We start from the raw sequence: 72,089 nt of genomic DNA on the forward strand, positions 1-72,089 counted from the left end.
TAAGATTCATGTTTCGTCCTTATTTTGTCTGATTTTTAGTTATGGTAACGAAGATAAAAAGTAATTATAGACCCCAAAAAATTTTGCTTTGAAGGCCTTCCGAAAACAACTTATAACAATTTACAAAAACGGTTCCAAGATTTTGTTTAAAAGATGGGAGGTTTAAAAAAACTTCAAAAATCGCTTCAAAATTGTTTATATTAATATTTGTTACGTTTTTTCGAGCAGGATGGAAATTAACTTGGGGATTTGGGGAAGGCTTAGCATTCCCTGTCCCCTCCCATCAGATACGTCCTTGTCCATTTAGTCTTTGGAATTAAAAAAACAAACAAAACAAACCTAAAATAAAAGAAACGCCGATGAATTAATGGCGTGCCACCAATCAGTTTTTGGCGACATAACGCATAACGTACCAGTGGCGTGCCGTCACCGAGCATTTTATTTAAATTGAATTTTTACTCATAAATTCATGGACAAAATAATGTTCAGTTAAGCTCTTCCTTATAGCTTCACCTATATTCCTAGCTTTATTCTATGACTTTCCAATGCTAAACTTAATTTTAAGCACAACTCCTTGAGTCAAGAAAGTGTTGCAACTATCTTCAATCAAGGTTGCTTTGGTAGTAAACTTTCACAAATTAGAACATGGAGAGCTTATAGTAGACTATAGGGCAAGAATTGAAAAAGATCTACCAAAAAAACTTTTCATAAATAGAACTTCCAAATGTAATAATTGCATCCTACAACCACCCAACCCACCTTTGGGAACATAGATTGCTCTAGGCCATGCATAAAAGTACCAATTTTGTCTATTCTTTTAATGGCTTTGTTAACCCGATCTTAGGATGTATTACCTTTTTGATTTCTGCTTTAGTCCTACATTGTATTTTCTGAATATTATGTATTTCTATTCCCATCTGTTCTTTTTTTTTAGACATTTACTTACGCCAGCGGATCCAGAGGGTCCAGGGGAGGGACTCTGGGCCCTCCATATTTTTTTCTGGTTCCCTCTTACCCTGGTTTTTCTTTAATGCTAGTCTGTTTTAGAATAAGTTGGTCAATTTGATCAATTATTGGTACCTTTGTAACATCCCCCCCCCTCCAAAAAAACTGTTCTAGATCCGAGCCTATTACCAAATATCTTCTTGTGGTTTCAGTGGTAATTAGGGTGTCATAAGTGATATCAGTCTGTCCTCAGGCTTGGTCCAGCCAGCACATCCTCCCTTTTTGGTAGTAAAGTTGCATTAAGATTTCGGAGTTCATTGGTATACCCATGTTTTGGTAATTCTTCACTTGGAGTTGCTTTATTACCTTTGGAGAACAGCTTAGGGCCGCCAAGTTTCATTCATATGTATGACAGGACCTAGATATCTTCATTTGCAGCATTTTATCCTATTTCTGATTACTAGTTGTGATGTCAGCTCTCTTTCAGTCTTGTTTCTAGCTTACTATGTTCAATGGTGATTAGAGATGTTGTGCTAACAAGTGTCCTCTAATTGAAGTATTTTGTTTCTAACTGTTGGGTCATTTGTCTGACTTTTTGTCCAGTTTTGTAGTTGTGAACAATAGTTTTCATTTGTTTCTTCAAGTAATTTACTATTTTTGAAGCCTTTTCAAGCCGTATAAAATTTTTTGATGAATGTATAACAGTAGCAATATTGTGATTATCAGTTTCCAATGGTCACTTAAGACTATATTCATTTAAAAGTTGCTGGTTAGTGATGATAGTAGAATGCTCTGTTTTAAATATAATGTGGTTAAATTCTAATCACCCGTTTCTCATGGTAAATCTACTTAAAGACTAAAATCTGCTTTCTGATAGTTAATTGGCTTGAGGCACCAGTAGCACCGATTCAGAACAACCTAAAGGGGGGGGCAAAACAATCAGTAGTCCATACTAAAATAGAAAATAGGTATTTAATAAAACCAAGAAGCTTTTTTTTAATCTACGGGCACCGCTATATTTTCCCCCTACTATGATTACCAGTTTCCAATGGTCACTTAAGATCATGTTGATTTGAAATTTGCTGGATAGGGAGGATAGTAGACTGATCTGTTTTAAATATAATTTGGTTAAATTCTTGGTTAAATAAAATAGAAAATATCTATTTGATAGAACCAAGATTTTTTTTTTAATCTACGAGCACCCCTATATTTTTCACACCCCCCCCCTATCGGCACCCCGTATATCTTTCAAATCTCTCCCCTAATTGACACCCCTGTATTGTTCAAGATTTGTTTGCATAGATGCAACAGAGAAAGATGATTTTAAAAAAAATCTATATTTAGGCCACATTTGTTGTTTCTGACAAATTAGAATATGCCAGTTAATCACTAAAACTTGTTTTTCTGTTGTGTTTGAATTGTTTGCGTCGGGTCTTAGTGTCCATTTTCCTCATCTTACTTTTCTTATCAACCTTATATTAGTGATTAATGGTTTTAGCCGATTTGTTCTTTTCTTTTTCTTTTTTAGAAGAAAAAAGTAAAAAAAAAGTTGACAAACATACCAGGCTCAGACCTCTTTCTGTGTTTGAAGTTTTTTTTTTCATCGGGTAATAGCGCCTTTTTTTTCTTTTATTTATTTTGCTCTTCATATTGGCCTTAAATTATTGATTTGTATTTTTGTCGTTATCTTCTTCTCCTTCTCTTTATTCAGAAGAAAAAAATAAAAAAGTAGACAAGCCTTAGAGGTTTGAACCCTTTTTTGTGTTCGAAACTTTTTTATCACGTCTTAGTGACCATCCTTTTTTATAGCTTTTTTTAATAGCCTTAAACTAGTGACTTATGTTTTATGCCGTCTTTTGTTTTCCATTGCTTTTTTTTTGAAGAAATAAAGTTAAAAGAAAAGTGGACACACGTTCTGGGTTTGGACCCTTTTCTATTATCAAAGCTTTTTTATCGGGTCATAGAAGCCATTTTTTTTAAATCTTGCTTTCCTTAATAGCCTTAAATTAGTGATTTATTTTTTTTTGCCCTTCTCTTCTTTACTTTTTTCGGAAGAAAAAAGTAAAAAAAAGTGGACACACGTACCTGGTTCGAACCCTTCTCTGTGTTCGAAGTTTTTTATTGGAACATAGCGGCCATTTTTTTTCATCTTGCTTTTCTTATTAGCCTTCAATCGGTGATTTATATTTTTTCCGTTCTCTTCTTTTCTTTCCTTTTTTCGGAAAAAAAAAGAAAATAAAACTAACACATATACTGGGCTCCAACCCTGTTCTGTGTTTGATGCATTTTATCGGGTCTTGGCGTCCATATCTTTTTATTGCTTGTCTTATTAGCCTTAAATTAGTGATTATGTTTTTTCCCGTTTTCATATTTTCAATTCCTTTTTTCGAAAGAAAAAAGTGGACACACGTATCGGATCCGAACCCGTTTTTGTGTTCAAAATTTTTTTTATGCAGTCATGGCGGTGGTGATTTATGTTTTTGCCGTTCTCTTCTTTTCATTCCTTTTTTCAGGAGGTAAAAGTAAAAAAAGGGGGACACACAGAATCGGTTTGAACCATTTTCTTTATTCGAAGCTTTTTTATTAAGTTGTAGCTGCCATTTTCTATGTCTTGCTTTTCTTATTTGCCTTAGATTTGTGATTTGTGTTTATGCTGTTCTCTTCTTTTCTTTCCTTTTTAAGGAAGAAAAAAAAAAAAAAAAAACAGACACATATACTGGGTTTGAACCCTTTTCTGTATTCGAAGCTTTTCTTAGGGTTGTAGTGGCCATTTTTTTATCTTGCTTTTCTTATTAGCCTTAAATTAGTGATTTATGTTATTTGCTGTTCTCTTCCTTTCTTTCCTTTTTTCAGAAGAAAAAAGTAAAAAAGTGGACACATAAACTGGGTTCAAACCCTTTTTTGTGTTCGAAGTTTTTCTTATCGGGTCGTAGCGTCCTTTTTTTATTTTTCTTTTCTTATTAGCCTTAAATTAGTAATTTGTGGCTTTTGTCGTCCTCTTCTTTTCCTTTTCCTTTTTATGGAAGAAAAAAGTGGACATATCAGTGTTCACTTTTTAAATGAAGTATTTTTTCTTGTTACACAAGCTGGTGAGTCATAAGTTTTCTTCAAGAGGTTTCCAAAAATGGTGATTTTGGGACTTTTCTCATTTTTGACACTATTTCAAGAAGTTTGGGATGGCATACTAACCCCAGAAGTAGCCAAGCAATATAAAACAGAATTTGGTCGATAATTACTAAAATTTTTAAGGTCTTTTCCTCGCTTCGGGATAGTGGAGAAAAACTCCACTAAAAAACTGTCCGGGACAATTGATTCGGCAAGGGATGATTGGAATAGTAATTGTAAATGGAAAATAATAGCAATGCAATCATAAGAAAAGTAATGAAAACAGATCCCATCGCTATCCATAGTTGGAGACCGTTTAACGTTTTTAAGCGCAGACCGAATATCATCTAAAGACACAGGTCAAATTTCAGATTCTCGAATGTGGTATGGTAGAAACGGTCTTATTTTCTGCGGAAAAAATGTAAGTAATTTATTATTCATATAACTATACAAAGAGACATAAAGCAACATCCGGAGAACACTCTTCAGTATTAATTACATTTTTCCACGAAGCTTTATCCTTGGGACTATCCCACGCATTTAAAAGAGCTCAGAGGAATTTTTCAGCCAACTCCAAAGCCTCAAATACTCCATTCCAAAAAAAAGATATAATCTGGCTATTGGAAAATTTAATGCAGTTGTCGGCTCGAAATCCGACAGCAATGAAGACGTCCTGGGAAAATTCGGACATGGTACCAAAAACAGAAGAAGTGGGTGCCTTCTGAAATACTGCCGGGACAACGAGCTGATAGTGGCCAACACTCTTTTCAAAGCCTGACGGAACCACCAAAAACTGCATAGATTATGTACTCGTCCCGAAACGCCGGAAAACGAGCACGCTAGACAAAGTCGCTCTTACTGGAGGAGACTTTGACCGTGATCACGCACTAGTAATGGCATCTTTCCACCTCTGTCTGAAGTCGGCAATAAAATTCTAGAAAAAATTTCCGAAATTCCGTACTAAGTTTCTGAAACAAAAGTCAACTTGCAACTGTTACAGGATAAATCTCGATTTGGCTCTCAAAAATCTCTTCAATGAATCCAGAGGAAATAGATTTAGACGCCCTAGTCGACAAGAGCACCGAGACCTTCATACACATAGCCGAGAGAGTCTTCGGAAGAACTAATGGCTCTGAAAAGCCATAGATCACCGATGTGAACATTCAACTGCGCAAAGAGAAGCGTGCTGTCGCTAATAGACAAGATCCAGAAAGCAGAGAGCATCTTAAGCGACTAACAGAAAAGAAGATCACACGCGCTCTAACCACGTACATTCATGACAAATGTAACCAATGCGAGCTCGACTTCCGGAAAGGCTATACCCATTACATGTACAAAAGAATACGAGAGCTGTCGAGGCACAAAACTACACTAACAAATGTACTCCTGAATAAGGACGGGACTCGCATCAATGACACAACAGGAATGAGAGAGAGGAAACAAAATTTTCATGAAAAGTTAAACCCCCCAAATCAATTCTAACCCTGCCGTTCTTGAGAATTTAACCATCTCCCCATTGGAACCAAGCCCACCACCACTCAGAAGCGAGGTTGAAGCTGCCTTGAAGTCAGTAAAATCAAATAAATCGCCTGGACCAGATGGATTGCAAGCAGAACTCCTGAAAGTCAACTCAGAAGTCGTAACAGACCTCTACCACAAACTTGCCACAGCTGCCTACCACAGGGAATATTTCGCGAAAACGTGGTATCCCGCTACCATAATTCCTCTGCATAAGAAAGGGTCCAAAGACGAATGTGACAATTACCGTCCAATTAGCCTGACAAGCCAACCTGCCAAGTGTTGACCAAGATACTATTAGACCGAATAAAGGCATTAACCAGTCACGTCATCCCGTAGTATCAGGCGGGTTTCTGAGCGAACCGCTCGACGATAGACCAGATTTTTATCATCCGTCAAGCAATGGAAAAATACCTTGGATACGGTCAGGACCTCTATCATTGACTTCAATTGACTTGACTCAATTGTTCGTTGACTTCAAACAAGCTTTCTACTTTAATTGGAGTTATGGCCTTTGGATGACACTACTTCATTACGGCATCCCGTCAAATATGGTATCACTTATTCGTAACCTGTATGAGCGGTTCAAAAGCCAAGTACAAACAGTTAAGGGAACGACCGAAGAATTTCAAACTTCTATTGGTGTTTTGCAAGGATGCATCCTCGCACCTCACATGTTTAATCTCTTCCTCCATTGTGTAATGTCGCATGTTGAAGCAACCAATGGGGCAATGATAGAAGGGATCTTAATCGATAAGCTGGTATACGCATATGACATTGTCATGCTCGCTGGATCCGTCGCTTAACTCCAAACCAAAGCAGACAATCTGGAAGTATTTACATGAACCTTCGGAATGAAAATTAACGAGAATATAACGAAATTCATGCGCGTGTCGAGGTTCAATAACCCATCCCTACCAAAAATAAAGCTTAATGGAGCGGAAATAGAATGGATAGACAGCTTCATATATCTGGGGAACCAGATCACGAAAGACAATAATCACTCAGTGGACATGAAAAGACGCCTGGCTCTGGGCAGGACCAACTTCAAAGCTCTGACGCCAATATGGAAGCAAAATCGAATCTCCGTGAAGCTAAAACTTAAACTATTCAGCTCCATCATCATTCCTATAGCTAACTACGGTTGTGAAAGATGGACAGTCAGAAGACATGACTCCAGAAGACTCGCCGCGTTTGAGACATAGCTGCTGCGTCGAATCGCTGGCATAACATACATAGATCGAGTCTCAAATGCCGACCTTCTCAAAAGACTGCAGTATAACACTCCCATCCTCAACAGGGTGTGTCCAACAATTCAGGTGGCTTGGCCACGTCCAGCGCATGTACAACGATCAACTACCGATAATTGCCTTCGAAGGTCTCATCCATGGTTCTCGCCCTCCAAAGCGCTGGAAGGACAACTTCTCCGTCTGCAACCTCCCTGGTCTTCTCAGATTGGCAAAAAACAGAGAGCAGTATAGGCGACAAATACATTGGCTTGTGAGGAGAGGCCCTGAGACGACCACCAAGGCCGGATGGGACTTAAGTCAAATAAGTCTTCCAGATTTTCTATTGGACATATATTATTAGAAATTTTTTAACATTTATTATTTTATTTTAGCATTTTATTATTTTTTTATTTATTTTTATTTATTTTTATTTATTATTATTTTTAATTATTTATTTATTATTTTAGCATTTTTTTTTAAATTTTCTTCAGTCAAAAACACAGCAGACAGAAATTCGGATTCTTATAGAAAAAACTGAGAAGATTAAACATATTATTTGAATAAAGAAAAAGACTCCATTAACAAAACTTGTTAATTTTGAAATCCATAACACAAATTTTTTCAGAGAAAATTAAATAACTAAATTCACCCGAAGATGAGCAGAAATAGTCAAATAATTTTTCAAGCTTAAAACTGCCATAAATCATTATGACCAAATAAATAAGACCCAAAACGAAGAGGAACAACAAAAAAACTGGAGCAGAAACTCTAAACGAGTAAAAACGAAGAGGAATAGAGTAGACTTCCCCCGTGGCTTCTTTAGGGATTGGTGTATAAGTTAACTGATGATCCACATCTGATTTTTAAGAAATGTCGGTTATAATGGAGTCTATTTTTTATTTTTCGATATTATGAGATATTAAACACATGGCTTGAAATAGAAATTGTTTTCAGTAAAGAGCAAATTATGTCCAATTATATAGAAGGCACGAGGGGCTTCAGCTGCACTCTTCTTTTTTTTCTGCAAGTCTTGAGATTGAGTCAGTTATTTATAGGAATTTATGCATGTATTTTGGTATTCATTTATATATTTATGGTTGTCTTACACTTGACACATATTTACACATATTTGATACACCCTGCTACTATTCCAGTAATTCGTAATTTTGAATAATCTGCAGGCAGAGCCGTTCAAAAACTGGGGGAGGGGCAACTTGGACATTCGCCCCGTGCACCGTGACTTGAGGAGCTGGGGGATTACCCACACTGATAAAAAATTTTAATTTAATTTGGCTTTTTTATTTTATATTTGAGTCAGGAGGGGGCGCTGCAATAAATTTTTTCAGGAAACACCAACGATAGGAAAAGCTTTGTCTGCAAGGCTGCTATTAAATATTTTTTTTTTTCAGATTGTAGGAGATAAGTTTCGATTTTTTTTCTATTTTAAAAAGTTTCCTACGTAGCTTCTTAAGGCATCTTTCTATTTGATTTTTCAAGAAATCAGAACGAATTTTGATAATTCCAACAATTTACTCGTATTCAAGACTTTTTTTTCTTAATGATGTAAACAAAAAAGCACAACAAACATTAATTTAGAAGATAGTTATATAAAACGATCAGCCACAACTTATTGTTGAATAAAAATCAAATAAGACAGTCTCAGCTTGAAAGAACGTTAAACTAAAAACTACCTTCACTGCTAAATTTACAATGATTTTAGTACAAATAATACAGGTTATTGATTAATAGTAGTAGAACAACTTTTATTATCAAAACAATGAAATATCGTACTGATAGCACAGCAAAAGCATAGCTTGCGAGACTGTGCTAATGGACAACAAAAAATCACGAGAAAAAGGAATCGTAATCATCATCAAAGTCGGAAACCAACTTCAGTAACGGCAGAGTATCCCATAAACTGGGTTTATCTGACATATAGACATCCCTAGATATACCTAGGTACCGAAGCTTTGGACAATATCTCTTCACAGTTTCGAGCGTTTTGCTAGTCACTTTAGGACAACCCTGGAAAGAAGGACAGAAAATAAAGCTCATAATTTCAAAAAAAGAGACAAAAATTCAATGGCAATTAAATAAAATCAACATTAACTGAAAATGCTTCACAATACTTTTACCTAAAAAAAATTATTTCTTTAGGCGTTCATATTCATTTTAAACTTTTTTTTATTTCTTCGTTTTTCGTGGAAAATGTACAACAATTAAATTGTAAAATAAAATGTAGAACAATTAACAACAGGAATATGAAGTATTCATTATTAATTTTATAGCACATTTACTCTTATTATTTGACAATTATTATTCAAAACTCTTTTTTTCCATTTTTCAATACTTTTGAAGACCTGTCAATTGTTAAATGACTATTCCCATTAGTAATTCAATATTAGCGAAAATTTTAGCAGCCTGCCTAAGCAAAGAACGATGTTAGGACAATGTAATCTTTTCTTCTGACCAAGGCACAGCATAGAGAAGGGATTGTCATTTAATCTTCGAAAGGCGCTCATTCGATTGGAAATTGAAGCCCTCTTTTAGAGTTAAAGTGATTTGAGGGCAATCAGCCCCCCTCCCTCGCGATCACTATTCCCCCAAATGTATCAAAACTAAATTTTGAGATCGCCATTTTGTTCAACATGGTTGAAAGGACTTTGGGACACGGGAAATTAAGTCTTTTGGGATGACAACTTTCTCCACCCCCAAAACCCTGAGGGACAGGGGCTATAAGTTATACAAGTTGGCCATTGTTAACATATAAACTTTTGTGGAAGAGGTGAGGGGACTAGCTTGATTGGAAATAAGAAGTTCTAAAGCCCTTTTTGTGAGTTAAGAGTCGGAGACTAAATAGTGCCCCCCCCCCAGTCCTCTTTCCCAAAATGTATCAAATAGAAATTTTGAGATAGCCATTACATTCAAAATAGTACAAAGATCATATAATAAGGCCTTCGTGGTTGATTGAAAACCCCAGAGCATGGGTAAAAGGGTTGTAAGTCATGCCCCGGGGCATATAAGATTTTTGTGGAAGGGGTGGTCGCATAAACTCTAGAGGTGGCTCATTTGATTAGAAACTAAAGGTTCTGGTTCCCTTTTTAAGAGTCAAAAGTGAAAGAAGCCAACCAACATCCTTTTCCCCGAATTCCTCTTTTACCTAAACGCATCTGAAAGATTCTTTAAGACAGCCATCGGAAGTAAGTTCAGAGAACATATAGCAGTGCCTCCAAGGTTGACAAAATCTTCCATAGTTCAGGGGCAAGGGTTTTTAAGTTTATGCTCCGGGGGCATATACCAAGAGTGGTTCCAGGGGGGCCTGGACCCCCATGATTTTCTGGCGCCCCAATTCCAATTCCGTTCTTTTTCTTTCTTTTTTTTCAGTTTTTGTAGTAAACTTGTCAATTTGGTCATTTATTCGTAGCTTATTTACCCAATTAACAACAAAAAAACAAAGCTTTCCTATGAACGTAAAGAGCAAAGTTGAAGTTTAAAACAGACAAAAATTATTTATCTTCAGCCGGTTCAGTATATATCTACAAAATTTACATAAAAATCTTTTGATTGCCGCTAGCTTTCACCTATTTTACAAGCATAAAAACTCATGTTTTGATGAATCAGCTTTTTTTCGTGTTACCAGATAAACATTCGGTAACACCGGTAGTTATAGTTGTTTGTCAATTCACAATTTGACATTAGATTGAAAAGTAGCTTTGTAGCTAAAATTTCAAAATGGATAAAAAGAAACAATCTGGATACGAGCATAGAATGGATAAGAGACGAAGGCTAATGGCTGAATGTCGAAGGGGATCGAAGGATATTTCCGGATATTTAGTAAAACATCCGGAAATCAAAAGGTAAGTTTTGACTAATAATAAACCCCCTCCCCCCTCAAATAAATCCATAAATGCCCTTGTCTCCCTCCTTTTCGTCATTGACTACCCCGATATTACTCCCATGTTTTTTATTATTACCCCGAGAGCTTCTTTGATAGAAGCACATTTCTTGGGACCCATCTGCAAAACAGAAGTGATCGCCTGCAACGAAACATGTGAAAAATTGTAGGTCTGCGAAACACCCAGCGTTTCCGGTTGGGAGGACTTTTGGTTAACTGATACTGCATCCTCTATTTGCAGACATTTTGGTGTAATTATTTCATAGATTCGAAGTGGTGATAGAAGAACAAAACACTAAAACAAGAGGTTTCAACCACTGACATTCTCTGGTACTCCATTAGAAACCGAGAGGTTTCAAAAACATACTTTTTCCTATATTAAAAAAAAAATCCGGAGAACGAAACTAAACCAAATCTAGGTCCGAAAAAATTTGAAAACTTCTCTGATTCTTATGACAGTTTAAGGGGCATTTAAAATTTGCCCTAGCAGCTACCGTGTTAGTCATAAAAATTTAAAGTAAGGTGTGCCCAGTTGGGAACGTTGGGCGCTAATGAGTTAAGATGTAAATTATCAATACACGTGTAAAAACAGCATTTTGACCTTGTTTCGGCAAAACAACCTATATTGAGATAAGGCAGAACATCCAAGACCATCCATTTCTGAAGTGAACAATATCATAAGAAAATGCTGTATCTCTACTTAGGGCGCACTTTTGAGAATATTTTTCTTATTTTTCACTACTTAACGGGGAATTTTACAAAGAAAAAATGACCTAACTGGTTGTAACGAGTTGAATACTTAGAATTGATAATTTAGTACTTGATTGATCACTGGAGGTCAATATACTGATCAGACAGAATTAATGAAACCCTATAAATTTGTTTAGAAAAAAAGCTAACTCAGAAAAACGAATTTACTTAGACACTGTGGATTTACGGTCGACGAGAGTTGAGAAAAATATCAATTATTTTGAGTCGCCTACCTTCACTAGGATTTTTAAAGGGGTTTCTTTAACAAGAAAAAAACACAACAAAATTTCTTTCAGATGCCACAAGTCTGTCGTTTCCCTCACTTCAAGAAGCTCGTTCAAATTCAAAGACTCTGACGATAACTTCAAGATTTCCGTTACCCGTTGCATCTAGTTCTCACACAAATTCGACTACAGAGACACTGCCTACCAACTTCGCCAAGGATAACGAACTGTCACCGCCAACTTTTTCCCACTATTCGGACACAGACATTGATTTGAAACATTCTGATCAACTACGAGAAAGATCGAGAGATGATACAAGAACCAATATGCAGCAGATGGAGACGACACACCCAAGTAGCACTAAATGCTCCTTCCTTGACACTGGCATCAAGCCCGCCTCTGACTTTGGTTTTGCAGTGATACTAAAAGAAACGAACCAACTAACATCGGGAGATATTACGTTTGTTCTTAAGAAAAGATGGAAGCTGAAGTTCGGACTTCAATACAAAGACGAAAGGGGGATGAAGTTACTCGTCGACTTAACATTGAGCTTCTTGTCCGGTTTCCCTGGCTGTGGTGAGCCGTCACCAAGAAGACGAAGGACTTTGGTGTAGTGTTTGTGTCATAATAAGAAACTCCAATAGCGGTGGAAGGTAGTCGGCTGCGTCTGGGAGAAAAGATAGTGCACTTACACAACATGCCAAATCACAGTACTATATGAATTACAAGTGTAGAGCTGCAGCGCCTTTAGCTAAGTTCAAGCAAGAAGATCAAGATGTCAGGAATGCCTTGAACTCTAAAAGAATGAAATAATACACCAGAACCGTGAATTATTTACAAGCACAGTGGAGACAGTTAAACTTTGCAGGGCACAGTGGGATTAAGTATGACTCTCTTATTGGACCAATACTTGTTTGTTAGCTTTTTGAAACGCACGCCCGCCTAGAGTCTCAGGCAAGTTGACCAAGAATTTAAATTGACTTAGGACCATTAGATTGCCAAGGATGAGAGGTGAAAAGGCACGCCTACCTATGGTCTTAGGCAGGTTGAACCAAGAATTTAGAATCACGCTGGCACCCTTGGTTCAGTGCCCCCCCCCAAGATTTTTTCTAGATCCGCCCCTGGCATATATAGTTTTATGGTATGGGTGGTCGTATAAACCTCAAGTTGGGATCATTTGACTAAAAAATTGGAAGTTCTAGTGCCCTGTATAAATATTAAAAGTGATTGGAAGGCAATCAGCCCCCGTCCCCACTCATCATTTCTCAAAACATATTCAATCAAAATTTTGAGACAACTATGATGTTCAACATTGGTGAAAGATTCAGTAATTTTGCATTTTGGGGATGTCAAAACCCGCACAGCTATGAGGACAAGGGCATTTAGGGAATTTGTTGACTATATACATACGATGTATGGTATTGAGAAATGTGGGCATGTTTGATCTTTCATTTCCAAAAAGACAAAAGGCATTCAAGTGAGTTTCAGAGAATACCGAGGAAAATTTTGAGCAACATTAATACACGCTATGTGCATACAGGTTGTCAAAAGGGCATAAGTCAAGAATGTTTAAGCATACTAATCTGGAACTTACAGGAGATGTTAAGCAAGATTATCAATTGACAAAAAAGGCAACGTTTAAACGCTATTACAACTATAACTACCACTACTTCTACTGGTAAATTTCATGCTACTACTACTATTACTGCTCACTGAAACTACTGCTTCTGAAGAAAGAACTAAAAAGGCTGTGGATATCGAAAAAAACATTCCAGGGAGTATTGAAGGGAAAGCAGAATTAAATTAAAACATACTATTTGCAAACCGATTGCTGACACGGGCGTATCATCAGTATTTTTGGAACAGCTTACTGTATCAAGAGGAAATTTTGGAGCATCATGAGTGGTATATTCAACTGACCAAAAGGCAACGTGCACCTACTACTGCTGTCATTACAGTTACTCTTACTACTAATAATACACTATTACAAATTGCCGAAGATCGTCCTTTTCGGCCAACCGTCTTGGGGAAAACAGAAAGTAGGTCATCCACAGTTTGGGTAGGAGGACGTCGTAAAGAACGATTTAAGAGAAATAGGAACTTCCTGGGAGGTTGTAAGGAGGGACTCTGCGCAGATTAGGGTGGAAGAGGAGGGTGCGTAGCTCTATTGGCCTTAGGCAGACTGGTACTGTGGTGAGTAGTTAGTAGTAGTAATAGTAATGCTACAGCTGTTCCTACTAATACCACTCCTACAATGATACTGTACAATTAAGGCTATAAGAAAATGCTAGGAGAAAATTTTAGGCTAGGAAAAAATTTGACAGAATACTGAGGGCAAAGTTTAACTAAATCAAAACATGCTTTGAGGATACATATTACTGATACAAGCATATTAGCAATATTTTTGAAACAGCTTACCGCATCCATAGGACACTTCTGGGGCATCATGGGTGGGATGTTTAACAGATCGGAAGGCGACGTATATCTGATACTACGGCTATTAATACTGCTGCTACTACTATTCCTACTACCACCATTACTGCTATGACACTAGTAAAATTAAGGCTATGCATAATAACCCAAAAATTTGACAGAAAATTGAGGTGGAATTTGAACAAAAGCAAAACACACTATGTGCATGCATGATTTTAAAAAAGCGTATCTCATGGAAAGATTTGAGTCTTGGAGATTATACTATAGAGATTACTTTTACGGTAAAGTCAATTCACAAAAAGGTAACATGTGCATGCCCAGTACTAACACTGCTACTTTTGCTGATACTACTACTACTACTGCTGCTAAACTACTCAAGCTACTACTTCCATTGCAACAACTTATAAGCCTTTGAGTATTCAAGTCAAAAAAATATTAAATGGAGTCCAAAGGGCACATCAGCCATATTTTTGGAAGGGCTTACCGTATCAAAGTGAAAATTTCGGGGCATCGTGAAGGGAATATTCAACTGATCAAAAGGCAGCACAAGCATGCTACTACTGTAATTACAACTAATAATAATACACTACCACTGCTACTACTTTTCCTACAGCCACCATAACTACTGTGTTACTAGTAATACTGAGACTAAGTCTATGGAGGTGAAAATTTTAGGAAATATTGAGATCAAATTTGAACTAAATGAAAATACACTATGTGCATTGAGATTGTCAAAAGAGTATATCTTACGAATCAATTTGTGTATTAAGTTGAAACTCTCAAACGCTCAGACTACTAGCAATACTATTACCACTGCTACATTTAGTAGTTCTACTACTACTATTAATCCAACTACTACTTCTATTGCAACTGCATGTAAGGCTATGAGCATTGAGATAAAAATTTTGAGAAGAATACATATCGGCAACGTCACAGCATTGGCTAATTGTATTAAGTAGAAACTTCCAGTACATCATGAAGGGTAAGTTCAACTGACCGAAAGGCAATATGTTAATACTGCTGCTGCTAATACTAATACAATTACTACTAGTACTAATGCTACTACTGTGGCTATTATAAAAACTATTCCTAAGGATATGAAGGGGAAATTTTCAGGGGAAGATGAATTGGATCAGAACACACCGTCTGTATGCAGGTTTTCAAATGGGCATATCAGCAATGTCTGAGGAACAGTTTTGTATGTAAGTTGGAACCAAGAGGGTATTTTGAGGGGGATATCGACTTTACTAAAAAACAATATTTGAATACTAATCCTACTGCTTTTATTTACACTGCTACTATTACTACTACTGCTACTACAACTACTATCCCTATACAACACGATTGGCGTGAATAATGGATGAATACCCTCAAAGTAATACCCAAAATTCGTATAAATGCTTTAATGACATTAACTATGCATTAAACATGGATTTGCATTTTGCAATTTTGTCACTAATCGAACTTGATGCTCTGAAATTATATGACAAGAATTAAATAATAAAAGTAATATTGTCAGAAGTGAAAGAAAATAAGGACATTGATATGTAATAAGGTCTGAAACGCTAAGTTGACACATTTAACAAAATAGAATGATTAATCTCTCGAAGATCTACTTGTAGGCAAGTCAATTGTCTCATTGATTTAAGTACAAACTTGAAATAATTAAAACAATAAACGTATTAATGTATAGCTTAGATGGTTAGCTACACAATGATCTAGACAGGAAGAGAAGTTGAGCTTATTTTTGCCACCTTACAATATAAAAAAAAGAGCAAAGAAATTTTTTTTTTATGACAAATCAACTTCTAAACAAAAGATAGACAAATAGGATGATAGATAATACCAGATTAATCCAAACAGGAGTGGTAAATAATGTTAAATGACAGAAAATGAAGTAAACGGTTTAAGCTTCTCTCAAACGCGTTGCAATCTATCAAATCCACTACATATAAAGGGTCAGGAACGCAATATCACTTCAAAATAAAACTATTCATGTAATGCAGCGAGAATCTGACTACAAACTTGAGTAAACGACAAAACCCCGATCGAACCTTTAACTGCTCAGTTTTAGACAGCAAATCCAAAAATGGTGAAATATACAGTGCGTGAGGCAGAGCTAGGGCATTATATAGTTTAGCAAGTACACACTTACTATAACTATACTTCAATGCAGCCAATTTGGCATAGCTGGTGCGAAAACCTGATGTGGCATGTCAACAGTAAGAATACATTTTTTATGCTTATCTGGACCATAAACAAGGCGGAGTTATTTCAGTGAATAAAACTGTATAATTCATTAACCAGCCACAATAACAGATAAAGATGACATAGCTTTACCTCGGGCATTATAAGCAGGAAATTCAGTCTTAATAGCATTAACATTGAGTCCTAAGAGCTTATAACCAGACACCAAAGAATCAAGGTTTGGCTATAAAGTAAACAGACTTGAACTGATAAGCAGCACATCATTTGCAGAGCAAATCTAACTAAAATCAAAAACATCTCCATTAATTGTCCGAGTCACAGTAGTCGTAAGAATCCCAAACATAGTATGACTTAAAATAGAACCTTTCCTGAGTCCTCTAATAAGACTAACAGGCCCAGTTAAAATACCTTTTCAAGTTCAACCCTAACATAACAAGGACTATACCAATATGAAGGCGACGCAACAATATGGTGCGTAACTCCAAAATCACGCAGAGGCAAAAACAATTTTTGATTGGACTACGAAATCGAATGCTACTAAGGTCTTGCTTTTATTCCCGTTCACTGCCCGTGTCAGGAAAATCCCCAGTCTAGACACTCTCGCCCGAGTCAACCTAAGATCTACTACCCAACCAATGGGTTAGGTTGAATTCTAAATTCTTGGTTAAACCTGCCTAAGACCATAGGCTGGCGTCCCTCGTTTACGTCTCATTCAAGGCAATCTAATGGTCCTATGTCAATTTTAAATTCTTGGTCAACCTGCTTGGGACTCTAGGCAGGTGTGACTTGCTAAAAGATAAGAAACAGATATTGGTCCAATAAGAGCGGCACACTTACTCCCACCGTTTACCCATGCCATTTAACCAAACACTTGGAAAACCATAGGTTCTATCACTATTTTAGCTCTATGACTAGCTACCTTGGTTCTATTGCCCTAGCAATGGCGCATGGACGAATAATAGACATATCTATTAACAAATGAACTAACGTCATTTTTATATATCCTAATAAGGGGGGGGGGAGGATTAATGCCAGGTTTGCTTCTCACTCAATTGGACTATCTGTCTTGGCTTTTTCTACAATTAGCCATGATTTGATGCCCACAACTATTCCATTTTAACTCAGCTGAGGCACACTCAGCTTTCCTAGGTTTATGGTCACTGAAACACTCGGTATATTTCTTTTTGTCTTTCAAAAAAGCTGAAAAAGAAGACCAGACCTTGGCTTATCACAGTCACACCAAATGAGATATCACATTTTGAACGTCTTTTAGCTGCCCTTCAGCTTTGGACATGACTTCAACCAAACTTAAGGGTACTTCTCTTTACTTTTGCTACCGGGAGAGGCTTCCTCCCCATACTTCATATCATGAACAATTACAGCAGCATACATATCAAGACTAATGCTATCGTTTAAATCATGAAGTATAAGCTGAAACAGTAGTTTACTTTTCATCAGTATATTATCTAGACTACCTTGATAGAGAATCTTATCAACCTTTTACCACTATGTCTAATAGCAATACCGCGGGGGATTCGTCTTAGTAATAGGCAAATAACTAATTTAAATGAGATACTGAGATGATTGCTGAATGTTTGCTCAGAATCCACAGCAACTTTCGAAGCAAGAGTAAAATTAGAGACAACGTGATCTATAATCCCTTTCAATTTATATTAGCTAACATATTAGGGTTTTATTCCTAAGTAATCGGGTTGCGAGAGCAACACTTTGGTTTTGTCCCGTTTTTTTTTGTTTTTTTGGTGTTTTTTTTTCTATGTCCGATCTCAGCTTATTCCTGGAAAATGATGAGGGTCTAACCTTTCCGGTTTTTACGGAAATTGTGGACCTCAGGCCGGATTGATGAATATGACATTATTTTTTGGAAAGCTCCGCAGAACTCTTGCCTGGGGCCAAAAAGGATGGTTTTTGTTTGTCCACGAGCCAGAGTCTATGGTTTGCGAAGTGAAGTGGAGTTATATAGCCTATGTCAGAGAGGAGTATCTGAAGTTGTGTAGCCAAGCTTTTGTTTCATCAAAGCATGTTTCTGTTTCGAGTGGAAAGCTCCGTTCTAGCAGGCAAGCAGGTAGGCACCACAAATTGAAGATGGACTAAAATCTATATGTGTTAAATATATGCGGTTATTATCCAGCCAATATATCTTCTTTGAGTGACAAAAAGGAAAATTTACAAAAGCAAAAATGTGACATTTTCCCACAGGTTCTAAAGTGCTGCCATCTATTGTTTCTATCCATTTCTGATCGTGATTTCAGCTGAGTTTATCATTCAGTTTTTCGGACTTGGATTGCGGTAGAGAAATGGTATCAGATGTGCCTAATAAACTTTAAAAGTTCTCTCATTGCTAAAGAAATTGGAGCTTATCCTTTGCTCCTTTCTAAGTGGTGACTTTAGAAAGTTGGCCTACGGCAAAAAAATCTACTTTTGAACTAAGACCCATATAATTTTTTTTTCGACGGCAATCGATAGCTCTTGATGAGCTGATCAAAGAATATGACATTCATTTTTGGTACAAAAATTCCTTCATGAGATATACCAGTTGGAAAGTTTAAAGGGGTTGACAACTTCAGTAGTAAGGTACACACTGAGACGAAATCTAGGCCGATACAAATTGTGAGACATATAGAGGACTTATTAACAACAGTTGGCTATGAGGGGTTAAAAACTTTTGGTAGTTGGTGTATCTATTATTTGTTTCTGGTGTATTTGATGGTAAAACCAATTTGGTTCCAGTGGTAAGACATGTAGGGGACTTGTAAGTAATAATCGGCTGTTAGGCTACAATAAGATTCAGCAATGAGGGGTTTGCATCTTTTGCTAGTCGCAATGAGGGGTTTGCAACTTTTGCAAGTTGGTGTACCTAGTATTTATTTTAAGATCCTTATAGATTAACAACTTCAGCGTTTAATCGAAGCGAGGAAACAAAACTAAACTGTTGCTCTCGCAACACTTTACTCGGCGAAGCCGACCAAAGGTTGCCTTAACACCACACGTTGCCCATGCAACGTAGATCTAGTTTTAGTAGTATTTTTTGCCAAGTCATGTGCGATTTACTGGCAGTGTTTGTCTATTGCTACATTAATCAGGGAAGTTAAATCTTTTAGAGCTCCATGATGGTGTGCGTTTTTCGCTAATTTTCTACGGACTTTTTATACTCGTTCTGCATTTTCAAACTTGACGCCCGCTAAGGAGTAAAATTGCCTCACTTCACATACAGACCTTTTTCATTAATGATTGAGTTCCTGTGTTTTCAGTATGTTAAGACGTATACAGTTGTTTAATTTCTATGGAATTAACACAAAGAATGGGGTTAGACCCTCATAAAACTATTAAAGCCAATGTTTGAGAAAGGAACAATGAATGTTATTTGTTAATTGTAAGTTTTTACTTATATTTGAAAAACTTCTCTGGTGGGAAAAGTATTTAAAAATAGTTTCTATTTGTCTATAATTGCTATTACTTTTTTATTATCCAAATCAGGAATATTCATAAAGCTTTTTTAGATTTTTCTACAGTAAAATATATGATATCAGGTTGATATTTATATTTAAGAATTTTTTCAATTAATTTTTCATTTAATTTTTAAATTAATTTTTTTTATTTTTTTAATTTATAATTATATTACTATATATTAATTTTTTCAATTAATTTTTTCATTTAAGAATTTAAGAATATTTATACTTAATGAATGTTATTTGTTAATTGCAAGTTTTTACTTATATTTGAAAAACTTCTCTGGTGGGAAAAGTATTTAAAAATAGTTTCTATTTGTCTATAATTGCTATTACTTTTTTATTATTCAAATCAGGAATATTCATAAAGCTTTTCTAGATTTTTTACTGTAAAATATATGATATCAGGTTGATATTTATATTTAAGATTTTTTTTTTAGTAATATTAATACTGAAAAACTTTGAATGGATGGATACGGAGAGCACCCCTCAATTAAACATATAACCAATTTAAAAAAAAAAAATCCACTTCCAAAGTACTTCATTACAGGGCAAAATTTCCTGCAAAGATTTTAATCTGAATGATTTGAGAACTAAAGTGGGACAGTTGCATCTCCTATGTCTTCACTAGTCTCACATCCAACATTTAATTGGAAAGTTAGACATGGTGTGCCATCTATGAATCAAATATGTATTAGGCTTTTCAAGCTTAATGAGAGACTGATCCGTGGCTCATTAAAGACAGTGAAGACGAAAAAGACACGCGTTACATTTCAGTTTTATGGAAGACAAAATAGTGCACCTCCAACATCAAGAGAAAGAGTAATGAATGACGGTAATGAATGAAGTTGAAATTTCCAGAAAATGTCAAAAGGAGTTTTGAACAAAATATGAAAATACTTTGTGAACCCGCGTTGTCAAAAGAATGTATCTGAAACCTTCCAAATGATCTGGATAGTTTCGTTTCTGTTTATAAAGGTGTACGTTAAAGTCTTATCATTTCAAAAAATCATTTAGCAATGGCGTCTTAGGTGCTCAATCAAATGTGTATCCCCATGCAAAGAAGCAGCAACATACGTGACACTTGTCAGTTATGAGCAGGATATCTTTAATCTTAGTAGGATGATACAACGTACAACGGAAAACTATAAGTTTATTCGAGAATGAAGATAATAAACTGGGTAACTGAGTTTAACTATGAAAAATCTGATCTTCTTCCTTTAAAAAGGAGCAATTCAGGTCCACTTCGTTGGTCCACCTGGGGCGTGTCCAAGATAGGGCATTTCTTTCATAAAACCAGTACAACAACTTCTTTACCTTGGTCTTTTAATTGGACGAGGACTAAAATAGACCTGTTTGCATCTATTTCTCATCTTGAAAGTAAGCGTTGTCTGTCTTAAGCCTCAATTGTTCGAAACAAAAAAAAATTCAACTAAATAATCCTTGCTAAATAGTATAATTCTACAAAATTACCGCATTTTCTATATTAACATCATTTAAGAATATTTTTACACAAAATGGGTAAAGGTAAAATCTGTTCACTATATTTCAAGTATAAAAAATATTTACTTCATTTACCCCCTTGGACCCACAAATTTATAAATTCATAAGTTTTAAATTAGTGGATTGTGAAACATACCCACGTGTGTTTTGGAACATAATCACAAAATCAGTATCATCTGTTGCATATCCTTTTTATATAGTGATGTTTAAAGTGCTATGTATGTAACAGTTGTTCAGATTTTAATACGTGATCTTCATCAATGGCTTGACAAGCGTTACGATGTCTTTTTTTGTTATTCTCCTTTTTATGTCTTTTTCTCTATTGGGTACTCTGTCTGTGTTCTCTTTAATAAAATAAAGGTAATAAAAAGTAAATAAACAAAGGTTTTAAATAAGTAAAAGCTATATATAAAATAATGCAGCAATGTCGAAGATACAATCTACTGAAAAAAACCCTGAAAAATGGGAACAACCAACTAAAAAGTACCTTTAAGTTGAGGACATGTACTCTTTTTAATTTCGGAAGGAGTTTAGACAAACCCCAGTCAGTAACTTTGTAGCAACCACTCAAATTCAATTCTTCTATAGATCGCTTGAATGATTCTGGTTGAGCTGCAAGGTTCAGAAGACCACAGTCAGTAATCTAGAATTAGAAGAAAATTCGAAAAATTCAAACATCATAATTGAATTTACATCTAAAACCGGTCCAAATTAAATTGCAGAAAAATGAAAACTACTTGTAAGAGTAGATCAAAAAAAGTTTATTGTTCTTTACACAGTAAAATATAGGGTATTTATAACCTATATACTTTGAACAAAACTCATATACTATGTACATAACTAATACAATTTGAACATAACTCATATACCCATATATTTTGAACAAAACTGCATTCATAGTTCTATTTCAAAGTTTTGAAATTTATTTTATACCTGACAGAAAACAATAAACAATTCAAAAGATTATATTTTATCATCATTTATCATTATACAATCTGACAAATAAATTCTATACATTGAAGTATATAGTGATCAAAGTTCCTTTTTTTAGGCATTTTGCAAGCTTTTGCTATTTGTCAGAACAGCACATCCTGCTAAAGTATTTGACACTATGGGAGTGAAAAGAGAATTATTTTGTGAAGAAGGATTAAACACATTACTTAGAAAATTATAACAATAATCAATATGGCACTGTTAGTCTGGTAAATGAGTCTTTTGAATATGGTGGTTGCAAAGCTACAGATAAATAACTGAACATAGTCAAAGTATTTTTTTGAAAACAGGAAGGTACATAGCAATTTTAGAAAACTTAAACTAAACCCCAATATAGGGAAGATGAATCAAAAGTAAATATATATCATAAGTAAATTGCTTAGAATGATGATGCCATTGTGACTAAAAATTCTGTGATAAAGCTTTAAGAGAAAAACAGCCTCGCTTTAGGAAGAGGATGGGTCGGCCAAATGTCAACTTTATATTAATGACTGAGAAGTGTCTGTATTATCAAACCTCTTTAGTCCTCAGTTTTTTTATATTATGAGCAAGCATTTACTTCATCAAGCAGAAGATCTTTAAAGAAAGTTCTATCCCTGTATGGTGTACCAAAAATAAACATTAAAGTGACAAGTGTTAAACTGATAAGTGTTATGTCCAAAAATAAAATTGCAAAGGTTATTTTAGGGCACTGGGTTACTGGCTAGTTTTGAATTGAACAGGAGCTGAGCAACAATGCGTTCTATCCCCATTTATACAGATAATTTTGATGAACTTTATCCTAAAGAACAGAGCAAAAGCTATAGAGAAGCAGGGAACTAAATGGAAAAGTTGAATTCTCCTAGACTTAAATTATAGTAAGGATTTGAGTGGTCTAGATGAATGTTAAGCAAAATAATTAATTTTTGGAGGTTTTGAGAGTATATGTAATCAATATGTATGCATTATGTATCTACGCAAAGAGAGAATTACAAACCTGAGAGCAGTTTCTTAAGGAAAGTTTCTTTAAAGAACAGGACGTAAATGCTGACTCCAAAGATACGTCAGTCACTTTAATGCAATTATTGAGGTCTAACTCAGTCAGCCCTGCAAAGAGAAAAGAAATAGATTAAAAAAAAAGACAAAAAACACACCAACAAAGAGAGTCATACAAAAACAACTATAGCTATAAAAAATTCTGTAAATTATTTTTTTTAGTTGGAAAAATTGCCTAAAATAATGTAGAGTAAATTGTAATTTGAAAAAAAAAGGTTCAGGCGATGTTCCAGCACTTCAGATAAGAAAATAGAGGGACCCTGCTGCTTCAACACAATATACCACCCTCAAAATTTAGATATCTTTACAGTTAACCCAACAAGTTCTTCTTTTCTTCGACAAATCTTTTCTTCCAATCTCCTTCCTCGCTCTTTTGCTAGTTTGAATTTTGTCCTAATTTCTTAATAACAACTCCTGTAAGACAAGGGTCACTCAATTAGTGCAACGAGAAGCATCTTTAAAAGAACTAAAAATTTTAGCGTGAAGAGCGATGTTTTGAAAAAGGGGCAACCCCCCTCAAATACGTACAAATTTCTTTTCATTTTTGGTTTTGATATTTTCCCTTTTAGTAGAAAGCTTGTTTTTTTTGTCTGAAGATCTTTTACAGTCTGTAGATCTACATGTTTTTTTTGTCTGTAGATCTACAGATCTTTTATCTGTAGATTTGGTACAAAAACAAGCTAACTTAATTAAACTGATTCTTTAAAAAATGGCAAATTTTAAGCTAAGAACTAGTTTCGAGAGGTTTGTCCATGAACAAAATAGCTCAACAATTCTAAAAAATTCGTTTTTAATATGATGAAATTTTATATTAATAAACAACAAGTTACCATGTAATAGTGCGAGTAATTTTTTTCTAATTTCTCTGTTTTTCTGCCCATGCATTAGTTTGCTCCTACCAGAGGTTCATCAAATCTCCTTCTTCATATATTTTTGATGATTTTTAGCATGCATATATTTCACAAGGTTCTTTTGGTAAGCGCGCCACTTCGGGTCAAGAATTTTAAACTCAAATCCCCATAAAGGCAAGAATCTATTTCTCTTATGAATCCTGTTTTATAGTAATCACTTGAAAATAACTCATTAGATTTAACATGCTTTCACTTTTAAGTTTACGACGGCTTATTGAAAAGGCTTTTGACGGTAACCCACTAAAGTATTGGTCGTTGATCAGGGGATCGTGTCAACCACAGAGGCATAGTTATTAGGGCTTTGACCAAAAAAAAAAAACTTTAGAAATAATACGGAAATTTTTTCAGACAGTGGAAGGCAATTCAGTGGATATTTCGGCCCTATGTCCAAAGGCCGTCTTCAGCAAAACACCAGAAAAAAATAAGTATAAATATATAAAAACTACATCAAAATGGGAAAATTAAAACTTAAAATTAAAAAAAAACTTTTTAGTACAATATGGTTTTTTGATATGGAAAGGGAGTGTGGTCTTCTTCACTGTTGGCCTTTAACAAAGCTGGAAAAAAACTATATCTCCAAATTTTGATAAAATATCTTTTCAGGAGAGCGCAGATAAAAATAAGGTGGAAATAGGGTTACTGTCCTCCAAACGCATTCGACTCTTAAAATGGGAACTACAACTTCATTGATTTCCATTTAAATAAGCCCTCTTTGAAGTTTCATTGACAATTCCTTCCATACAAAGTAGCCTGGGAAAAAAATAGCATATTGACCCCTCTTTTCATAGTCTTACCCCTCTTTTCATAAGCGGCACTATTGCAATACATATGATGCTTAGATCTTCTTTTCTGGCATTGGAATCCCTAGATTTTAAGATACAGGTTTTAAGCCCAGCTTCTTTGGGGTCCTAAATTAAATCAATACTGGTAGCTTATGGTTTTCCCTTGAATAAGTCGAATGTTCTAGACATCAAGTGGTTTTGAAACTTTCTTTAATACTGATCGCAAAGAAAAACTTGTTTTTGTGGACCTCTTTCACGTCCGTTTCCGCAGAAACCATCTTTTATCAATTTGTTCCAGAGCCCCCTTGACTCGGAAACTTATGATTTAAGTTTTACAAAAATTAAAAAGGGATTTCGGCCCAGTTCTTTCACACGAAATAGATAGAAAGTTTTGCCTGATGTTCAATAGGACTAGTTTGTTCAAAGGAAGCTTGTTTCTAAGTTATACACTGATTAGAGATAAAAATTTGTTTTAACCTATTATGGGCCTTCATAAAATTATTCCTGCCTTAATAAAATATGATCTACTTGTGGGCTAAAGAACAATCCTTGAAAGTTTCAAGCAAATCAAAATTAAACTTAGCGGTCTTTTTCGATGAAATCATTTGTCTTTTAACAATGGAAAATTGTAGAATTTACGGTCCTTGCTCGTGGGGCTGTGCGAGTTACGTCATCCTTGAAGCCCCATATATTCGATCTATTAACTATTGTGAGAAAAACAAATATCGGTAAATTTTGGCCAAATGCAGCGGGTAGCACAGGGGTGAACAGGAAAGGGAACTCAGCTACCAAGGGATGCTAACAGTTTCAATTCAAATCAAACATACCCGCTGCAGATGTTTCTACAGCAAACTTTTCAATACGATATGTCCAGAACAAACTGTAATTAACACTTGGCTCTTTTTTGAGTTATTAACAATGCTTTGACTTTAACTGATAAGATAATTGTTTGTAGCTGTTATCTCTTTTGCTAATTTAGATAGATGATCATAAAAAAAAACCAATAGCTTCATTGTTCAGGGTATAAGGCAATTGACGTGACTTTACCGTAAATGTTGCTTCGGCAAGACAGACAAAACCTGTATATGATCTGCACTCACTTTCGCTAAACTACAGTAAAAAATGAATATACGTACTTTTCAAATGGCGAAGCGGAGGTCTGGAGGCGTCAATTTCCATATTTTTGAGTCCGGTTAAGGCATCGTCACTTATATCACAGTTTTCCACTCTTAGAACAACCAAATTGATCAGATTAGTAATTATTTCTCTAAACAAGTTTTCATCCAAAGGACACAACGATAAACGAAGAAATGTCAATTTTAGGAGTCGTGAGGCAACAAATCGGAGGCACATCTTGGCAATATCAAGAGTAGGTTCATCAAGGTCATCAAGAAAACCAAAGTCTATGTCTAAATGTGTCAACTGTATATCCCGTGGTTCGTTTAACAATCTTTGTAAAATTGTTGGCTCTGGAAAATTGCTGGAATGATGTAAATCAAAATCTTTTATTATAGGAGTTCTAAGTTCCTTGAAGTACATTAAAGACTCTAGACAACAAGAAACCGATAATGTACCATAGAAATGGAACGTTACTAATTTTTCCAGGTGACGACAGAGCAAGTCGAAATGTTCAGTAGAAATATAACGGATGTTAATAAATAGATTGACTATTTCGGTTTGGTGAGTAGCGATTGCGTTGATTACAGCGCCATCAGCAAATCCGGCTACTGTTAGTAGGTTCAATGATGTTAGCCGCAAATCTGGTACTTTTAACAAACAAACCAATTGATCCCTGCTTATACAGTTTTGATCAACACTAATTGAAACGATGGTGGCAAATTTCGGTCCAACTATACGTCGTACTATGTTGTATTCGGGTCTAGGTAGCATTTGACTATCTAGGTCATATTCAGGTATGTTATCAACGCCCGTCAAAGACAGAGAAAGGTGAACTAGGTTTGTCATGAAATTGGTCAATTTTATTAGTGATTTATCAGTGGAATAAGGACTATACTCATTTTCAGTATTCCTTATTTCTAGATGAGTTACGCTTACCAAGTTTATTAAATCACAATCTGAATCCGTGTCACAATCAGCACAATTACAACAATCCACAGTGAGGCTCACTAAGGAAATACATAAACAAAGGAAACTCTCAATTTGTCTTTCAGTTATTTTACACTTGTAGAACCTTAAATGATTTACGTGATCTCAAAAAAGCTTCCAACAATCCAATACTTGTTCCCATTCTGTTTCTGTAGTATCCAAACCAAAGTCCTACATACACAGAAAAAATTAGACAAGATAGGACACTGAAGATGAAAAACATCTAACAGAGAAGGTTCAATTCAAAACAGTCCGAACAAATCACTATATATATATATATATATATATATATATATATATATATATATATATATATATATATATATATATATATATATATATATATATATATATATATATATATATATATATATATATATATATATATATATATATATATATATATATATATATTATATATATATATATATATATATATATATATATATATATATATATATATAAATATATATATATATTTATATATATATATATATATATATATATATATATATATATAAATATATATATATATATATATATATATATATATATATATATATATATATATATATTTATATATATATATATATATATATATATATATATATATATATATATATATATATATATATATATATATATATATATATATATATATATATATATATATATATATATATATATATATATATATATATATATATATATATATATATATATATATATATATATATATATATATATAATAAATATAATATATATATATATATATAATATATATATATATATATATATATATATATATATAAATATAATATATATAAATAAATATAATATATATATATAAATATAATATATATATATATATATATATATATATATATATATATATATATATATATATATATATATATATATATATATATATATATATATATATATATATATATATATATACCACAGCAATTGGACAGTGCCTGATTTCGGACATCCATTAAAAAGAAAAATTACCATTATTTGGGAATAAAATCATATTAGTCATTTTTTTCTACATTTAAACCTAATAAATGTTACCCTAACAGCCTTGCATATTTAAATAGCCGTATTCAGCCACATTCTTCAAGTCATATTCATGTTATTTTTTATTTATTTATATAAGTACCGAATACCATTAAAAAAGAGGTTTGTAACACTTTGATGACTTTGATTAACTAAGCACTGGATCATAAGAGCATACACATTCAGTCACTTTCACAATCATTGGGACTGTCCTTGACAGGATTTGCTTGCAAATCTAACTCCTTTCATTCAGACTTGGATCCTAATTCAGGTGACTGTGCCTGTTCCGAAGCCTTTAAATTTCTACCTCCACCCTGCCATCGTCTCTCCCTTAGAGCTAATTCTGTATTTATCTGAAGATTCTTTCAAAACAACTGCTGAAAAACAAGGGCCGTTGAACTAGAATAAGAATTTAATATAGCCACTTTAGTCAGTAACATTTTATTCAGTAGAAATTCACTGAAATATAGGCTAGACCATAGAAAAGGGCACTGGAACTTTCAATTTTCAAATGACTGAGCACCCCTTCTCCACCCCAAAGCTTATTCGACCACCCCTTCCACATGAAGCACCTCTGGGAGAAAATAAGTGAACGAATATTAATCCATTAAACCCTTATGGGTCTTTATTATAGGCAATGCTATACGGTTGCTACTGACTTAAACAGAATAGTAGAAATTTCCATTTCTATTCTAATGAAAATCCGGAATTATCCAAGGGGAAAATAGGGGGGGGGGAGATTTTCTGCAGAGGGGGAGAGAATATTCCGTGGGGGTGTTTTCCGGGGGTAGAGTGGTAAACGCCAGCCCTCGGGGAAAAGACGGCATGAATACAATATCTCTCTTAGATGTGTAACTTAAAATAAAAATGAGGATATTGATCCTGCTTTGGCCCTTCACATTGTTGAATATCTAGATCATATAGCTCCTTTTGATGGGGTAACTTTAATATTTGAACCAAATGGCATCTCACAATTTTTTCAGAGGGCAATTGAAATTAAAAAAAAATATCCATAAATAGAGACTTTGCTTTTAAAAGAGATACTGGAGATATTCCTATAAACCCAATTTACAACAACTTAAAATAAAGGATTTAAATAAAATTTTTCTTCAGTTAAATTGAAATCATCTGACCACACTCTTAGAGAATTAAGTCAATAGAAGAGTTAAGTCAATCGCTAAGCAGAAAATGTTTTCCCAATCTAATTGGTGAATAGGCTTTCATTTATTCGCATTTGGTTTTTTGGTTTGTTGATTCAGTCTTTCTTTCGCTCAGTTAAGAGTTAAGTCAAAGTGTTAGTTCTCTTTCTTTTTTTTTTACACTGGAGACGGCTGGGCGGAAATCCCTGCCTCTTTCATTTTCGTTTCTTCTTCGTCCGCTGGCTGACATTACCTTCATTGTTCTCAGATATTTAATTTTATTATTTGCTTTTCTTGTCTGTCGTATGTCAATTCTGCTTATAGCCCTATCTGTCTTCAACAGTTCACTGAGCTAATTTAATTTTATTTCAGCTAACATTTCACCATTTTAAAATGACAATTGCCTTTTTTCTTGTCAGTTTTTTTTTCTTATTTGTCATACGTCAATCTTGCTTGTAGCCCTTTCTGTCTTTAACAGTTCTCTGAACTAATTTAATTTTATTTTAGCTAATATTTCACCAATTTAAAATTACAATTGCCTGAGCTATAATACACTTTATCTTTCTGATAACAAGAGATCGCCAAGTCAGACCGACGGCCTTTAAAATTAGGTAACGCAGCTATACACAAAACAAAATCATATTCAATAGTTTTTTTGCCAGCCTCTTCGCGCTTTTGTGCTCTAAAGATCCCAAAGTGTCGTAAAATATGTCAGAAACCGCTAAAATACCGGTGAAAAACATAAATTACGTAAATTACCAATTTTTACCAGGACCAAATTTATAAGTTACAACACTAAATCAAATACAGAAGATTTTTACGTGCTAGGAATTTACCATTTACACCCTTTATGCTCCTAAAAAACCCCTTAGCTGGCCATCTTTAGATTTTAGTAAGAGAGTGAGTCAAAATAAAAAATTTAATAGAGTGTGCTAACGAAGTGTAAGCAAGGAGCGATGCGGCTCAATAGTAACCGAAACTGTAAGAAACAGAGTTTTGGTAACAATACATACGTCAAAGAATCATATTTTGATGAATCATATTCGATATAAAAAAACGAAATTTTGGCAAATACGATGAATCATATTTGATATAAAAAAACGAAATTTTGGCATTCTTTTGCCAGAAGCAAGATCAAGGATGCATGTTTGTTTTTCTTTTTTTTCCCAAGATTAATCGCATCGAATCAGTTATCTACTCTTAGAAAATCAGGAGAGGGCTCATTTGATCCGGAATCAAAAATTCTATTGCCCTTTTTAAATAACAAAATATTGAAAGGCAGCTAGCCCACTCCCACGCAAATTTTTCACACAGTATTCAGATCAAAATTATTACATAGTCGTTTTGTTCACAAAAGTCAAACAATCTAATAACTATGTATTTGAGGATGACTTGAACCCCAAAGTCCCCGGGAAAAGGGACGAAAGTTGTTGATTATTGTCTACATATATTATTGGTTAGTATGAAGTATGTAGGTCCTTTTAGGGTGAAGGGGGGGGGGCTGAATATCACGACATTATTAAATACGATCAGAAATGAAACAAAAAACACAAAATTTCCAACTGTAAGTAAAGAACAGCATGATAATTTAAAAAGAAAAGAAATTATTGCGACTATGAATGTTGTTACCCTTCCTCAATACCTCACTCTTTACACAGATATTTTTTTGAATTTTTAAAAAAAGGTTATTATTGAATTGAATTTATTTATAACCCGTTATAATACACATTGAAAAACGGAGTATAGTGTGAGTAAAAGAAAGCAAGAAAATGACCTAAAAAACTAAACAACACTTCTCCTTACTTAAAAACAATTAAAACATACAAAAGCAAAAGCGAAACATTCATTGAATCAAAATAGAGCTCCATGGGTGCCGACCAATTCTACTATTATAATCTTCTATGCTTTGCTTATATGACAGAACCACATCCGATTTTTCTCTATTGAATGCAAGGTTAGTCTTAGTATATTCTTTACTTAAAATAGCCAAATTTCTTTCGAACGACTGTGGTGTTCGACTGGGGTTAAAAATATCATAAACGATAAGCGAAACATCAATCCCTTTTAAAATACACGAAGGACCTGCGCTGGATTGGGCGTTCAGGATACAGTTACTGAAGGCAACTGGAGAGGTAAGGGCACTCTGTCTGACGCCTCGACGGACTGGAATAGCGAAACGTGTTATGGTCCCACCAGGTAGCCTGATTACAACAACAAGATGGTTATACATATCATACAAAGCTTTTTGACAGAGAGGGGAAACACCCTCAAAAGATCAAGTGACCTTAATGAAAATCACATCATCACATTCAGCATATCAGAGAACCAAGCTTAACAGGTTTAAAGCTCCTATACATAAAACGAAATTTTGGCATTCTTTTGCCAGAAGCAAGATCATGGATGGATGTTTATTTTTTAGTTTTTTCCCAAGAGTGGTCGTATTGAATCAGTTATCTACTCTTAGAAAATCGGGAGAGGGCTCGTTTGATCAGGATTCAAAAATTCTATTGCCCTTTTTAAATAACGAAAAATATAGAAAGGCAGCTAGCACACTCCCATGCCAATTTTTCCCAAAGTATTCTGATCAAAATTATTATATAGTCGTTTTGTTCACAAAAGTCGAAAAATCTAATATCTATGTATTTGAGGATGACTTGACCCCCAAAGCCCCCGGGGGAAGGGACACAAGTTGTTGATTATTGTCTACATATATTGTTGGCTATTATGAAGTATGCAGGTCCTTTAAGAGGGGAGGGGCGGGGGTTGAACTGCCTGGCACTATTAAATACGATCAGAAATGAAACAAAAACACAAAATTTTCAACTGAAGTAAAGAAAAATATGATGATTTAAAACGAACAGAAATTACTGCGACTGTCAAGTTTGCTACCCCTTTTCAATACCTCACTCTTTACGCAGAAGTTTTTTTGAATTTTTAAAAAAGCTTATTATTCTATTTAAAAGGCACTTGTGTTTTTGAGTCATTCTTAAATGATTGGAACAAAAAGTCAAACTTTAAGAGTAAAACTGAGGTATTGTAGAGGGGGCAACCCCTAAAATTCATAATTATTTCTGTTCGTTCTAAGTTTTAATGTCACTCATTACTTTAATTTGAAAAAACTCATTTTTTCTAGTTTAAATATTAGTAAAGATCATGTTTAGCCACAATCCGGCGCAATTTTCTAAAACACACTGTTGAGAGATGATAATAAAGTTAACAATATTAAAGTTTAAGAAATACAAAATGACTATGAATCTACCTATATAATTGAATGCATCCCCAACTTTACAAAATACCTGTCGAAAAACAGGTCTTTTAATTTATATTGATTATGTTGATTATACATAAGATGCAAAACCCACTACATAAAAAAAAAGCTTGCAAAGGATGACCTCTACATTTTATTAATTTAAAAACAAAACGATTTTGAGAAAAAATGGTGGGGGAGGAGGCCTAGTTGCCCTCCAATTTTTCGGTTACTTAAAAAGGCAACTAGAACTTTTAGTTTTTAACGAACGTTTTTACTACTGAAAAATATACGTAACTTAAGAATAAACTCACGTAACGAACTTCTATTTTCGTATATTTTTATTATGTATATGAGGGGGTGTGTCCCCTCGTTAATACCTCGTTCTTTATACTAAAGCTTAAATTTTGTCCCAATTCTTCAAGAGTGACCCCTGAATTAGAAAGGCCGTAGAATAAATAATTGAAATTACAAAAAATACTTTAGCACAAAGAGCGAGGTATTTAGGAGGAAAAGAACCCCTCATATGCGTAATAATCTCTGTTCGTTTTAAATTTTAATGCTGTTCCTCAATTTCAGTTGAAAAACTTTTTCATTTTTATTTTTTCATTGTTTGTTTTATAATAATGCTAGAAATTCCTGTGCCCCCTTCATTGAATTTCTTTTCCCCCATGAGATATTCCTCCAAGCAAAGATCCTCCCACAGAGCACCCTAACCACAACCCCCCACAACCAAAAAATCCACCTGAAAACATCTGTACACTTCCCAATAACCATTACTGTATCTAAAGACTGGTCAAAGTTTGTAACTTGCAGCCCCTCCCCCGGGGACTGTGGCGGAGTAAGTCATCCCCACTAGAACTTTTATTTCCATTAGAATGAGCCCTTTTTCGACATTCTAGGACCATTTGGTCGATACGATGATCCCTGGAAAAAAAAAAGAATAAATAAAAAAACACGCACCCGTGATTGGTCTTCTGGCAAAAAATACGAAGCTCTACGTTTTTGAAGATAGGAGCTTGAAACTTCCACAATGGGGTTCTCTTATACGCTGAATACGATGGTGTGATTTTCGTTAAGATTCTATTACTTTTAGGGGTTGTTTCCCCCTACTTTCCAAAATAAGACAAATTTTCTCAGGCTCGTAAGTTTTGATGAGACAAAACATATATTTAAAATCAGCATAAAAATACGATTCTTTTAATGTGTCTTTTAGTATCAAAATTCTGTTTTTTAGAGTTTCATTCAATATGGAGCCGGGTCGCTCCTTACTACACTTCGTTACCACAAACTGTTTGAAATAAACAACAGAAAGATTTAGAATAAGTTCTTTAGCAATAAAAAAGACTACGTCAATAAAAAATGAACAGAAGTTAATTTCAAAAAAAAATTCAATAGAAGAAGTTTTTCAAAAAAAAAGTCAAGAGGTACTTTTAAAATAAAAAGCGCTGTAATAAAGTAAAATAATTTTCCAAGCGTAAACCTAACACAAATTACCATAAAAATAAAGCCAAAAATGAAAAGAAATTACAATAAATAACCGAGTCAAACTAAAAACGAACAGAAACTAAGAAAAGCAGGACTGACATCCCCCACGCCTTCTAAAAACAAGAATATAATTAGCTCTATACTGAAAACAAAATTCATTCAAAAAAATTTCTCTTTTTAACTTCTCGAATTCAAAATTATTACTATATATCTGATACTATTCAAAATATCACTAAATATCTTATCTTGTTAAACGAGCAATAATTGGGTATATATGTATTTATGTATGTTTCTCGAAAACAACTCCATATTTTTTCGGAAAAATTGACAATCTTGGATTTACTGGCCTAAAAAACGATCTATATAAGTCACGAGTTTGAGGAGATTCATTAAGAGCCTTCATTTGAAAAAAAATAACCGTAAGTAATGTCATATTTATGAGCACATTTTAAGAGCATACATAAGTCATATTTGCCTCTGTAGTGGTTGTATGTTTTTTAGTGTCTATGATTAAGGCAAAATAACACAAGATACATATGATTGACAAGAAAAACCGTAAGATTAACGTTATATTTATGAGTGGCAAAGGTAAAGAGTATGGAAGAATTGTCTATAAAGTAATGATAGACGAAAATGAAGAACAAAGAACTATACAGTCAAAATACTTGCGTCAGCAAGAATTGCAGCAAGTCAAAACAAAAGTGAAGAACAATTCGGTTCGAACATAAACAGCAGCAATAATTAATACGATTCAAAAACATATGTGAAGAACAAAGAAATATGCGGTTACAAGACATGCAACAACAAGGATTGGAAAGAATTAAAAATGAAAGTGAAGAACAAAGAAATATGCGCCTAAAAGATATGCCACAGCAAGAACAAAGAAATATGAGATTAGACGATAAGTGGCAGCCAGCATTACAAGCGATAGCGAGAAAGCAAGTATCGGAACGTTTTAAAAGTGAAGTGCAGAACTAAGAGTTGTGCTGTTAGAAGACAAGCAACAACGAAAATCAGATGGAGCGAAAAATAAGAGTGAAGAAAAAATAATACGTTGGAAGAAGAACACCATCACAATCTTGAACGCCAACAAAACGTGGCGCAAAACCTATAAAGATGCCATAAACTACGCAACTTTTGATTAAAAGTCATTGAGAACCTTCAACCTTATATGTATTTCCTAAGGAGCCCTCCATTTTCCCAAGGAAAGAGTAGCAAACATTTTCCTTTTTTTTTTCTCATTGATACACCCTGAATGTTTGTGGTCTGAAGTAAACCCCAAACTTTCCTCTTTGAGTTGGACCCCTTCTTCCCTCTTTCTGGCAGAGAAAATTTTAAATTAACTTATATGACTTGCTAAGGCTTTTAATACGAGGGTCTAAATTTGGAAGCATAAAACAGTATTCAAAGTTATTTAAAAGTGCACAAATAGGGGTTATAAATAATGAATATAAATCAAAGTTAATATGACAATTGAGAAAATTGCTTCGAGTATTTACTTTTTCCAAGTATAGAATAGACCACAGTTAACATTTTGAACCATAAATAATTTTCTTTTTATTTGCATATTTTCCATATCAATTTTAACGTAAAAGTAGAAGTTTTCCAATGAATTTGAGTTTTAGTCTGCAGTCTTCTAGAGCTAGTGGTCTCAATTAGTAGAGGGGATGTACCCCATTCCTCTTAATTTCGAAAAACACCTTTTTTAGTAGGTTTACTACAAAAATATTGTAAAACAGCATATTGTCTTGAGTTTCTGTCCTGGAACAGTTGTAGAGTTTAGGAGAGAAGGATCTTTGGCCAATCCTTAAAGAGGATTACTCCACTATTGTCCTGTGTTATATGTCAAGTAAAAATTTCAATTAAAGGACTTTACCTCAATTGTAATCATTTTGCAGCGACTAGGATATCTTGATAAAGCAGCTAGAGCCTGACTATGTTTTCGGTGGATTACAAATTCAACATTTCTATGAATCTTACTGCTGTTGATAAATGCTGCATACCAGCTTCTACATGTCTGACTGGCGGCTTCTACATCTCTGAAGTTTAAGTATTCATAGAATGTGCATATAACCTAGAACGGTATAAATAAATAATAAATAATTTATTCCAGAAAAAGCCCGTGGGCCATAGGAAAATTACATAACAACAAACAAACAACAAATTAACTACATTAAATTAATACTATTTAAAGAAAACGCTCCCGATGTGCCGCTGCAATCCTTACAAATCTTGCTATCCTTTTAATACTCAGGAAATTTGTCTCTTTCATTCTATCTAGTATCCATATCTCATTCAATTTTTCTTTACCATACATCAAAATACCAATCAAAAATCCATACCAATCAAAAATACATTTCCCCTCCAATCCTAATAAGCCTTCAAATCCTCTCTACTTAACCCAACCTTCCAAAATACCTCCTCCCCCCAACTACCCTTTATCTGTCTATACAATTTTAACGACCCTGAACGATCCAGAATTGCCCACCATATCTGTATTTCTTGGTTCTTCAACCTCTCTTGTACCTCCCTTATTACTATTTCCTCCATACCCATAATCCCCTTTCCTTCATTCCACCATTCCCCTAATCCACACTTATCTAAGATATCCTTAATCTCCGCCGGCCACCCTGTTTAACTATTCTGTCTCAACGCCTCTAAGTATGCTGCCTTTGCTACCGTAAATCTCTGCATACCCAGTATCCTAACCCAATATCTCACCATGGTTACTAGCCTCATAGATCGCAGCGATACTAGCCCTAAATATAACCTAGAACGGTATATACTAGCCAAAAGAATTTGGATGCAATGTGCGCCTGGCTTTTTTTGTTGAATCAATGTTGACAATTAGCCCTCAGAAAGGTGAGTGATCTATGCCACCTACCACTTACATTTGAAAACGTCTCATATTTTAATCACATATTAAATACACCATTTAGCATTAACACAACAAGCGGTGTTATTACTTGTAGTATATTCATTCTGCTTAAAGTACTTTTACAGTAAAGAGCTATATACCTTTTAGATGTTTTCTATTTATTTATTTTTCCCTTTGCCCAAATTATCTGGAAAAGGTGATCCTAGAACCATCACAGTGGGCTCATTTGACTGACTAAAATTTGAAGATAGCCATTTTATTGCTAACTTTGATAGGATAAAAAGATTCCATCTTGGGTCTCCCCTTGGCTTGAAATTTAAAGGGTATTTTTTTATATTTGCTTGCGATGTACCCAAAAATCCTTCAGTCAAGGGTATCCACCAACTAAAATATCAGCAGCATCAAAGTAACAGCTAGGGAGATCAAGCTGAAACTTTAGTGAGCTGTTGAAGGGTCTAGTCAACCTCAAATCTTGGCTTGGGGGAGAGGCTATGAGTAAATATAAACCCCGACACTAATCATAACTATTGAAATCCTTTTCTTCTTCTTCTTTTTCAGCAGGCGGGGACTTTTCAATCCCCCCCCCAATCATTTTCTTTATTATACTAGTCTTCTTCTTCTTTTACAGCAGGCGGGGACTTTTCAGTCGAGACTATTCAGCCCGTTTCCTTTTGACTCACTCTGTGAGATGGACAGAGCTACGGAGTTGGTTTATCTTATTTATCTTGTTTCTGCTCAGATTTCTTGCAGTAAATCTTTTGATACTAGGAGTTGAATTATGAGAGAATATATATTGAGTTCTGTGCTCTGTGTGCAAGTATGGTCAGCAAGACTCTTGGCTGTTAGTGGAATTTTGTAGCGTTTGAAGCATTCTAACATCTTACATTGCAGGGTATACTGTGCAGATGTCAGCATATTATATTCAAATAGGCAATGATCGATTGTTTCATTTTTAAAATTACATGACCTGCAAAAGGGGGAAGAGGGAACTCCGCCACTTGAATTAGGGAGCTGATATGAAAACGCCTGAAAATTTAGCCCATTTGAACCTGACCGAATTCTATGATAAATCTTGTAAAGGTGCTTACTAGGGAAAGGTGATAGGGTTGATTGGTCTCCCATTTGGCTGGTCAATATTTAAAGCATTTTTTGCTATTTCATCTGCCTTATGGTTACCTATTAAACCCGAGTGGCTTAGAATATACTGGAGATGAGTTAAAATACCTCTTGAAGCGAGAATATCGATAATCCTAAGACAAAAAAAATGTGTCAATATCCATCTTATATTGAGAAGCTGAAGAAAGCAGCTCAAGGCTTGATAAAGAGTCAGAATATATTATAATATTTATAAAATTAACAGTCATATATTCATTAACCATGAGGAACTCTAATGCCATGATTATGGCATTTAACTCCGCAGACATTACAGATGCATTATCGTGATCTCTCGCCTAAAGCAATGTTATGGGTTGGAATAAACGCTTCGCTTGTCACTTTCTCACTCATTTTGGACCCATCAACAAAAATTTGGAAATGGTTTTTACATGCAACAGTATTGAGCTCGGCAAATTTTGTCTGTATAAAAGCAATGGGGGTGAGTTCTTTGGTCTACTTTGAGGAATCAGTTTTTATTATGGGGATTGACCAACTCCATGGGGGGGGGGGGAATGTGGATGCAATAGATTTTACTGGCACTGGGAACTTCTTCTGGGTATTTGCATATTCATTTGCAATGCCTCTAAACATAGATAGATTCCTTAACCAGTTATGCAGAGTATGGCAATCATAGGTTTCAATTTTTATAAGGTAGTCAAACAGTTCGTGGTAACGAACTGTAGTAAGGAGCGACCCGGCTCAATAGTAAACGAAACTCTAAAAAACGGAACTTCGATGCTAAAAGATATATCAAAAGAATCGGATTTTTATGCTGATTTTAAATATATAAGTTTCCTCAAATTTAGTCTTTGTCATCAAAAGTTACAAGCCTGAGAAAATTTGCCTTATTTTGGAAAATAGGGGGAAACACCCCCTGAAAGTCATAAGATCTTAACGAAAATCACACCATCGCATTCAGCGTATCAGAGAATCATGAAGAAAAAATTTCAAGGTCCAATCTACAAAAATGTGGGATTTCGTATTTTTTGCCAGAAGACAAATCACGGGTGCGTGTTTTTTTTTTTTTTTTTTTTTTCATGGGTTATCGTATCGGCCAAGTGGTCCTAGAGTATTGCAAGAGGGCTCATTCTAAGGGAAATGAAAATAGTGCCCTTTTTAAGTGACCAAAAAAATTGAACGGCACCTAGACCCCCTCCCACGCTCATTTTTTCCCAAAGTTAACGGATCAAAATTTTGAGATAGCCATTTTGTTCCGCATAGTCGAAAACCATAATAAATATTTCTTTGGGGATGAATTACCCCCATCCCCACAGTCCCTGGCGGAGGGGCTGCAAGTTACAAACTTTGACCAATGTTTACATACAGTAATGGTTATTTGGAAGTGTACCGACGTTTTCAGGGGGATTTTTTTTTTGGTTTGGGTGTGAGGCTCAGGGGAGGGGGCTATATGGGAGGATCTTTCCTTGGAGGAATATTTCATGGGGGAGGAGAAATTCAATGAAAAGGGCGCAGGATTTTCTAGCGTTACTATAAAAATAACAATGAAAATATAAACATGAAAAAGTTTTTTCAATTGAAAGTAAGGAGAAGCATTAAAACTTAAAACGAACAGAGATTATTACGCATATGAGGGGTTCTAAAAATACTTTAGCATAAAGAGCGAGGTATTTAGGAGCAAATAAATACTTCACTCTTTATGCTAAATTATTTTTAGTAATTTCAACTATTTATTCTACGGCCTTTCTGATTCGGGGGTCATTCTTAAAGAATTGGGACAAAACTTAAGATTTAGTGTGAAAAGCGACGTATTAACGAGGGGACAAACCCCCTCATATATATAATCAAAATTTAAGAATATAAAAGTTTGTTACGTCAGTTAATTCTTAAGTTACGTATACTTTTTACTAATAAAAATGTTCGTTAAAAATTAAAAGTTCTAGTTGCCTTTTTAAGTAACCGAAAAATTAGAGGGCAACTAGGCCTCCTTCCCCACCCCTTATTTCTCAAAATCGTCTGATCAAAACTAAGAGAATGCCAATTAGCCAAAAAAAGAATTGATATGCAAATTTCATTTTAATAATTCATGTACGGAGAGCCAAAATCAGACATGCAATAATTCAAAAACTATCAGAAATTAAATATAAAAAAAAACAAGTTTTTTGAAATGAAAGTAAGGAGCGACATTAAAACTTAAAACGAACAGAAATTAGTCTGTATATGAAAGGGGCTTTTCCTCCTCGACACCCTGCTCCTTGCGCTAAAGTTTGATTCTTTCTCGCAACTCTACTTTTTAAAACAATAAAAAACTTTAGCATAAAGAGCGGGGTGTCGAGGAGGAAAGGCCCCTTTCATATACGGAGTAATTTCTGTTCGTTTTAAGTTTTAATGTCGCTCCTTACATTCATTTCAAAAAACTTGTTTTTTTTTTTTATTTAATTAATTAGAAGAAATCTTCTTCTTTCATTTATCGGTGATAGTCCACTATCTGTAAGCAGCAACTTAGTATTTGTCGGTTTCCTTAGACCAAACATGAGACGGATTATATCATTTTGTGTTGTTTCAATTTTTGCATATGGGTCTTTGCACAAGCACCATAAACTATGAGGCTATAATCAATATGGGGTCTTATATGTAATTTATAAAATTGGAGTAATGTTTTCTCATTACAGTCCCAAGGTGGGGTTAGTATTCCTTTTATTATTCTTAATTTTCTATAGCATTTTTTTATTGTGTTTGTGATGTGAAAGTGGAAGTTTAGTTTTTGGTCGAGTATGAGGCCTAGATAATTAATTTGATTGTCCTCTGGAAAAGTATTCTATTTAGTGGTAGCCTTGCATTAGGATTATTTCGCTTATGGTGGAATTGGATAATTTTGGACTTTGTGGGTGCAATAGGTAAATCAGAATTTTGAGAAAACTTTTCAAATTGGAAAAGTGCATTTTGCAACTTTGAATGAGCAATCTCAAAGGTATTGCCGGTTGCCCATAATACCAGATCATCAGCATACTGTAGATTGGTATGTGGGAGGTTCATGTCCCAGAGAAATAGGGAAAAGAGGAGGCAGCTCAGGACTGCACCCTGTGGAAGGCCTTTGGTTATTGAAGTTTTGGGTGAAGAGGCTGAACCTACACAAATAATGAAACTTTGGTTTTCTATAAAAGATTCTACGAAGGATACAAGTTTGGGAGGTAGTCCAAGATTTGGAAGTTTAACTAAAAGAATCTGGTGGTCAACATTGTCATATGCACCTTCAAAGTCTAGGAATGCAGCAGTTAGGACATTATTTTTTTATAGAGATTCATTTATTGCATTTGTTAACAATATGAAAGCATCTGTTGAGGAGTGGTGTTTCCTGAAGCCTGTTTGAGTATGTGGTATCAAGTTATTCTTCTCAACAGACCATAACAGCCAATGGTAAATCATTTTCTCCATTACTTATCCCAGCACAGGAGTAATCATTATAGGTCTATATGACTCGGGGTCATGTTTAGGTTTATTTTTCTTTAAAATTGGTAGGAAAGATGGACATTTCAAGATATTAGGGAATGTGGATGTGGCCCATGCATGGTTATAGCAATTTAGGAGCTCCTGTTTATACAAAGGGGTAAGATACTTTATCCATGTAGGGTGTATATTATCATAGCGACTTGTAGCATTGGCCTTGATATGTTGTATTGCATTATTCAATTCATATATTGAAAAGGGGCAGTTTATATACTCTGCTCCTGGTCGGGGCTGGTAAATTGGATTTGTCAAGATTTGAGTAGTGAAATTTTTATTTTTAGATGTTAGCTTTTTTGAGAAAAGGGTAGCAAATAATTTTGTCTTTTCAATGTCATTGTCATAGTGAGTATTCTCATGTGTTAGTTCATACAGAAGAGGGTTGGAGGAAGTTTTTTTCCCACAGATTTTGCTTATAAGTTTATGTAAGATTAGCCCACATGTTTCTCTGGAAAGACTGTTTGCAAGATTATTCCAGTAATTATAGTTAGCATTAATTATTGTTCTCTTGAGATTAGCCTCTGCTTGTAATTTACTTAAATATGTAGCAGGTGATGGTTTTTTTTAGGTATACTCTCCTAGTTGCATTTTTTATTCTCAAAATAATTTGGCAATCTTTTGTCCACCATGCTTTAGGGGTGTGTTTAGGGATTGTTTCCTAGGTGATGTTTTGGGGATAGCATGATTAGCTGTATTTGTTAGTATAGATGTCATAACTTCAGCATGTGTGTCAGCTGTTACAACTGAGGTATGTGAATTCTGGGTGAAAGTTAGAATTTCATCATTAAGCTTATTTCTAAACATGGTCCAATTTGTTTTAGTGTTGACATATTTAGGGATATGTGGGAGAATTTTAGCAGGTTCATTTAAAGAGGAGACTATTGCAAAATAGTCAGTGCATAAATTTTCAATTTTCTTTATATAAATTTTATTCAGTATATTTATTGACACAATTTGTAGGTCAATAGTAGAGAATTTGCCACTTTTGGGGTTAAAATATGTATTTAGATTAGGAGGGGTAGCAATTGCTAAATCGACATTATTTGAAATCGATCTTTCAATAAGCTTACCAGCTTTATTTGCTGGCTTATCCCCCCACAGAAGACTGTGGGCATTAAAATACCCGCAGATGATACTGTTTTTTAACAAATTAGAATTAGTTATATAAGTGAAAAAATCCATGGCATCTGTGGTCTGGCCATTAGGGTTATAAAGGCTTAACATGTATATTTTTGTATTATTTATCCAGACATTGATACCAATAACATCAACATCATTTGGAAAATCTAGGAAATTAATACCACAAAATTTAATATTATTATTTAAAATTATAGCTACGCCACCTCATTTTCTCTGTAAAGACCTATCCTTTCTTAGGATTGTATATCCTGGAGACTTTGTTTGTTGGTTATTAGTCAAATGGGTTTCCTGAAGGCAAGCAATATCAATGGAATTATTATTAATAAAAGATAAAAGTTCATTTATCTTATTTTCTGAAAGAGATCTTACATTCTACTGAAGAATTGAAATATGCTGCTTTGTTGTTTTAATTTTTATATTGCTGTGTATCAATGTTTAGCTTTGCTAGGAGTAGAGCAAGTTCTTTTTTTGCTTGGATATGCATGTGGTTGGGTAGGAACAATTTTGCCAATTCGCTTATGATTTTTGCTTTTTGTGGTTGTTGTAAGTTCATTGACTGTATTGCATTATAATTTAATATAAAAAGGCATGTTAGGAGTTAATTCATTTGGATTTTCATCTGGCTTTTTGTTGATAATTTGATTAATTCTCGATAATACTTCTGATTCATTTCTACTTGGGAGAGGTGGCCATTCTGATCTTCTATCATTACTTGCAGAGGCTAGATGGTTTGTCCAGGGTGAATCTCTCTTATAGGAGTGTGAGCTGGGTTGTTTTGAGGAAGGAGTCTTATTAGGGGTGCTTGATGTTTTTGATAGAATGGTTGGTCTGTGGATGAGAGGGTTGGGTGGTTTCATAGAGTTTTTGGTCAGGTGTGATTGAGCTGCATTTGCTTCCAATGCTGCAAACAATGGGTAAGGTATGTTTTTTTCTGTTGCTATTTGAATTGTTAAGTGCTCGTTTTTTATATACACGGCATAAAGTTTTATCAAACAAATACAAAGTAGAGACAATAGGGAAAATCTTTTCAAGACAGTGAAAATTAGTTCTGTGGATCTTTCGGCCCTATGTCCAAGGGCCGTCTTCAGCACAATACAAGAATAAGAGAGAAACTATATATATATATATATATATATATATATATATATATATATATATATATATATATATACAAATGAACTTACATCAAATTTTGAGAATTAAAACTAAATAATTAAAAACACTTTTTAAAACTTTTTTTAAAAATAGCCCTAGCATCCTTACTTCAACGAAGTTCAACCAGGACTGGCGAAAAGAATGAAATGAAAATATAAGCTCATTCAAACTAAAGAGAACAAAATGATTAGATGCAATTTCTTAAAGCTAATCTTGCTTGTTTAGCAACCTGTCTCAAAGGCCTTTTCGTAGTTGGTTCAGTACTATTATAAATCGGTTTAGTAAAATATTTTGTTAAATCATTCTTAATGAAATTTGAGTATAAAGAATTTAGTGAGTATTCCCCTAAGTCCCGGTTCAAAGAAATATTATTATTTATTTTGAGATTAATTTCGATTGATTCTCGAACCACCTGTTTTATTCCCAAATCATTACTGATGAGTGAAGAGTTTTCAAAAAGTATCACCCTAGAAGTTGAAATTGAAAATAAACTACCATTTTTAGATGTATTAATAATTCGTAATGCTGATAAACTGGATTTTACTATATATCAAAAGCCAACACCAAACAATACATATCTTCACTTTAATTCAAGTCACCCCCCACAAGTTAAAAGAGCAGTTGTAACTTCCCTCATTGATCATGCCCTGAATATTTGCTCCGATTCGTATATAAATGCAGAAATAAACTTTAATGGATACCTCATTCCTTTTGTCAATAAAATAATTGACCGTAGAATAAAAAGACATTCTTGTAAAATCGAAGAAGATACTTCACAATGTGAGGCTACTGATAAGCCCTCAAATATTGTCTATCTTCCGTATATCCCAAAGATCACAACAAAATTAAAAAATATTTGCACAAAAAATAATCTGTACGTTCTTAAATTCGGGTATAGATAAGACCCCAGTTACTCGCCAAAGAGGGGTCTATCAAATACCTTGTGATTGTGGAAATTACTATGTCGGCAGGACCCATCAGAATCTAGACAAACGGTTACAACAGCATAAAAATTACATAGACAAGGCCTTAATTTCAAATAGTTCCAACAACTCCTTTGATTCTGCTTTAGGTTGGCATATATTTAATAATCCGTCCCACATGATACTTTTTGAAAACTCTTCACTCATCAGTAATGATTTGGGAATAAAACAGGTGGTTCGAGAATAAATCGAATTTAGTCTCAAAATAAATAATAATATTTCTTTGAACAGGCTTAGGGGAATATTCACTAAATTCTTTATACTCAAATTTAATTAAAAATGATCTAACAAAATATTTTACTAAACCGATTTATAATAGTACTGAACCAACTACGAAAAGGCCTTTGAGACAGGCTGCTAAACAAGCAAGATTAGCTTTAAGAAATTGCATCTAATCATTTTGTTCTCTTTAGTTTGAATGAGCTTATATTCTCATTTCATTCTTTTCGCCAGTCCTGGTTGAACTTCGTTGAAGTAAGGATGCTAGGGCTATTTTTTAAAAAAGTTTTAAAAAGTGTTTTTAATTATTTAGTTTTAATTCTCACAATTTGATGTAAGTTCATTTATATATATATATATATATATATATATATATATATATATATATATATATATATATATATATATATATATAGTTTCTCTCTTATTCTTGTATTGTGCTGAAGACGGCTCTTGGACATAGGGCCGAAAGATCCACAGAACTAATTTCCACTTTCTTGAAAAGATTTTCCCTATTGTCTCTACTTTGTATTTGTTTGTTATGGAAAGGCAGTGTGGTCTTCGTCGCTATTTTCGTCTAGCTTATGGGGAGCAGTTGACCTATGATATCTTTTATTTTATTAGTCTAGGTAAAAAAAAACATGCTAATATTATCAATCAACAAAATTTTTTAGAATCCTGTAGGAATGAAAACCTTATTCCTAAGTCTTTAAGATATAAATTACATTTAAATACCCGGAAAGAAGCGCAATTTGCCCATACACTACAGTTAGAAACCTTAGTCCATATTATTAAGGACAAAAAACAGAAACGACATATTATTTCTTCAGATAGAAAATCGTTGGAAACTTTTTTGCTGGAAAACCTGTCCACCGTTGATTTTGCTCAAGTTGTTAGATTAGAAAGGAATTTGTTTTGCCACGATTTTCGCTTGTCCAAGGAACGCCTCTATAAAAAATTGGAAGGCTTACGAAATGAATATTCGATGAGAAACCGTATTAATTCTCCAAGATTCACTCCTGGACCTGCTATCGTTAACCTCTCTTCTAAAACATTGGAACCCCGGGAAATCGAAACACTAGAAAAAGGTCCAAAATTTTCTCTTCTACCGAAACAGGTTCCTGTGGCAGATATAGTTTCCTCTCTAGAATCCGCTTTGCATAAACACTATCCTTCTGTCTCTAACCCGGATGAAGTTAGATCTGGTCTTAAAAATATCCTTTATAACAGCCAAAAAAAGTTTAAGCCTCCTACCAATTCCACACCGGAAAATTTGCATGACATAAAAATACTATCTAATCTCCGAAAAGATCCTTCTATTATAATAACTAAAGCAGACAAAAGCAATTCACTTGTTGTCATGAATACGACAGACTATGACAACAAAATTCTTTCGCATTTAAATGACACAATTACATATAAAACAATAACTCATGATCCTACTGATCAGTTCGCTAATAATATTATAAATGAATTAAAGCAGCTAAAACAAATGGTAAAATCACCCCACAACTATACAATAAATTTTTTCCCCGTGGTAGTTTATGTCCTAAACTCTACGGTTTACCAAAAATACATAAATAGGGTATTCCATTAAGACCTATCGTAGCTTGTACTAAAGCCCCCGCTGCCAATATTGGAAAATGGCTTTGCACAGCTTTCAAACCTTCATTGTATTCTCAAAATTCCTAATTCGTAACTCGGCAGATTTGGTTAAAAAACTTAGCAACACAAGTATTTCAGAAAACACAATAGTTAGTAGTTTTGACATTGTTTCCATGTATACAAATATAGATGTAACTATTTCTGAGGAATTATTAAAAAATAAAATAGAAGAAAATTACCACTTGATCGAGACTTCAGCGACAGGAATTGATTATGAAGTTTTAATGACTCTTTTTAAAATTTGTAATAAGTTTTCTATGTATTTTCAATTTCGCAATTCTTTCTATCAGCAAAAAAAAAATGGGTTATCCATGGGGGCACCTTTATCCGGGCTACTAGCAAATATTTACGTCGAGAATCTTGAGAATTGGGCATTGAATTCTTATTTTTTTAAACACGTCTATTGGGGTCGTTATATGGATGACGTAATTTCACTTTGGAATTATGGGGAAGCTGAATTTCAGGGCTTCTTAGGTCATCTTTACACTTATGACCGAAATTTGCAGTTCACCCTAGAAGTTGAAATTGAAAATAAACTACCGTTTTTAGATGTATTAATTATTCGTAATGCTGATAACCTGGATTTTACTATATATCGAAAACCAACACAAAACAATAGATATCTTCACTTTAGTTCAAATCACCCCCCCCCCCAAGTTAAAAGAGCAGTTGTAACTTCCCTCATTGATCGTGCCCTGAATATTTACTCCGATTCGTATATAAATGCAGAAATAAACTTTATCAGAGATATTCTTTTTGGTAATGTATACCCCATTCCTTTGGTCAATAAAATATTTAACCGTAGAATAAAAAGACATTCTTGTAAAATCGAAGAAGATACTTCACAATGTGAGGCTACTGATAAGCCCTCAAATATTGTCTATCTTCCGTATATCCCAAAGATCACAACAAAATTAAAAAATATTTGCACAAAAAATAATCTGTACGTAGTTTTTACTAATAATTTTAAAATCATCAATTTCTTAAATTCGGGTAACAATAAGACCCCAGTTACTCGCCAAAGAGGGGTCTATCAAATACCTTGTGATTGTGGAAAATACTATGTCGGCAGGACCCATCAGAATCTAGACAAACGGTTACAACAGCATAAAAATGACATAGACAAGGCCTTAATTTCAAACAGTTCCAACAACTCCCTTGATTCTGCTTTAGGTTGGGGTATATTTAATAATCCGTCCCACATGATACTTTTTGAAAACTCTTCACTCATCAGTAAGGATTTGGGAATAAAACAGGTGGTTCGAGAATCAATCGAAATTAATCTCAAAATAAATAATAATATTTCTTTGAACAGGGACTTAGGGGAATACTCACTAAATTCTTTATACTCAAATTTAATTAAAAATGATCTAACAAAATATTTTACTAAACCGATTTATAATAGTACTGATCCAACATCGAAAAGGCCTTTAAGACAGGCTGCTAAACAAGCAAGATGAGCTTTAAGAAATTGCACCTAATCATTTTGTTCTCTTTAGTTTGAATGAGCTTATATTCTCATTTCATTCTTTTCGCCAGTCCTGATTGAACTTCGTTGAAGTAAGGATGCTAGGGCTATTTTAAAAAAAAAATTTTAAAGTTTTTAATTATTTAGTTTTAATTCTCACAATTTGATGTAAGTTCATTTATATATATATATATATATATATATATATATATATATATATATATATATATATATATATATATATATATATATATATATAATAGGCAGTGTGGTCTTCGTCGCTATTTTCATAAAGTCTTATATGTAGAATCGTGGGGACCGTTGCAGTTGATACATTTTGGCTGATTGTTCTTACAATTTGTCATTCCAGTGGGGTGGGAGCTTTTACAAGAATTGCATTCAAGTAATGTTTCATTGCATGTGTTTTTTGTGTGTCCTAGTTCTAAACATTCTTGGCATTGGATAGATTTTGGCTTGTAGGGCTTGTGGGGTTTCCTTTGTTCAAAAAGGAATATCTGATCCAGGTTATTATTTTATTCTCTTAGTGTGAATAAGAAAGACTTGCTTAACTTTTGGCCATTGGCATCTGGTTTACCCAATTGGGTTACATCAGCTACTGGGATTGGGTTACATCAGCTACTGGGATTGGGTTAAGAGTTCTGTCAGAGAGCCCTTCTTTTAGATCCTGAATAGGAATTTCTGGAGGGATGTTGTACACTACTATTTTAGTTGGGTTTTGGTTTGGGGTCCAGAGAACAGATTTTATTAGTATGTTAAGAAGAGATTTTTAATTCCGTAATATATCTGCTGATTTAGAATCTTTGAGGGCTATTAGCAGAGATCCATCACGGTTAATGTTTAATGAGAACATTGATTTTAATACTTTAAAGATTGCAACCCTCAATAGAGTTATCTTTTTTATCTCAAAGGGGGGTCTGGAGTGATTTTTAAGTATATTCCAAGGTTTTGTGAGGGGAAGGTTGGATCATGGAGAGGGGTATTATTTTTGATTGGGGAGATTTTTTCCCTTTTTTTGGAGCTTCTTGATTGGACCTCTTGAAATTCAGTTTCATTATCATCCTGTATAGTGATATACGCACCCCACTTCCACTATTGTATTATTCAATGACCTCATTTAAGCTTTGAGAAAGTTGACTTGACCAGCCAAGAGGTTGAACGTTTTCGGTAGTACTTGGGGTAGGGTCCAGATGGACTTTTTTTTGGGGGGGGGGGGGTTCTATGCATTGCCTATTGGAATAAGCTTTAATACGATCAAAAAGAAAAAAATTTATATTATAATACCAGACTGTCTGTGCTCTTTCAAAGGGAGGACTTCACCATCCACAAAAAAAAAAACACCACAGTGTGGTCCAGAAGATGGTTTGGTGTACGATTGATTCGGTTGATTGCTGATAAATCAAGGTAAATATCACAAGAATTTTCTTTATAAATTTCTTAAAGCGTTGCTGTTGTTGATGTAACAATTCGAACTGAATTGATGTTATGACTAGTCATAACAGCAATAATATCAATGTACTGCCACTGACATCTTAATTTAAAGAGAGATTTTAAGTATTTTTTTTTACAATGGACACCAACTTTGTATTTAATATGGACACTTAGACCTCCCTCTCAAAAATAAATAAATGATACTGGCATTTGAAAGTGGAGAGGGCAGTCAATCAATAATAATAAAAATTGTCATTTTAACTTTTAGACTCAAGAGATTTGTATTTTGAAAGTAAATACTTAACTCTAGCTTCGCCAATGTTTCTCAAACAGGTGGACAGACTTTCAATAGAGAGACATAGAGGATTTGACATGAAAGAGATAATTTACTAAAAGATTTTTGATGAACATTCATTTTCATTTTATAACGAAATCAGCAGCGGTAATCAGAAGGAAAAGAATTCCTGCATAATTCAATTTCTGTTACCAATCCATCTCTTTGGAGGCTTTTCTTTAATACATAACCAACACAAATCTAAAAATGTAAATGAAAATATATTTCTTTTATATAAATCAATCAACATTTTTTTTCTTCTTTTTTTTTGGGGGGGGGCTACCCCACTCTGACAGATTCCTTTTAAACTGGTACTTAAGTTTTTTTAGATAACACAATCATTGTGGGTAGGAGCTTTCACAGAAACACATAACCTAGCATACATATTTTTAAACTTCAATACACCACAACTGAACAATCAAAACTTCAGGTAGTAATGGCTTCAAATGGTTTCTTCTGTTGCTTGATTTCTGTTATGTTACTTCTTTATTTCCTGCTTTGCCTATACCATGTTTTGCGTACGTAATGCTTGAGCTATGCATATACGTTGCTTTATTTTATAGTTAGCCTGAGTCAATAAACCTTATCAATACAAACATAGCATGGTGTCAGAAGTGGGATCCATAAATCACCATGGAGGTCCAGCAACCAACCATAAACTGGGATGCTGGCTCCCTTGCTGAAGAATGGAGTCGCTTCAAACAGCATGTCCAGCTTATGTTCATTGGACTTCTTGCAGAAAAAACTGAGAATTCCATGTGTGCTTATCTTCTGATCAGGACTGGGGAAAATGGCAGAGAAATATACAATACCTTTGAGCTTAAGGATGGCAAAACTCACAAAACAGAACCTCTCCTAGAACACTTCCGGAAATGCACCAATCCAAACAAAAATAATGTTTTTGCAAGGTTCCTCTTCCAAAAATGGGACCAGTTGGAAGGTAAAAGTGTCCAAAAGTACATTACAGACATAAAGACGTTAGCTAAACCATGCAAGTATAAGGAACAGGATGATATGATCCAGGATAGAATTGTCTGTGGAATCAAAAACCAGGCAGTCAAGGAGAAACTACTGGCTGAAGGTGACTCGTTGACACTAGAAAATGCTGTTGCAACATGCATAACCCACGAGATGACCCAGGCTCAGTTAAAATCATTTAGTGGAAGCAATTCCTTACCACTTAAGCAGGAAATAGATGCAGTTACACACAGCTCACCTCGAAAACTTTCAACTTTTGCTACTTTTGTGGTGCAGCATACTCACCAAAACATGTTTGCCCAGCAATAGGTAAAATGTGCTCACAGTGTAAGAAGCCAAATCATTATGCTAAAGTCTGTTGAAGTAAGACTGTGAGTGCAATAGATGATGAAAACGAGCAAACAGGAGCAACTCCAGAAGAAGATGACAGTATTTCTGTATGTCATCAATCAGGAGAATGGCAAAGACGAAGTCATCGTTACTCTCATAGTAAACAATCAGCTTCCAGTTGGCTTAAAACTGGATACAGGGGCCCAAGCTAAAATCATTCCAAAATCAGTCTTTGATCAACTCAACCCAAAACCCAAACTCTAGTCAACTAACCAAAGACTCACTAGCTACTGTGGCGCCATGATAACAGTTCTTGGAACCTGTGACCTAAAAAAGTAGCCACAAAACCAGCTCTGCTGTGACGCATAAATTCTATATTGTTGACTCACCATCTGCTCCGATCATAGGCAACCAATCTAGCATCAGTTTGAACTTAATTAATCTGATCCTCAACGTGAACTCAGGTGAACCCCAGACATGTGTACATGATCAGTACATAAAAGTCTTTGATGAAATCAGTCGACTGGAAGGCAAGTGCAATATTCATCTGAAGGATGGGTCAGTACCTACTGCCTACCCTGCTAGAAGAGTACCTGAAGCATTAAAGGATAAACTCTTACACAAGCTAATACAGATGGAGAAGAATGGAATAATCGAAAAAATAACTGAACCAACTGAGTGGGTTAACCCAATGGTCATGGTGGAAAAAAAGTTGCAAGTGTGCAGTTGTGCATAGATACTATGGACTTGAATGAATGCATTAAGCACCCATACTACCCCATACCTACCCTGGAGGATGCAACCTCAAAACTTCATGGTGCAACCATGTTTAGCAAATTGGATGCACAGTTTGTGTACTGGTCACTTGTACTTTCCCAAAGCGCATCTTACACGATGACATTCCGCACCATATATGGCAGGTTTTGGAGGATTCCTTTTGGCATCATATCAGCCCAGGATGAGTTCCAGAGACAAAGGGAGGAAATATTGTAAGGGCTAGAAGGCTTTGCCATTATAATTGATGATATTCTGGTATTTGGTAGAACCATGGAAGAGCATGATGAGAGGCTGAAAGCTCTCCTGGAGCTAGCCCTGCAAAAGAGGTGAGATTTAACAGAGACAAGGGCCAGTTTGGGTGTTAGCAATGTTTGCTACTTTGGACCCATCACTCAAGCAGAAGGCATAAAGCCAGATCTGGAAAAACGGAAAGGCATTCATCAAATGCCCATTCCCCAAACACACAAAGAGCTCCTCACTCTCTTATGGATGCTGAACTAACCTGGCAAAAGACACGCCAAATCTGTCGATCCAAAACAAGGTCCCCCGCAACATCATCAAACAAGACACATTCTCTTGGAGCCCAGAGTAGAATGCAATCTTGACAGATCTTAAGCGCCCCATTGTCTCAAATACATTATTTTTCAACTACACAAGTACAGATGTAGAATTGAAAGTTGATACCTTGGGCCACAGTTTGGGAGCCCATCTCTGCTTTGATGGAGAAGTGGTAGCATATGCACCTTGGGCACTGAAAAAGATAGAACAAAAATACTCACAACTCAAACAGAAGTTGTATGCGGTTGTCTACGGCTGCAAATATTTTCACCACTATTTGTATGGAAGACGTGTTACAGTCAGAACATATCATCAACCACTGGAGACCATAGTTTCCAAGCCAGTCCATAAAGCCCCTCCTCAAGTCCAGACTAATGCTGCAGCTTCAGCCTTATAGTCTCAACTTGCAGTTTTGACCTCGATCAGAAATTCCTGTGGCTGATGGTCTATCCAGGCTGCAGTTACCCAACATAGATGACAAACTACAGAAGGAACTTGATGTTTATGTGCACCAAATCGGCAAACATTTACCTGTGAGTGATAGCAAATTAGCAGCAATCAAGGATGAAACCAACAAAGACCCCTAACTGAAGCATTCCTCGGGGCTATAGAAAATGGATGGCCAAGCTGCAGGAAAAGGTGCCAGTCAAATATTGTCATGTTCTGGAGCATTCAACATGAACACTCAACAGCAAATGGCATCATCTTCAAAGGAGAGAGACTTGTGATGCCCCAAGCTTTACAACCTGAAATCCTGACGTTACTACATGCTGGCCATCTTGGTGTGGATACAACCAAGCAATGGGCATGCAGGCTTGTCTACTGCCCAAGTCTGAATCGAGACATTAAGCAGTATGTCTGGAAGTGCAGAACTTTTGCCAAAAAACTGCATTCAAACCAAAAAGAGCCCTTGATCAACCCTTCTGTCCCATCTCTGCCATAGCAAAAGGTTGCATCTGACCTCTTCAAGTAGAATGGAACTGATTTTTTGATCACTGTAGATCATCACAGTCAATTTTTTGAAGTTGATAAACTGAATACCTTCCTCAAAGCCAGTGATTACCTAACTGAAAACCCATTTTGCTCAATATGGAATACCAGTGGTATTCATATCTGATAATGGCAGACAGGACACCTCAACAGAATTCCAGGGATTTGCAAAGGCTTAAGGATTCAGGCACCTCACATCCAGTCCAATCTATCCGTAATCCAACAGACTAATCAACAAAATCAGTACTGACAGCCAAGAACCTGATGACCAAGACATCCGAAAATGGTGACAACCCCTACCTGGGAATTTTAGAGTACAGGAATACTCCTGTAGATGGCCTAGCTGCACCAGCTCAACTCCTGATGATCTGCCAGCTACAATCAATCCTACCACGCACAACCAACCATCTACGAAAGAAAGTAGTCCCAGAAAAGGAATTTCTGAACTCCCATGCAGAGAGGCAGCAGCAGCAGAAGTCTTACTATGACAGATCAGCTAAACCCTTGTCTCCACATGCAGTAGGGGATTCAGTACATATTCAACCATCCCCGCAAAGCATCTGGAGTCCAGCAACCATCATTGCCTGTTCAGAGCTGCTGCAATCATATATTGTGGAAACAGAGGATGGGTTGGTGATAAGAAGGAAGAGGAAGCACCTATCCGACCTTCCACAATGCTGTCCTGAAGATCAACAAAGCAGGGCTGTATCAGTCTTACCAAACCAGCAATTGCCCAATATACTCACTGTCAGAGTTGCATATCCCCAGCAGAGTCACAGAACAAATTTTTTAGCCCACCCTCACCTTTCACACCATTGCTACCAGCTGCATCCCACGTGGAGGTAATATCCACTGGAGGTTCCGGGATACCAGATAGGCACATGGTGGTGAGGCCTAGTACCAGCTTAAGTACCACCACTATCAGTTTACATCAAACAATCCAAACCAGGGTCTGAAAGAGCTGTCATCCCACCTGAAAGGCTCAACCTGTAAATAGAGACAGTATGGGAAGAAGAAGAAGCGAGTAGTTAGTGAATATGTAAGAAGCAAGCCTAGCGCCTTCTTACATGCACCTTTCTGAAGGTATATATTAGTTTAGCTCATTGTGGATGAGTAGGAGTAAGTGTTGATTGTTGATGCAAGAGGAAGTGCAGGCAGCTTAAATGACAAAAGAAGAAAGATATAACATTCTGCTATGCTTGTGCTTGATTACCTGCTGTGCCTATACCATGCTTTGCTTACCTAATGTGTGTGCTAAGCTTCTATGGTACTTTATTTTATATGAAGCCAGGGTCAATAAACCTTATTAACACAAACATTGCAGTAGGGATTCTTCTGTTGCTTGAATTCCATTATGTTACTTCTTTGCCAATGAGAAAACAGTGAAATACACATGAGGAATATTTAGTTTTGGGTATGTATTTCACCATTGGGAGGGAGAGGGGGGTATGGGGTAAAACATGTGAAGCACTTTCAGGAATGATATTAGTAATTTAGAAATTTTTTGTTGTTGTGGTTTTCACAATTTGATGGTGTTTTCTTCTGGAGGATTGATTTTACACGAAGTTTCTGAAAAAAAGCAAATACTATGAATCAATATAACTAGATTTGCTGCTAGCAATGTTTGTCAAAATCAGGATTGCAAAACTTGCTTGCTTGCCTTGGAATGAAGTTAATTAAGGAGAAGGAAACAAAAGAATAAATCCAGGGTTGTAGGTGTATCCTGAGAAATTATTTCCAAGCTATTATTCTTAGTTCTTGGGCTAGGGAATTCTATAAATCATGTGTTGATAGCAACATGAAGTCTGACAAAAAGGCTAAATCATTGGATGCTGCTAAACAATCCTGTTTCAACAAATAATATTACAGCTTTTAAAGCAGCTTTGGTTAAAACCTCTTTACAAAAGGCAAACTAGAATATTTATGATCTTAGAGTGGTACTCTTTACTTAGTACCCCTTGATGGGACTGCTAAGAGTATCTTTCTCCCTAATCATGATGTATCTGTTTGTTTTTTTTATGTTTAGCTTATGAAATTTATTCTTTATGGTTCCAATCAAGATTCAGATTTTCAATTCCTGTTTACTTTATCTACTGTTTCTTTAATTAATTGTATTTTTTTTACTTTTCTAAGTAGTGTTATTGTTCTTTGTCATGAGACAGGTCTATGGGAATGTACCACTGCCAGGTCTATGGGAATGTAGCCAAAAAGGGCTTTGTTTGTCAGAATAAAATAGACCTATGGGCAATGCTGTTCCAAGGGGAGGTAGGCAACTGGGTCAGCTGCCCTGAATGCTGGGACTGGGGAGGGTGTCCTCTTTGATTTGGCCTTATTTGTATATACTTAAATTGGGAGGGAGTTGTTGTAATTAATTTTGCCAACACACCACCAACCCTAGGAACAACTCTGCCTATGGGAATGTTAACATTTATGGTTTTGTTACTGTATTTTTCAATCATTTTCTGAATCAAAAATTATGTTTACTTTACTTTTTGTTTACTACAAGAAATAAAACCATTAGATTTTTAATCTATGCTACTTTCCAAAGAAGTCATTTTGAACATTTGCACTCCTAATAAAATTTGATCGTTGTTTATTCTGTTGATGAATTTGTTATAAAACCAATAATTCTGTGTAGACTCAAGATATCCATTTTAACCAGAGTGATCATACTTAAAATTTGGGTAAAAAAAATATCTTAAAAGTGTCAATAATGCAAATAATAATAAAAAAATACTATAATCTAATTGACTCAAAGATGCTATATATTATAAACAAAAATGTATTTTTTTTTAGTTTGATTGCCTTTATGCCTATATTGTATGGCTATATATGCTATTGCACCATTAGGACAGTGACAACAAAATTATCAAAAATTAAATCATTCCTTTTTGCTTGCCTCCTTCAAGAGAGCATCTGAGAAGAAGATGATCTCTTTTCCCAGGGTGCTCTCTTTTATAAGGGAATTCTATAGGCTGACTACCTGATTGGAGAATTTGTTTTGTAACCTGGTAATAGTGTGCTTTTAGTAGAGTAACTTGGCAACTTCATACTTTTATCATACCTCATCTGAGCAGAAAACCTATTTTCTTGGGTTTCACTTTTGTAGTTGGTGGATGAATATAGACTTTTCCACAAAATTTATCTACAAAGAAAGGAAGATACAGCTTGAAGATCTCCATATTTTTTCCAAATGTAGAAATTACTTCTGAAGTAAATTCCATTTTAAGCCCCAAAAGATAAGTTTCGTTTTTAGATAGTGATGTAAAGTTAAAGGGTTGGTTAAAAGCTAATAAGGTAAGATACCTAATAGTGAGCCAGCTAATCCTCTCTTTACTAGCTAAATCATAGCTTAATCATCACACCAAGAAAGTGGATTATTCCACCATTAGAGGTGTCAAAATCTTCTTTTAAGTATGTGATTAGCTTGAATATTGTATCAACACAGGAGCCTAATCTTGGCTGCATATTTAAATCTAGAAACATATCTTTGAAAATATAGTCTAGTCTTTGACACAGGATCTTACAATTAGAACAACATACCCTAATGACAGACACAGTTGACATAGGATGCACTTAATCTAAGACAAGTGCTGTGAAACACAATAATTGGTATAGTATTAATATAAACTAGAGTGTAGAGCTAACTTTTGTCTTGATTGAAATTTTGAAAGACCAGATGTTTTCCAAGATAATAGTCAGCCAATCCCAACTGGTCTATGCCTAATCATCAGCATTTTATGGGTATAATTCTAGTTAATTGACTTATTGCTATCTTGGAAAGGGTTTTGGTTAGGAAATTGAAACTATCAGGGATGGGTCTACAGGCTAAAGTATGTCCTGGGAAGGTATTTTTAAAGTACCCTCCTCTACTCCTTCTCTCTCTTTGACAAAACTACATTTTACCTTAATTTTTACTTACTAGTTGCTTTTTCTCTGCCTTTAGTTCTGAAAATACATTTCCTATTATTTGAGTAGAATTTTGAGCCATATCAATGTTTTTTCAAAATTTAGGAAATGTATTTGCATATCTTTAAAACCTCATAAAATGGAATTCAGCAAATTTATGAAGCTGAAAACAATTTTGTTGTACTTCAAATAAGCAGAATATCTATTTGGCAAGGTTTCACTTTTATAACACACATATTTTTGAAGGTCATCAAAGGTCAGGGCTCTCTAGAAGGAGGAGTGGATGTAGGTACTTCAAAATACCTTCCCAGGACATACTTTACCCTGTAGACCCATCCCTAAAAGTTTCAATTTCCTAACCTAAACTCTTTCTGAGATAGCAAGAAGTCAATTAATTAGAATTTTACCAATTTGAATTTGCAATAGGCCTAGAGGCAATTATTATATTTGCAAAGAGTAAAATAAAAGGCATCAAGTGGTATGTTCACTTTATTGGTTAGCCAATAATATGGATAGTCATATAGCCTAGCCTATTTACCTGGAAATTTTGACAAACAACATTTTATCTTAATTTTCAGTTATCAGTTTCTTTTTCTCTGGCTTTAGTTCTGAAAATACAATTCCCACTAATTGAGTAGAATTTTATGCCACATTAATGTTTTTAGGAAAATTTAAGAAATGCATTTGCATTAAACCTTGTAATAGTTTAATGTAATCATTGTAATAAATTATTCTTGTAATAATTAAAACCTTGTAAATTCAGCAAAATTGTACAATTAGCCTTTGTTGACGTTGACATTGACTACAATTAGCCTTTGTACAATTAAGTAGAAAACAATTATATTGTACATCATTTAAGCAGAAGATCTATTTTGCAAGGTTTTTTTTTATAAGACACAGATTTGTAAATGCATCAACAGTCAGGACCTTCTAGAGGGAGAAGGAGTGGAGGTAGCCTAGGCACTTCAAAATACCTTCCCAGGACATACTTTACCCTGTAGACCCATCCCTAATAGTTTCATTTTCCTAATCTAACCCCTCTCTAAGATAGCCAAAGTTTGAAGTTTACTATAGACTCTAACCTCTTCTGGTAGACAACTCCAAAGTCCTTCAAATCTTTCTTGCTGAATTCTTTTCTTCCATTTTGAAAAACAGGATGAAAACGTTTAGGGGAAATAAGGTTGCCGCCAGGGAAAAAAAAAATTGCTAGAGACTTTGAAATAAAAATAACTAGATCAATATGTAAATCCCTAGATAATTGACTAGAGATCTCTATAATTATAATTTTCTTTATCATTGAAACTAATCGATTTTTTGTATCTTCACCATATTCTATACATAAGCACCTACAGGAATGGGGTAGAATTACCCCCAGATGTGGAAAAATATCTTTAGATGAATGTTTTTTTTTCTCAAGCAAAAATTGCCCTTGAAATTTTGAAACACCTTTTTGCATATTTTAAACAAAAATCTTGCTTCCTCCCTGTATTGTCCCTAACCGGTACCCTTGGCTAATACCCTGCTCACTGAAAATTGGTTATTTGTGATCTAATAGAAGATTGTCCTTTTTGGCCAATCGTCCGGGGCTACACAGAAAGCAGGTCCTCCTTGTCTGAGTTCGGAGGATGTCATAAATAAAGATTTAAAGGAAATGGGAACTTCCTGGGAGGGTGTAAAGAGGGAGGCTTTAAATAGATTAGGTTGGAGGAGGAGCTTGCGTAGCTGCGTTGGCCTCAGGCGGCTTGGTGCTGCAGTGAGTTATTAGTAGTAGTAGTAGTAGTAATTGAAATACTTGTTTTGCTTCTTTTTTTCCCTTATAGACCCAAAACAGCAGTTTTAATCCCAAAAATTACCGATACTATTTTTTTATTTGCTTTATTTGAGCTAGTGTAATTATTGAGACACCAGCAACAAGTTTTGGAAGTAGCACTTTTATATTTTCATGAATAAAATGTGCCTCACTCTTCACAAATTTCGATAAGGCGTTGCTTCTTTAAAAAAAAGAGGTACTTGTTACTTATACGGAACACACCTAAGATGTAAAGTTATGTTAATCCTAGGGATATGAGCCAAATATGATGAAAATATAACACTTTAGTTTATAAACTAATATTCTTTCCGATGTATATTTGAACATTAAGGAGTGTGGAGGTAATTTATTCTAATCTAAAATTACCATATCCCCCAAATGTGCTAATATATAGCCCAAGTTAAACAAGGCCAATGCATTTCGTCACCTGTTTTTTGTCTTTCTGACAATGAAACTGGTTTTCATAGATTGAATATTATTCTTTTTATGCTTAGCAAATTATCCTTAGCAAACTTTCATCCCCAGACCTATCCTAAGGGGCTGCATGTGTAATGTTAAATATAAGGGTATAGTTTTAAAACCTTACAACTAAGCTCTACAAAAACGGCTATCTCACGATTTTGATCGAACAATTTTTTTAAGGAAAAAGAGACGTGGGAGGAAGAGCTTGTAGCCATCCAAAAAAATGAAAGGGATACCAGAAATTTTATTTTTCATTGAAATGAGCCCTCTTCCCAAGTTCTAGGACCGTTGGTTCGATACAATTACCCCTAGAAAAAACAAAAAAATTATTATGCCTCCGTGATTCTTTTTTTGGCAAATAATACAACATTCAAAACTTTTGTAGATAGGGGCTTGAAACCTGTACAGTAAGGTCCTATTATACGCCGAATCTAATGATTGTATTTTAATTAGAATTCTTTTACTATTAGTGGGTACTTCCTCCCTCTTTCAAAATCAGGCAAATTTTCGCAATTTCTTAGCCTTTTATGGATTAGAGTAAGTGTAAGAAGTCTTATATATTTGGAATCAGCCTAATAAGTCGATGACATATCGATTGATATTAAAATTCCGTTTCTAGTTTTGTTTACTATTGAGCCTTGTACCTCCACTTTTATAGTTTATTAACACAAACTGTTTGATATATTAGCACATGAATCCAAAAACTTAAGGAATAACACGTTATCTGCGCTTATTAGGTGTTTTCAATTACAAATAAGAGAATTTGGAGAGTTATTGGAGTTTCGATTAGATATCCAGGTTGCAGCGGTAGCTAACAACCTAACAAGAGACAATCACGTCCCAAAGTAAAAACAAAATAGCCCATAACTCCTAAGACTAGAGCCAGATAAAAAAAAAAAGAATTACACAATTAGGATCACCTTGTACAATACCCCAACAAATCAAACTAACTGTTCCTTGGCTTGAATAGCAGAAAAAACATATTGATTTGAGAATCAATAAGAGTGGCTACAACCCCGATATTTTGCATCAAAAGTATATTTTCTTTCTATTTTTTTTTTCAACTCAGATAGCTGGACAATGGAAAACCATACAGAGTAATGGCTCATAATTAAGGAAATTGCTACATCTAGTGCCTTTTTTCAATGACAAAAACAAAAAGTGTTTAAAATAGAATCTCTTTTTACAAAAAGCTGTATTTTTATGTACAAACTTGATGATTATAATCTGTGACATAAAAAGTGAATGCAATGCTTACACACGCTTATCTTTCGACAAGAAAATTTTATTTTAGTTCTCAGTTCAGGATTCCTAAAATTATCATGTAAACTACAAAAATACTTATGGTTACTTATGGAATTTTTTCATTAAAACTAGAAAAATGTCTGAAAATTTTAAGGTTACTTTTATTTTTTGTTAGATTCTAACTACCCGACATGTATTTTAGTGGGTATTTCCATAAAAAAAATCATTTTCTTTATTTTAAGTTTTGGACTCAGGATTGCGTTAGTTATTTTGTAAACAGAAAATATATTTATGATTTCTGATAAATAATCTAAATTTTTTAATTTATAGTAAAAACGAACTCTAGACCGTTGACATTATTAATAATAAATAGGGATTATTTAAGTTTCGTCTGTATCATGGCTGTAGAGATAGCTGGAACCTAGTGATTAACAAACTCTTGCAAATATTGGACTTAGTTAGTTGCCTGATTCTCTGAAGTTTGTCTCTTACTATTCCAAATGAAAATAAGCCATAGGCTTTTTTCGCGTTTTTTATTCTTAAAGAGGTTATAGTAAAAAATGATCTCTAGCAAATATTAAGTGAAAAATTAAAATAAAAGGCATTTTTTACAAAAATTAAATCATTATCAACCCTCTTATTATGTAGATGGATTGCTTATTTTGTGTTCTAATGTAGTTCTCTAGATCATATATATCACGTATATTTCATTTCTATTCATTTTCTCTATTACACTCATTATAATCCACATTTAGCTTTTACGCCAAAGTTTAAGTTTTGCATTTGCAATGCTTTAAAAATGAAAAAAGAGCCCCTGAAAAGCCAGTTCTCTTAATGTCATTTTAAAGGTGGGTCTTAAATGCCAAAATTATCACTTTTGTCTTGATCTGCATCCTCACCGCCCTGAATTTATCAAATCAAACATTCGGCTTTCTTTGATTTGCGGTCATGACTCTAGAGGAAATTTAGAGTTGCTTTGAGAAAACCTATTAGCCATGTTCAAACAACTGATCGAGGTCTTTGATCAGTTGAGAGCACCTGAGATTTGAGCGTTTTCTTCAGTCTCAGGTTGTTTCGTTTGTATTTTTAGTGGAGGACTCACTGGAAAAATATTTTTACAAGCGAATCCCCGTATCACATAGTTCCGAAAACCCACTGCAGCTGTGATTATTAAAAGCTTACTTTAGCCAAGAAACATAAATAACGCATTTCTGACCAAAATGGTATATGTCGCAAACATACACCACTTAGAGACTAAAGTAAGATAAAACAAGACATAAGTCTCGTTTAAATATATCATTCATCTATTATTCAGACTGAATAAATATATTATTCAGACTGAAGAGATTCTAGAAGGGATATCTTATCTTGATATTGACTTTAAATAATTGGGGATTAAAAGTCAATTTTAAAGCCTAATCACTTGCATGGTTGAAATATGTTTCTCGGACTGAAGAGAATCTAGAAAGGATATCTTATTTCGATATTGATAAGAAGAACCGCTCAGGTAAGTTTGGCCCTAAAAACTACAAATTTGTGAGTCTTCGGAATACTTTCCACAAATAAGTGAAATTTCAAAAAGAATGAAATTCTCAACTTTCCTAAAACTTGCGTTCAATAATGCAATAGAGGATAACCATCCCTCCATTTTACATGGACTACTTAACTTAATGTTTAGAGGCAAGTGTGGTATGATGTGGCATTGTAACCTCTAGGACTAGGACGATTTTATTATAGCTTTTCAGAAGTCCAAGTCAATTAGCTATCTCCTAATTTTCTGCCAAAGTTGGGTCAAAATTAGTACGCTAGACGTATAATCTCTTTTGCGTGAGGACAGGGGTTCAAATCATAATGTTGCTGGCTATTTACTTTGGAAAGGGGCCCAGTGGCGTGATTTTAAATGCTTAGCAAGAGTCGAACCAGCTTTAAATAGGTACCTGGTGAATTTTGGGGAAGATAAAGAGGATGTTTGTGTGAAAGTAAAGGGTGGCTGCCCCCTAGGCCCATTCCTTCGGCACTTTCTACCTCAAGGGCCATGAAACGGAAATCAGCACCGCAAGTAGGAGCTGTAAAGTCCATTGTTGTATTCTTTAACTTCGCCTTTAGCTTTTGTTGCGTTACCATTAAAGGGAAGGCAACAGTAAAATGGACATATTGTTTTTTCAGATTATTGTAATGAAAGGAAGAGATATCAAAGAATTGCAATATAGGTATGGGGTAGTCAAAAAAGTGGAATGTAGGTTCCAAGACCAGGAAATCTTGACATGGAGTAATACATAAACTCCCTTTGATGTTTCTTACACTATATATTAGTGCAAAAAAAAAAAAATATGTTTTAAATTTGATTTTAGGAGTTAAATTCAAGTAAATTTTAAATCCCCTTTTTAGTTAGATTAATTCAATTTTCAGGCAGTTTAAGATCTCATTGTCAATCATTTGGAATAGAATAATGGTAGAGAGGAGTTAATATTTATGTTACGTTCTTACTTTGTCCGATATTTGGTTATGGTAACGATGATGAAAAGGAATTATGAGCCCCAAGAACTCTTGCTTTGAAGGCTTTCCGAAAAGAACTTGTAACAATTTACAAAAACGTATCCATGATTTTGTTAAGAAGATGGGAGGTTTAAAAAGAAAAGTTTAAAAAACACGTCAAAATTATTGATATTGATTTTCGCTATGTTTTATCGAGCTGAACAGAAATTTGGGGAAGGGTTAGTATCCCCTGTCCCTCCCCACCAGATACGGCCTTGTCAATCTATTCTTCGAAAGAAAAAAAAAACACCTGAAAATAGAACAAACGCCAACGAAATACACTGTATTTTCTGAATATTTATGTATTTCTATTTCCATCTGTTTCTTTTTTTTAGACGTTTACGTAAGCCAGCGGATACAGACGGTCCAGAGGGGGGGGGGGGGACTCTGGGACCCCAGGCTTTTTTATGTTGCCCTCTAACTTTGTTTTTTCTCTAATCCTAGTCTTTTTTAGAATAAATTGGTCAATTTGATCAATTATTGGCACCTTTGTAACATTGCCCCCCCCCCAAGATTTTGCTCATTGACAGTCTTTTCACATTGCCTCCCCCCCCCAATAAAAACAACTGTTCTAGATACCCCCTATTACCAAAAATCCTCTAGTGGTTTCAGTGGTGCTTAGGGTATCATAGGTAATATCAGTCTGTCCTCAGGCTTGGTACAGCCAGTACATCCTCTCATTTTGGTTGTAAAGTTGCATAGAGAATTCAGTTTTCATGGGGGTAGCCATGTTTTTGGATTTCTTTTTTTGGATTTGCTTGATTAGCTTTGGAGAACAGCTTAGGACAGCCAAGTTTCACACCTATGGATGGCAGCTCCTAGATATCTACATTTGCAGCATTTTGTCACATTTCTGATTACTAGTTGTAATGTCAGCTCTCTTCCAGTCTTGTTTCTGGGTTATTATGTTCAATGGAGATTAGAGATGCTATGCTAGCAAGTGTCCTCTAATTGAAGTATCTTGTTTCTAACTGTTGGCTCATTTGTCTGAGTTTTGTCCAGGTTTGTAGTTGTGAAAAATAGTTTTCATTACTTTCTTCAGGTAATTTTCTATTTTTGATGCCTTTTCAAGCCGTACAAAAAATGTTGATGAATGTATAACAGTAGCTCTGTTGTGATTACCAGTTTCCAATGGTCACTTAAGACCATGTTGATTTGAAAGTTGCCGGTTAGTGATGATAGTAGATTGATCTATTTTAAATATAATGTGTTTAAATTCTAATCACCAGTTTCTCTTGGTAAATCTACTTAAGGAATAAAATTTACTTTCTGATAGTTAATTGGCTTGAGGCACCAGTAGCACCAATTCGCAAAAACGTAGAGGGGGGGGGGCAAAACAATCAGTAATTCCTTTTCCTTTTTTCCTTTCCGTTTTTTGGAAGAAAAATAAGTAAAATCAGTGGACACATATGCCGGGTTCAAACCCTTTTCTGTGTTTGAAAGTTTTTTATCGGGTCGTGGCGCCTTTTTTTCTCTCTTTTTTTTTATCTTGCTTAGCATCTTAGCCTTAAATTAGTTTTTTATGGTTTTTACATTTATATTCTTTTCCTTTCCTTTTTTTGGAAGAAAAATGTACTAAAAGTAGACAATCATTCCGGGTTTGAACCCTTTTTTGTGTTCGAAACATTTTTTAATAGGTCCTAGCGACCATGTTTTTATAGAATTTTTTTTCATTAGCCTTAAACTAGTGATATATGTTTTTTGCCGTTATTTGTTTTTCATTTATGGCAAAAGATATTGGAGAACTTTTATCACAAGTGACCACGAACAAGTGCTTTTCATTAGAGTTAGGTTCTACCGAGACAATACCCTCATGGCCAGTAAGTAAGTCAAGCTTATCCTTACGTGAGAATGGATCAGTGAGTCCGGGTGATGGGCTTCTGGGATTCTAAGGGAAACAGCAAATGATGGTTTCACAGGGATGGGTCTGGAGGTAATAGTCTAAGTGGGGTGTGGCAGAGTAGCCTCAGGAGCGATAAAGTTATTAAGCCATTTTAATTGATCTAGGCAAAGGCTTACTTTTGCATTGAGAGTTGCAAATCTGACACCGGGATAACAGAAACTTCACATGGTGTTATAATTACAAAGTTAGCACTTCGATATTCTCTGCGGAGCAGCAGGCTTGGTAGTAATTTGCATCGACAGATGGCGTGAATCGCATGAGAAAATATACCTTTAATCTTGTCGTCGGGCAAGTTTATAACCCAAATGATAGGCGTTGGAGCCACGAAATTCTCAACAACCCATACCTCTGACATACCTTTCCCCTTTCACTCCCAGAAAGGTTATATATGAAGCAATTTAGACAACTTTATAATGATCATCTACAAAACGCTTTTTGTACCATACTCTTTTACAGAAATTCTGGCGGAAGTTCAGCTATTTCACCTTTGAGAAAGACACTTCAGAATATTTTTTATAGGTTTTCGAGCATGCCTGGAAATTCAGAAAATGTGATGTTTGCAACAGAAAGATCACATATGGATTTTGACGATTTACGCTGATTAATTTTTTGACTAGGTCTGGAGGCGCATACACTTCCTGGCTCAAAAGCACACTTTCGAAAACACTGTGTATTGTATCAACTTTTGGAATAAGAGAGTGTCCTGGCTCACAATATTTTATAATAATTATCTCAACAAGTGGATTTTTGTATAGGATGCTTGGCAAATTGTAGCTCATGATGGAGTTTCTCTTTTGCGGAACGCATATATCTAACAATGTTATTATACTCCTATTATCAAAAAATAACTGAAATAATTCATCGAGAAAAGCTTCCAAAGTAATTGCGATGTCAAATTCGCTCTTACCACCGTGCATATTGGACCAAATAGCCCAGTAAACTTTGCTAATAGATTCTCATGGGTTTCTCGTAAAACAGTTTAGCTGTGTGGTTGTAAACTTTAATCTTTCGCTTGTAAAAGAAAGCCAAGACATTTTCCTTGGGTAGTGAGTAAACATTTTCGAGATCAAGACAGAGAACTGCCACTGAATGATTAGAATGGTCCTTATCATGCTCCTCTCTACTCTCTAATTTTCCTTTCACGTGCTTCTCGTAATTCAACTGAACTGATTCTGGTAAATCAATGCCGTTCCTCTATCACATATGGATACATGAAAAGCCAAGGTAAATTTTGTATTAAACACTGCGATATACAGTCTCTCCCACAGGCTTTTCAGAATCAAAACGTCATTTTTCCTCATAAAACTCAAACATTTTTTGCAAATTTAAGCTGATGTCAAGATATTCATGATATATTTTGGACCAACTGTTTTCTCCACTTTTGGAGAAAAAAAAAATATGTTCGCAAATACAATTTAAAGCATCAGAACTTAGTTTGTTTGCAGGTGGTGGAGTTTGTTTGGGACTGGGTACATCTTCAGAAGTCTTGGTATTATGTGCATAATACATCCGTTTCTGCTCGATGTCCAACGCTGACAGGTAAAAGTCTGCGTATGCAGTGTGTTTTTTCCCGGGTTGTGACGTAATAAAAGAGGGTGTTCTTTCCCCTAGTTTCTTTTTTTGTTTCTCTGTTTGCCAAGCATTTAGTAGTCTAAAGATAGAACTTTTTTTCATCTCTTTTGACAAAGTCCAGAACACAACAAAAATCCGTTTTTGCTCTTCTTGGCTAATTGTTTGACAAGAGTAGAAACATGTTGAACTGCACTTGCTTGCTATTATCTGACGTTGTCTTCCATACTTCTAACTTTTAATAGGGTCAACATAAATTTTTTCCGGAATTAACTGCCACTTTGATTTATTTTTGAGCCATTGACTTTCTCTCTTGACTCTTCTTCTAGTCCTTTTCATCTGCACAGTCAGACTGTTCGACAATGGCCTTACCAAGCGGCTCAACTGTTAGTGGATCATCTATAACTTACAAAGGTGACACATCGTCTTGCAATTCTACTGAGCTGGACGGACCGAAATCGCTTTTTCTAAGGAAATGTGTGCCAAAATTTTTACTAGTTTCATCATGCAAAAAATCAGGCTGAATGGCACCATCATGCGAATGACAGAAAGAAGATATTATGTGCAATTAAAAAAGTTTATATCTTTTAATAAAACACATCTTATATCACATCGAAAACATCTACTTCTCATAGTCAACTACATCTACACCTCCAAAGCATACATATTCTTAAGCTGTTTGAGGGCATTTGCTTGTAGCTTTTCATTTACTGATTTTTTATCCATGATTCTCTTTTTTTTTCTTTTTTTTGGTGCAAGCTGTTAACGGAAATGGAATAAGTGTAATTGGAGGTTTCAAAGTTTAAAATAGAATTATTGTTTTTCTTAATTTTCAACCCCTATATGGTTATTTAAATTACCACCTGAACAATCAGATTTGATTGTCCTGTGGTGGCGCAGTGGATTTGACCTTAGCTGGGTAATACGGGACCCAGAGATCGAATCACGCTGCAGGAATGCACTGCAGGGCTGACGCAGTCAAGTAGTCTAGAAGCGTCGTTAAATCTTTGTATATATATATATATATATACATATATATATATATATATATATATATATATATATATATATATATATATATATATATATATATATATATATATATATATATATATATATATATATATATCAGATTTGATTTTCACTGTCGTTTATAGCTCAAAGAGCAATATTTTCAACGTAATACCTTAAATTGGGCTGTTTTTTTCAATACAGAAGAGCAATTGGACACGATTTTTCGCTATTAAGTTTTAGCAGTGCTTTCTGAAAGATTGTCATGGAGGCCTTAGACGTTATCTTAAGAGGTTTTTCAGCAAGGGAAAAATTTGAGGCAGAGAATTGATATGTGGTTTTACACGAAAAGCACGTCTTTCGACTTTCAATAGTTTTTGGGATAAAAGGTATAATCTAGTGTACCTATAAAACGAATATGTTACTCCTTATGCCTCTTTCACATTACGCCATAGCATACCTTAAGAGTTTACAATCTTACGGAGCGAATTTTATCCGTAAATTTGGCAGTGCTAGGTAGACTCCTTAGGTAGGTCGCTTAGGTAGAATTTTACACTAGCTTATGTAAGTTTAACGTATGGAAAAGTCAAAATAGTACTAAGGAGACGGAATTTCTTGATGATTAATTTATAAAATTGGAAAAAACAATCAATAAAGCTATCCTAGAAGACCGTTTACGGGTGATTGGGGTGTGAAAATCCGTCGGAATTCCACATTTATAAATTTCTAATCTTTGAAATTCTTTCAACAACCCCGTAGCTACACTAGGTACGAAGAGCGAAAGCCTGTTTTATGCTAATTAGCTTAGAACAGTGTTCACACTGTTCTAAAGAGGGATGGATACTCTGGAAGGGGGACAACATTGGGAAGAGTTCTGAGGAGAGGGTATAAGAAAGGATTATACCAATTTCCCCTAAAATTGATCTGTTTTTTTCAATCTGTTTGTTTCAATCTTGTTTCAATCTTTTTTTTTTAATCCTTGTTACTTAATAGACCTTATTTATTTTTTCTTATGAACTTTATCCGTGTATTTTAATTGCTTAACAAAAATTCTTAATTTTTCTAAAAAGCAATTTTCACTAGGCAAAGGTAAAAAAAAAACAATTTTTTTTTTGCTTAGAATGGGTCAAATTTTTTCTAAGTATTAAACCAATGTTTACTTTTGGTTACACTTTCGTCATAAATGCTTCCCTTGTTTTGCACTCAGAGAAATTCCATAATGTTCTTCTTGTTTTTGGTGTTTGTGTGATCTTTACAGTTAATAAGGCTTATTTCTGTCCCCCTTCTTTGGAAATAGAAACACATAAAATGAGAGATTATTGAATACGACATTCTGAAAGTTTTGTTTGGAAATCCGTTCATTATTTCCTATCTCACATTGTCTAAGCTGGTTGGTTGGTATTACACTGGTTGGCTCAAGGTTTGTGAATATAAACTGGATCCTTATTGGTGGATTATATTTAGCTAGCCAATCAGAGAGTAGCTTACATTACGAAACGCTGTGTGAAACAGAATTTTGTATTTTGCTGTTGAATTTTCGCCTTAGAGGGAGGATGAAATGCCTTGTTTCATAACCTCACCGTCTGCACATCTTGCGTTAATTCCTTCACACCGTTGGTCGTGTATGTAGCGGCAATGAAGCCTCTTAAATCCCTCCAAAGCAGGGCTTCGGTAGTTGTGGCTTCCCATTCAGCTATTAAAGAGGTCTAAGCTGTCCTCAAATCTCAGTCAAAAGTTAAAAGTAAAAGTAAATACTTTTTGAAGGTAATTATTTGAAAACTACTTTATTTGAGACTATATATATGAAGCCATATCATTTCAGTGGCTTGTCATCTCCCCCACATTTTTCATTCACAACCGCATTTTTCTTAGAATTTTTCTTTATTTGTATTTTTCAAAAATGTTATTTTTTAGGGCCGCATCATGTTTTCCTAACTGTTGCAAAGTTCTACCGTCAAAATACCTCAGCAAAAATAATAATTTAAATTTACAAAACGCTTTTGTCCGTAATCATAGCCCACAGTAACTACAAGTTAAAAAGTGCGTTAAAAATAAACTACCTAGTGATAAAAATTGCCATATGACGCTGATTCAGGAATGATAACTATTACTTCCGTTTATCTTATTACTTATACATCTCATCTCTATTACATCAGTTTATTGCGAAAAAAGGTATTTAAACTGATTAAAAAAACAGGTCCGAAAACCCCCCAAAATAGTGTTATATAAATATGAGAAGTGTACCAATGTTAAACATGGTAAAAACCATGCATGAGGGAATTACAGTACTTCGTCTTTAGCAACAAGGAAAATCACTTTTTCGCATCGGTAGAGCAGAAATGTCTCTTTTTGCCAGTCCTATAGGGTTGCCAAAATACCATAAAGAGGTGCATAATGGCTTATTTAACAGTTCTTTTTCATACTAACGTGTGTTTTATAAAGTCTACCATCTGCAAGTGCCACATGGCAGTAAAAATGGCACTTTTGGAGCCATTTTTCAATTATTGGGGCAATTGGGGTGTCAGGACATCGTAGATAGGTGTTTAATAGCTTATTTAAGAGCTATTGTTCATATATACGAGCTTTCTAGGAATTCCACCATCTGCAAATGCCAAATTATACTAAAAATATCACTTCTGGCACCGTGCCTCAATTATATAAGTAGGGGATGATGGGCTACCACAACTTTGTAGAGAGATTTTTAATGGCTGATTTGAAACCTTCTTCTCATATCCACGTGATTTTTTATCAATACCATCTATAAATGACATTTGGTATAAAAATTGCGCTTTTGGTGGCATCTAACAAGAAAAAAGGGCTAGGACTAGTGAGCAGTAATATCCCCAAGATGGTTTTGACAACATACATAGCCACTACTTCTTTCTTCCTTTAATGATTTAAGACAAACAGCGAACCCCTCAAGACGTAGGTGCATGCTACGTCATAGGGAATGTTTTCTAAGAGATGCAGGTGTCCGTTATGTGATAGGGAATGTTTCGTAGGAGATGCAGGTTTCTGTTATGTTAAAGGGAAAGTTTAGTTATGCAAATGTTACGTAAAAGGACGTATTAGAGTCCGCTAGTCAAGCAGATGAAGTTTATTTAGACATTTTTCTTCAAGACATTTTTTCAAGTCGTTTCAAGAAATTTGTAAGACATATTTCTTCAAGACGTTTCAAGATTCCATTCCAAGACATTTTTGAGATTTTTCTCTTTAATATATTTTTCAAAACCCTTCAAGACACCTTAAGAAATATTTTAACACATTTTTTCTTCAAGACGTTTTTCAAGACGTTTCGATACATATCAAGATTTTTTAAAGACTCTTTTCTTCATGACGTTTTCCAAGACATTTCAAGACGTTTTTAAGACAATTTCCTTCAAGAGATTTTTTCAAGTCATCTCAAGACATTTTTAAGACATATTTCTTCAAGACGTTTTTTCAAAACGTTTCAAGACGTTTTAAGACATTCCAAGACGTTTTCGAAGACATTTTTCTTCAAGACATTTTTCTCAAAACGTCTCAAGACATCCCAAGACGTTTTCTAAGACATTTTTCTTCGAGACATTTTTTCGAAACGTTTCAACACACCCCAAGACGTTTCCTACGATATTTTTTTCAAGGCGTTTTTGTTTAAGATTTCTTTAGTTCTGACGTAGTAGGGGAATGTTTAAATTTGTTAAGGATGACACATTCACACTTGACTTGTGTTTTTAGACCCCAGTGGGGATCCCCGCTTCTAACTGAGGAAGAAACACACGTGGGTGTTACGTAATGACGATTCACACATGGAATGTCACATAATACTTCTTATGTTCTTTCATTTGTTCTTTCATAATACTTCATATTAGAGATTTAATTTTCTTTCATTGTTTTTTTTCTCAGGGAACCTTTATATTCTAAAGATTTTCGCCCCCGTTAGGATTCTAAAGGGCATTTTCATCCAATGGAACTGCACCCTATACAACTGGACCGTAAAACTCTTTCTAAAATTAAGATTCAGGAAATAGATTCTACGAAATAACCAGATCCAAACGCAGAGAAATTCTATGTACCGCTTACTA

At 34.7% G+C, this 72,089-nt stretch overlaps 1 protein-coding gene across 1 annotated transcript; it reads right to left on the minus strand.

Annotated features, from left to right (window-relative positions):
• Positions 1–8,532: 8,532 nt before the first annotated feature.
• LOC136042736 (uncharacterized) lies at positions 8,533–58,653 on the minus strand. Its single transcript, XM_065727701.1, has 6 exons — positions 58,573–58,653; positions 35,917–36,114; positions 26,135–27,275; positions 23,247–23,356; positions 21,765–21,920; positions 8,533–8,822 (listed from the first exon to the last, which is right to left on the minus strand). Exons 3-6 carry the CDS (start codon positions 26,961–26,963, stop codon positions 8,643–8,645), a joined length of 1,275 nt encoding a protein of 424 aa, XP_065583773.1. The 5' UTR covers positions 26,964–27,275; positions 35,917–36,114; positions 58,573–58,653; the 3' UTR covers positions 8,533–8,642.
• Positions 58,654–72,089: the final 13,436 nt, after the last annotated feature.

The sequence above is a fragment of the Artemia franciscana genome, unplaced genomic scaffold (assembly GCF_032884065.1).
Source record: "Artemia franciscana unplaced genomic scaffold, ASM3288406v1 Scaffold_188, whole genome shotgun sequence".
NCBI lineage: Eukaryota > Metazoa > Arthropoda > Branchiopoda > Anostraca > Artemiidae > Artemia > Artemia franciscana.

Coding starts and splice junctions, on each gene's coding strand:
- LOC136042736 (XM_065727701.1), bottom strand. CDS start 26,963: ATGACAAACCTAGTTCACCTTTCTCTGTCTTTGACGGGCGTTGATAAC. Junction 21,921..23,246: donor CCTTAAGAAACTGCTCTCAG/GTTTGTAATTCT, acceptor TTCTAATTCTAG/ATTACTGACTGTGGTCTTCT. Junction 8,823..21,764: donor TACATGTCCTCAACTTAAAG/GTACTTTTTAGT, acceptor CCTTCTTTCCAG/GGTTGTCCTAAAGTGACTAG.